General features: G+C 43.7%; 4 protein-coding genes, 3 non-coding genes and 1 pseudogene across 9 annotated transcripts; 7 read left to right on the top strand and 1 right to left on the bottom strand.

Annotated features, from left to right (window-relative positions):
* The first annotated feature begins 1,996 nt into the window (after window positions 1-1,996).
* rundc1 (RUN domain containing 1) lies at window positions 1,997-16,228 on the top strand. Its single transcript, XM_063189204.1, has 5 exons — window positions 1,997-2,564; window positions 4,076-4,234; window positions 5,929-6,127; window positions 8,752-8,847; window positions 12,673-16,228. The coding sequence occupies exons 1-5, from the start codon at window positions 2,166-2,168 to the stop codon at window positions 13,584-13,586; spliced, it is 1,767 nt and encodes a 588-aa protein (XP_063045274.1). The 5' UTR covers window positions 1,997-2,165; the 3' UTR covers window positions 13,587-16,228.
* A 2,909-nt stretch (window positions 16,229-19,137) lies between these two features.
* Window positions 19,138-19,988, bottom strand: LOC134464890 (apolipoprotein L3-like; annotated as a pseudogene).
* A 3,958-nt stretch (window positions 19,989-23,946) lies between these two features.
* rpl27 (ribosomal protein L27) lies at window positions 23,947-27,394 on the top strand. The gene is made up of 5 exons (XM_063189191.1): window positions 23,947-24,061; window positions 24,730-24,812; window positions 24,979-25,148; window positions 25,304-25,414; window positions 27,306-27,394. Exons 2-5 carry the CDS (start codon window positions 24,732-24,734, stop codon window positions 27,352-27,354), a joined length of 411 nt encoding a protein of 136 aa, XP_063045261.1. The 5' UTR covers window positions 23,947-24,061; window positions 24,730-24,731; the 3' UTR covers window positions 27,355-27,394.
* A 2,247-nt stretch (window positions 27,395-29,641) lies between these two features.
* On the top strand, window positions 29,642-45,804 carry slc25a39 (solute carrier family 25 member 39). 3 transcript variants are annotated; one of them, XM_063189170.1, is made up of 12 exons: window positions 29,642-29,800; window positions 31,996-32,116; window positions 32,647-32,706; window positions 32,990-33,040; window positions 34,091-34,200; window positions 34,558-34,625; window positions 35,509-35,633; window positions 37,164-37,337; window positions 41,529-41,638; window positions 43,400-43,481; window positions 43,789-43,869; window positions 45,014-45,804. In XM_063189170.1, exons 2-12 carry the CDS (start codon window positions 32,005-32,007, stop codon window positions 45,130-45,132), a joined length of 1,092 nt encoding a protein of 363 aa, XP_063045240.1. In that variant the 5' UTR covers window positions 29,642-29,800; window positions 31,996-32,004; the 3' UTR covers window positions 45,133-45,804. The 3 variants fall into 3 exon arrangements, with proteins under 3 accessions (XP_063045240.1, XP_063045254.1, XP_063045248.1); XM_063189178.1 differs by lacking the exon at window positions 29,642-29,800 and adding an exon at window positions 30,898-31,547; XM_063189184.1 differs by lacking the exon at window positions 32,990-33,040.
* Window positions 45,805-48,773: 2,969 nt separating this feature from the next.
* rpl3 (ribosomal protein L3) lies at window positions 48,774-54,110 on the top strand. The gene is made up of 9 exons (XM_063189159.1): window positions 48,774-48,880; window positions 49,549-49,741; window positions 49,980-50,148; window positions 50,993-51,128; window positions 51,516-51,702; window positions 52,022-52,182; window positions 52,281-52,478; window positions 53,190-53,309; window positions 53,996-54,110. Exons 1-9 carry the CDS (start codon window positions 48,878-48,880, stop codon window positions 54,038-54,040), a joined length of 1,212 nt encoding a protein of 403 aa, XP_063045229.1. The 5' UTR covers window positions 48,774-48,877; the 3' UTR covers window positions 54,041-54,110.
* LOC134443694 (small nucleolar RNA U83B) lies at window positions 51,282-51,373 on the top strand. The gene has a single exon (XR_010033712.1). It is a non-coding gene; the product is annotated as a small nucleolar RNA U83B (small nucleolar RNA).
* On the top strand, window positions 52,777-52,868 carry LOC134443702 (small nucleolar RNA U83B). The gene has a single exon (XR_010033717.1). It is a non-coding gene; the product is annotated as a small nucleolar RNA U83B (small nucleolar RNA).
* Window positions 53,750-53,916, top strand: LOC134443672 (small nucleolar RNA SNORA54). The gene has a single exon (XR_010033702.1). It is a non-coding gene; the product is annotated as a small nucleolar RNA SNORA54 (small nucleolar RNA).
* Window positions 54,111-67,500: the final 13,390 nt, after the last annotated feature.

Genomic DNA, 67,500 nt, shown 5'->3' with positions numbered 1-67,500 from the left:
GTGCACACATTTTGTTTGATATTGCCAAGGCCAATGGGCATCTTGCTGTTCTGGTAAAAGCTCAAAGTGTATGCAAGAAGGGCATAAGGTGGCCTGGGACCCTTAGGCTACAGGCTGCTGTGGGCCCCCCGGAAGGCAAATTTTGCAACAAAATTGCATAGACAGTGTCATAATTACAAGTTAGGAATTAAAGATAACAAGTCTGCAAGTTGTGGAGAGTATTAATAAGTTTTAAAAATAAATGGTCAATATCATATCTTGCCATAATTCTGCAATTTATGACTTTGCGCCAATTGGGGGCTCCCTGGCAGGTGGGGGCCCCTAGGCTTCAGCCATATCTAGCCTGTGTGTTAATCCCGCCCTGAAGAAAGGGCCAGCCTCTGCAATGGATTTCCTTGTGTGTTCTGAATGGAATGCTGGTGGTTGAGGAAGTTGTTCAACAACAGAGAAAAAAAAAACTTGATTCCAGAGAAACAAGGAGGACAGTGAATGAATAGCCTACCGCTGGTGATGTTGGCTGTATGCTCATGCCTACTGAGATTTCTGTTACCTGAGAACTAGCACTTATTATGCAGTTCTTGCCCTTAACTACTTGCCATTTTCCTGTGTAAATACTGGCTACATCATATGGCTGCACGCTTAATAAACTCCACACTAACAGGGCTCTAAATGAACACCAGCCAACCGGCCAAATGCTAGTGAAATATTAGTTTGGCTGGTAGAAAAGACCAACATACTAGCCACTTTGACCCAATGGTGAGTGTGTATTTGGCTAGTAAGATTTATATCTACTAGCCAATTTGGCTGGTGGTGCAAAAAAGTCATTTTAGGGCCCTACACGCTTGCCTTAGGCCAGGGGTTCCCAAACGTTACCATGGCTAGGCGCCCCATAGAGCGGAATATTCCAGCCAAGGCCCCACTATTTGTGGGTCGTGCCACACTATTTTTGTGTGCATCCAGTTTCACAAGCATTCTAGGTCTGTTATTCAGTGCCCCACTGAAAATCATAACTTATTATAATGTGCTTCCTCACTAATTGGAATATTGTTAAGATTATTTTGGGTTTATTTTGGTGTACATTAGTTATTTAATTTATTGAAATATTTCTGATCTATTTCTTTTCTGCCAACCTGCCGTGTCCCCCCTAGCACCCCCGGCCCCCAATTTGAAAATCACTGCTACTAGGCTACTTGATGTGAAAGAGGAGAGAAGATAGAGAACATTCCACACAATCCAAAGGACACACCACCACCACTTGTTTGGTGAAATGCAAATATAAATTAAAAATTACAGCGCTATAGTACACAGACCTTAGTCTAGCTTCCACAAAAATCTATCTGTATTTGCATAGCATGATATCTAAACTACACACACACCAGAAATGAAAAAAGTCAGTTAATATTGCCCAGGATAGGCTGATGGATGGGCAACATAAGGAATTTCTGAATACTTTTTTTTAACACACCACCTTAAACTTTTATAAGACCTGTGATCTGAAAGGACATTCAACCTCATCTTGAGCTCTGATGTTGCAGGTCTCTGCCACCCCTCTAAAAATAAACAAGGGCTTGGCTTGGGAATACATTATGTAACCAATCACAAATGGTTTTGTCTGTAGCGCAAAGATGGCTTTACGCACTCATTGACTTTCATTTAGTGCGTGGCGCACCTGGTGGTTTGGAGAGATATGAATGAATGGGAAGCCTGCCCTGTATGCCTATCTTCCTCAGTTGTGCTGTAATCTGTACTACCGGTATATGTAATGCTCCAGAATAGAACAGAATACGGGCGTATCCAAAGGATAAGCGATGTGTTGGCGTCATTACGCTCTGCGTAACATCCGGGTTGTGGCTATTGCTGATCTGTACAATAGCTGGGTAAACGGAAACACTTGCCGTGGCCGGTGAGAGAAGCTTACAGATCTACATTTTTGCATTGTTGTGTTGACGTAGCTTATCAATTCATTGGACCTCAGGTACTGACGCACATAGCTGGTTACAAGATGGCGTTGCACCTGCCTTAACAGGCTAGATGTTCCTTTTGGAATGAAAGCACCGCGTATAACACAAATCGAAAGTAAGGGGTTCGGTGGAGTGGTGATAACGTATTGGTCTGTTTGAGCTGAATCACAGGACGGCAGCAGCGCCGTCCAGCACTGCGCCAAAATGTCGACAGAGGAACTGTCAACATCGGACAGCGAAACTGCCTTGGCTGGCACGGGAGAGCGATGGGCACCCGTTGGAGCGGTGGCCAACCCGGAGGATGAACGAGGGAAACGGGACTTGATGGAGCCTGGGCGCTCGCGTTCAGTGCCCTCATCGGGCAATGAAGGCGAGATGGCAGCCAGACTGCGGAAACTGGAAGAGGAGCATGAACAGTCGAACTCCTCACTGTTGGCCCTTACCTCACACTTTGCACAAGTGCAGTTTCGTTTGAAACAGATCGTTCATGCTCATAGCGACGAGAAAGAGAGGATGCTCATCGATTTGGAGGAGTTCGCTTTCAAGGGCTGTCCGCATGTCGTTGGCTGTCGGGCGAAGGATGCGCAAATACTGGAAAACTCTGTGAGTATACTGTAGCCTACCACTTACCCAAACAAATCACAGCTGTTCCGCTATCACTGTCTCAACCTGTTGGATGTACCAATTTCCCTCTCTACTCTGACAGGAGCCTAATATTGATCAACATGGAGGTGTCATAGGGGAGATGATGTTCAGACCTAATGAAAAGAAACGCTTTTGGTTCAGTGGCCAGATCTCTCATTCATGCGTCATCATTGGCACAAGTGTGCCTCAAAATAATGTTGCACTTGCAGCAGAGTATCATCAACCACATTTACAGAATGTCACGGTCTTCATGCTTTAGTTGTACTTGGTGTGTTGTGGATAAACACGATCATAGATGAAAAGACACAGAGTCCTAGTTGAAAAGAGGGAAAATAACACAAACAATCAAGACACACACACACACACACACACACACACACACACACACACACACACACTACTTAATTATCCTGAGTCTCATTTTGGCTCTGTCTCTCCCAGACACCCCCCCCCCCTCTTGCCAGATTATTCCTTCATTAATCAAACTCCATGTTGACAAGCAGCAGTGTAGACTGATTGCAGAAGGGAGCCGCTGTGCCATTGTTTCTCTTTGCCTTCGCCCCACCCTTGCTAAAATGTTATGGAAAATCAGCCTGAAATTGTTTGCTTTCTGTCTTTCTCCCTTTGCGCTCTTTACATGCCTTTCACATAGGAGGACCTGGTGAGTGTTTCCTTATAGATATTGCCCTGATAGCCCCCTTCTCTCTTTCCCCCTCTCTCTCCTAATCCCCTCTCTTTCCTCCTTCCCGCTCCTTGCCCTTGACATTAGGAATAGAGGAGTCTGCCTGCATGGAGGCGCTGTCTGGTCTGATGTGGGTTATTAAATATTTACATTCTGTGAAATAGGGGTCTTGTATCAGATGTGCCAATCTCAGCATTGGGGAAGTAAAGTCTCGACCACGTATTTCTGCCGTTTTCTGAACCAGCCAGCTGATGTTGATAATTTCTTTGACAGGGGCAGTGTACATTTCATAAACATAAAATGTAAACACAGAAGGGTTAGCCAAAATGGCTATTTACATGTGTCCACATGAGACCTTGACATGGACCCGTAATAACAGGTCAAGTCTATAAAAGAAACAAAATCGACAAAATACTTTAAAATGAATATGCTGAAACATACAAAATGAGACATGACCTGGGGCCTATTCTACTACAAAGCTGGTTCAGGAGCTGGTTCTGGTTAAGTTAAGAGGTAAGTCATCTAATAGAAGAGCCTGGAGTCCTCATTTTCTAACTCCAGGCTCTTCTATTAGATGATCTACCTCTTAACTTACCCTGGTTTGCTCCTGAACCAGCTTCTTTGTACAGACCCCTCAACTGGGGTGCATTTCTGGAATCCATTGTTGCTAACTACATTAGCTACTTTGTTGTTTGCGATGCCATTTCCCATTGGCAACTACAGAAGTTGCTAACTGGCTGACAAGTACGCTTTCGAGAAACTCACCCCTGACTTGTGTTGCCGGCAGAGTGAGCGTGAGAAGCGCGAGCGCCTGGAGGCCCAGCGGGAGAAGCAGAAGGACCTGATCCTGCAGCTGAAGACCCAGCTGGATGACCTGGAGCGCTTCGCCTACCAGGAGGGCAGCTACGACTCCGTGCCACAGTCAGTGGTCATGGAGAGGCAGCGGGTAAGGCCAACTTTTTTAAAGATATGTTTTTGGTCTTTTTAGACTTTATTATGGACAGGACAGTATGAGAGGTAGACAGGAAGCGAATGGGGAGAGAGACGGGGAGGGGTCAGCAAAGGACCCAGGCCGTTAATCGAACCAGGGTCAGCCGCATGGCAGGCGAGTGCCCTACCGGATGGCCACGGCAGGGTGGTAAGGCCAATTTACAGTAGAATAGAGTAACTTTATTGATCCCAAGGGGTAATTCAGGTGTCAAGTAGCTTACAGAAATACTGTATAATGCCCACATGGACATTTCAAGATTCATATAACACAGGCAGTGGGTACAGTGCAAGCTTCACGGCACTATCACGAACTGCCGTTTTCAAATTGTTCTGTCTCTGGAGTCGCCTTCCGCCATTGTTATACGCGGCATTCAGGTTCTTGAGATTCGAGCTGTTTTATTAAAAATGTGGGTAAGTTAGAGCTGAATGAACACATCCTAATGCAAACCGAGGTTCCTAGCTTCTAAATGCAACTTATTTCATGTTTGTATGTGGTTCGGAGACTGAGATATTTAGGATTTAATAGGCAGAGGGCACCCTTTGTCATGGACGGTGCATCTGTAATGAAAACCATTCAGCTACACCTTAATGTAAACAAGCCCTCAGGCAAATCTTCATGATAATCTGCCTCACTCACACCTGGACATCACTGGTCACACGTGTGTGCATCAGCTGCACCGCATTGCCAACCCATGGACTTTACATTGGGTGATGTTATTTGCTGATGCAGTTTCAATTATTTGAATTAAATAAAAACCTTCAAAAACAGGGATAGGTCAATATCTGGGGCCTATACTACAAAGCTGGTTAAGGAGTAAACCAGGTTGTGTTAAGAGGTAAATCATCTAATAGAAGAGCCTGGTCCATGAATACTCCTGAACCAGCTTTGTAGTACAGTCCATGGCTTGACGTTAACTTTTTCACCCACTTGCCACGTTGGCTAGTGATTTCCATCAGTTGATACCTTTTATCGCGCACCCAAAGACATTCATTTTTTCCAAGAAGTTGAGCGAGTCCTCTGACAAAACTTAGTGATTTCCACCAGTCACAAATTTTATATTGTATTTTTTTTCTTTATCATGATTGTGTAGGTCTAACCTCAGAAGATGAGGTGCTAAAGCAAGATATAGCTTTCTACATGGAAGTAGCCTATATCAAGCAAATAGAAACATAGCCACAGCCAAGTTTTACCAGCATTTGGCCGGTTGGCAGGTGCCAGTGGCAAGCCCTGGTATAGGCCGATGATGGGTTTAAAGGGACACTGTGTGAGATTTGTAGTTGTTTATTTCTAGAATTCATGCTGCCCATTCACTAATGTTACCTTTTTCGTGAATACTTAACACCACCATCAAATTCTAAGTATTCATTATGACTGGAAAAATTGCACTTTTCATACATGAAAAGGGGGATCTTCTCCATGGTCCACCATTTTGAATGTCCAAAAATAGCCATTTTTAGCTGCAAAAAAATAACTGTACATGGACCATAGTACAAAATATTTGTTTATTACTTAGTAAACTTTCATGTAAAGATCAAATTTGGCAATAGGCAGCCCAGTTTCAATGAGCAGCATAGTTGCAGTACCTTTTTTGACCATTTCCTGCACAGTGTCCCTTTAAGAACATGCATGGTTCATCCTCGTCTCTGCAGGTGATCATCGACGAGTTGATCAAGAAGCTGGACGTGAACCTGAACGAGGACATCGGGCGGCTGAGCCCCGAGGAGCTGAGGCAGCGGGTGGACACGGCCATCGCCCAGATCGTCAACCCCGCACGCGTCAAGGAGCAGCTGGTGGACCAGCTCAAAACACAGATCCGGGACCTGGAGATGTTCATCAACTTCATCCAGGGTAAGGTCGGGCTAAAGGAGTGTTTCGCAACGGGGGCGCTACAGCTCCCCAGGGGGCGTGGAGGAGCCCCAAGGGGGCGTTGAGACGGATATAGTTGAGAGGGGGCAGTGCCTAGTTGTCATTGGAGTCATTAGTCCATTTATTTTTTGAATACTAAGGGGAGGTGTTGACAGCCTTATCAAGAGGTCAACAGGGCGTTGTGAGGCTTAAGCTAGATTTATGCTTAGGACGCATAGAATCTGCGTCCGTCCGTTTTCTGTCTATGCGAGTCCACGCCCCCCTCTCAGAGGCTCTGCGCCCGTCGTCGAGCGCCTCCAAAAAATTCTAACTATCCGTCGGACGGACGCGGAGTACGCAGACAAAAAGGCACTATGATTGGTCGTCTCGCTACTTCCTTGTTCTGTTCTTGTGGCAGCGCAATGCCAGTAGTTTGCGAGAGCAGAGCTGTATTCTGTTAAAAACTTTATTAATGCCTTGTGTGTAAATGTGTGTAAATAGGCCTACACGAAGCTACAAGCTAAGTAACAAACAATGCATCAGTTGAACACTCGTGGCACAATGCCTGCGGTTTTACTACCGTTCCTCCACCGAATGTAAACACACATCGGCAGAATCAACTGTCTTCACATGCTTGCATTTTCTGCTCGTGAAAACAGACTGGGTATGTCAAATAATGATTGATACCAGTGCATTGCCTTTGCAATTTGTGTGAAAATACCTAGCTAACCGCGATAGAAAGCAACATTGCTTAATAATGACCGCAGTGCTTACAATGTAGTGAAAGTAGTCTAATCGCGCAATTTCAAATGTGGCTCGCGACGAGACCTCGGACCTCGCAGAACTCGCAGATGCATGAATACAATGTTGGTTCGTGGCCACACCCACGCGAGTTTTGACGAGCGCAGTTGCAGAAGTCTAATCTGACCTTTAGGATGAGGTCAAGGGAGGGTGTGGTTTGTTCCAAAAAGGTTGAGAACCCCTGGTCTAAAGGATGGCCTATTGCAGTGGTCTCCAAATATTTTCCCCCAAGTAAAGGACCTAATTGTGTTGCACAAATGAGGCTAAGGGCCAAACAAATCGCCCAACCATATGGCCACAGATAGCACACAAGTCAAGTCAAGTCAAGTCAGCTTTTATTGTCACTTTTTTCATATGCACAGACATACAAGGAAAAATGAAATTACGTTTTCTCTCTATACCATGCCAGGACATAGACATGTACAAGACTGACATTTTACAGACTGACATAAAGTGCAGGACAGGACAGGTAACAGTGATGGACTGGTAACAATAAGTGGTCAATAATACATACAGTACAAAAGAACATTTAACATTCAACATTTAACATTCAACATTGAACATGTAGACAGAAGATAAGATAAATGTAGAATATAGATGTTACTACAAATAGAAATGATAACAGAACAGTAGCAATAGTAACAGTATAATAACAATAGTTATATGTAATAGATGAGGTAGCAGCAATGTATTGTACACATACAGTGTATGGTGTCATTTGTTCCAGCCTCATGGTGGGCCAAATGTTTGCCATGCCTGGGCCCGATCTGGCCCATGGGCCACCATTTGGAGACCATTGGTCTAATGGTTAGGCAGAAAGGGAGGTCACTTTAGCAGAGGGTCCCAGGTGGTGAATATCTCTCACTGTGACTGTCACGGACTACCGTGAACAGCAGCTGCTGTGATTGGTCCTCAGTGAGTGTCGACAACAGGCAAATACTTCCTTGTCCTAAACCTTCACAACTTTGGCAGATTATGAGAGGAAATGCAGGTTAATATCCATTAAATACTATGTTACCCATGCTTGGAGTTTATATAAATAAATGAAGCAACAACGAGTGCACTTGCAAGCTACAACACTGAAGTTACTAATGACAGTTGAAAAGTGTCTCCACAGAAACATTCCACTTGCACGTACAAAATTGGTCCTATCGACAATGAGCCACTTCCTTGTTCTAAACCACCAGGGTGGCTGTTTCTGAGAGCAAAAATGCAGGTTAATATTTGTCAAATGTGTTACCCTTGCATTGTCCTCAAGTCTGTGTGTACATGAATAAAGCTAATGACTTCACTCACTAGCAAGCTCGAGCAGCTATCTAGTTATGGCAGTGCACATTTTATCTCCAAGCTAACAGTTAACATTGAGTCTTATGAGACCAGTTAGCCGCGAGCTGGTCTCATAGGACTCAATGTTAACTGCTAGCATGGAGGTAAAATTTACACTGCCATAGCCAGAGAACGGTTGAAAGTACAGGAGAACAGTAAAACCCTATTATTTAACTCAAGGGGAGGTGTAAAATAAGCTCATTTCCAATTATGGGACAGTATCATTTTAAGGGTTATTGTTATTCCATTGTAATGCTATTGAATTGCATGTTTTTGTCTGAAAACGGAAGTAAAGTCCGCGACACCAAGCTCCCGTTTCACTTATTTTAATGTAACGTTTCGGGCAGCATGATGCCCGAAACGTTACATTAAAATAAGTGAAACGAGAGCTTGGTGTCGCGGACTTTACTTTCAGTTCTCATGTGATTTTGCTAGTCCTGCACCCTGCAGTCCTGCCTTTTTTTTTACAATTGCATGTTTTTGTCTCCTTGTGTTGCCAGATGAGGTGGGGAATCCTCTTCTCTCTGATGGCCAACAGAGTCAGCAGGCTGATGCTGCCAGACCCAACACCAGAGGCCCAGCGGGCAGAAAGAAAGGTGAGTGGCCCCATAGACAAACATATGTAGGGCCCTGCCGTGGCCAAATGGTAGGGCACTCGTCTACCATGCGGCTGACCCGGGTTCGATTCCCGGCCTGGGTCCTTTGCTGGCCCTTCCCCGTCTCTCTTTCCCCACTCGCTTCCTGTCACCACTTTCACTGTCTTGTTATAAATAGTCAAAAAGTCAAAAAGACCAAAAACAGTTACGAATCACTTGCATTAGCTGTGGTTGTACCAGCTGACGTCTGAGCCCCCCCCAAAAAAGTAATTGACCAATATACAGTATGTTTATGAATGGCTCAGTTCAAGTCTAGTCACTTGTCCTAATTAAGCTTAAAGGAGAATTCTGGGGAATTTCAATGTTCATTTACATTGCTTGCTTCCCTTGACTTGTCAGTACCTGAACATCCTTTTTTATGCAGCCCTTTCCTAGGCCCTGGTCATCTATCGAGGGCATGGGTTTGCTTGCATATTGTTTATTATTAAAATGTTATGCAACATACAAAAGCACTTTTAGGATGATGCAGTATTTGCAGTATGATGGGATGTTTCAAACAAAGCGTTAAAAAAGTGCACTATGTGTACTTGGAATGCTGTCTTTGACTGTATTAGTTACATTACATTGCATTACACTTAGCCGATACTTTTAGCCAAAGCAGCTAACCGGTACATGGAATTGGTTAGAGTCCCTGAAGCAAGGTGGGGTTAGGTGCCTTGCTCAAGGGCACTTCAGCCATGGATGTACAGTAGGTGTAGGGAGAGGGAAGGGTGAGATTAGAACATGCAACCCTCTGATCTTTAGACCACCTCCCTAACAATTAGGCCATGGCTGACCACATGTGGTTTCACCACAGAATAATGTCAGCGTGCTAAACATTGTGCTCAGAAGTGAGATTAGATTTTTTTCCCTCTTTTTAAAAAAAAAGACTTTTCTGTGCATTCTAATATGCTACCTTGCGTCCTCCACTTGTGCTTGTGGCCTCGCCCCGCCCTCTGGCCCCTCCTCCGTGGAGAAAACAATAACGTCTACTCGCTGTCAGCCAAGCCAAAACAATTTTTTGGGGACTATTCGTCATTCATTGTCCAGTTTGCAAATGATACAATCACTTTACCATTGAGCTTTTGCGAGATATTGAAATATAATGCTGTTGTCAGTGATGTCATCATGACATATTACTTCCTTGTACGAGGCCACAATCACAAGTGGAGGACGCAAGGTTGCATATTGGAACTCACACCATATTATGGACAGGACAGTCTGAGGTAGACAGGAAGTGAATGGGGAGAGAGACGGGGAGGGGTCGGCAAAGGACCCGGGCCGGGAATCGAACCGGAGTCAGTCGCATGGCAGGCGAGTGCCCTACCGGATGGCCAGAGCAGGGCCGTGAGATGAGATTCAGTGAGATTCAGTATTGACTCTGCCCTGATGAAGGCCACTCCTTGGCCGAAACATGTTGGCGTTTTTTAACTTTTCTACAATGATTTAGCCATTTAATAAAGCTATTTTAACTTTTTTGGGAAGAGTGCCTTGGATATTTCGCTTCTTTTGCTCACTTGTTACCCACAGGGATATTTGATTTAGGCACACTTACTATGTAAACAAAACCGTTCGCTATTACAAAGGGAGATGGATTGCTCAGGCTTTTAAAACTACAAGGCCTCCCAGTAGATTGAATTTATGAATACACCCAGAGATAGGTGCAGTCCACCATTGACTCACATGATATTGTATTATAATTTCTTCTTTACTGTGTGCCTTGGACCATGTGAAGGATATTGCAAAATAAAGTGTGGGATAATGACTATATTACATGAAACTGCAACAACCAAGAATTGGTCAAATAAAATTAGTACAAGTTGGTGCCGCACAAACATATAACTACATAAATATTCAGGCCATTTGAACGTGTGATGAGATTGCATTTGTTTACTAGACAACAAAGGCTGTTCGCGCTGTATTATATGGTTATGTTCCTCCTGTTAACTCTCTGATAACCTGTTCTCCGCTGTGTGCTGTGGACCCATTTAAAAGCATGTCAAATTAGCATTTGTCTACTGGACTCACAATAGTGAATAGTATCCTTGCTATGCTGTGTGGCTATAGATGAGTGTGCCGCAGCATGCTCCTCATGACAACTCTTATAAAGGTTTTGAACTTTTTAAAATGTATTGATGTGACCAATCTTATTTAATGTATTTTATTTATTCAATTATTTAGATCATTGTTGATTTTTAATGTGAATTTTAGGTAACACTTTATTTTAGGGATACATCTATTAGCACTAATACATACAATATTAATGCCTGTGTAAGTAACTTGTAAGACATGTACTAAGCAAAATAAGACAGTTGTTAAGCATGTATTCACAAATGTCTTGTTCACGCCCAATTAGGGATTTATTACTAATATAAACTTAGTACGGACCAGTAAGCCTATATTTCTATTTATTAGTAAGTAGTAAGTGGCAGAATACAATGTGTATAAGCTCCCGACACACTGTGTGAACAAACCCTGAACAGCGTGACAACAGATGCGGAATAAGGGTCCCTATTCTAAAGTGATGCATTGGTCAGCCCAGATGGCTCAGGGCCTCCGCACTACCAAAGTCCCCCTCGTTACCTAGGGCCCCCACACCATCCAGGCCCGCACTACCTGGCCCCCTGATCTACAAAGTGTAAGGGTAAATTAAATGATTAACACCTACCCAGCTAAGTTATCTAGTTTTGTCTTTTTCATAACAATGTCAGGAAGGTAACAGGAGCCTTTATATAGCAAGGATTGAACGTACACTTGTCAATGGTGGTGGGTTGATGAGATGTAATTTTTTTTATGTACCACTGAGTTTTAATTGTAAAAACCCCAAAAATAAATGCAGAACATTAGAATAATAGTTTTGAAGCAAAAAGTTTTGAAGCGTGAAATTTAGATGCTATCCAAACAATTTGCCATGTACGTAACAACAGAAATATTATCATTGCTGCATTGGCCATGCATTGCATTTCTGACTAAGGCCGTACCCATCATGCACTGCACTTCTTGGAGCTAAGTTTCTCAAACATTAACTTATTTGTCACAAAGGAATAGCTTAGTTTCGCTTCCAAACTATTACCCATCGTTATATTCTGCATTTATTGTAGGGTTTTTACAATTAAAACTAATTGGTGTATGAAAAAATGACATCTCACCACCCACCGTCACTGAGAAGTTTACGTCCAATCCTTGCTATATAATGCTTCCAATTACTCTTTGACATATTGAGTAGAATAAGGGAGATCTACATGTCTAATGAGGCTGCTGTTGATCCAGAAATGTTCTTACACTTTGCTTCCCGGGGGGGTAGAGTGGGGGCCCTAGGTAGTGCGGGGGCCCTAAGCCATCTGGGCTGAGCAATGCATCACTTTAAAATAGGGACCCTTATTCCACATCTGTTTTCACACTGTTCAGGGTTTGTTCACACAGTGTACCAGGAGCTTATACACATTGTATTCTGGCCATTACTGCTTACTCATAAATAGAAATCTAGGTCTACTAGGTCCTTACTAAGGTTATATTGGTAATACATCCCTTATTGTGCATGAACAAGACATTTGCGAATAAATGTCTAACAACTGTCTGATTTTGCTTAGTACATGCCTTACAAGTTACTTACTAAGGCATTAATATTGTATGTATTAGTGCTAATAGATGTATCCCTAAAATAAAGTGTTACCGAATTTTATTACCTGTACTGGCCATGAAATAGCCACAGCTGCACAATCGTCCATAAATGTAAACAAACAAACAATAACAACTCTTCTGTCTCCTGTTCTCTGGTGTGTGCAGTGGACCCCGAGCAGGCCCAGAGGATGCGTGAGACGGGCCTGCAGCTGATCCAGCGTGCCCTGGCCGTGCTGCAGATCTTCGCCGTCAGCCAGTTTGGCTGCGCCGCGGGCCACGTGCCCCAGACCCTGTGGGCCCAGGGCGGCGGAGGGGGGGAGTCAGGCAACGGCGACTACGGCCCCCTGCTCCAGAAGCTGGAGGCCGCGGTGGAGCGCGTGCGCGTCCAGGCCTCCCGCCGCCAGTCGGTGTCCCAGGAGGAGCAACACATGGTCAGCTACACCGTCTGCCTGTCGCCCGGAGGGCCCCGCGACGAGCTGACCACCACCGTGCGCAAGGACCTGGCCATGGCGCTGCGGGACCTGCTGGCCCACGGGCTGTACGCGCCCTCCCCGGGCATGAGCCTGGTGCTGGCGCCCATCGCCTGCCTGCTGCCCTACAGCCCCAGCCAGGCCCAGAACATGCACCCCTGGGAGCTCTTCGTCAAGTACTACCACTCCAAGGACGGGCCGGCCTTCGTGGAGTCGCCGGCCCGCCAGCTGTCGCAGTCCTTCAGCCTGCCGGTAGGGGGCGGCAGTGGCGGGCGTGACGGCGGGCCGGTCACGGTGACGCCCAAGCAGTCGCTGCTGTGGGCCGTGCACCAGGTGCTGCACGAGCACAGCCGCTACAAGCGCGGCGCCGACTCGGAGTTCAAGGCGCTGGTGTGCGTGGCGCTCAACGAGAGGCGGCTGGTCTCCTGGCTGAACCTGCTGTGCAAGTCCAGCGCGCTGGTGGGCCCCCACTACCAGCCCTGGAGCTACATGGCCCAGACGGGCTTCGAGGGCGCCCTGCGCATCCTGGGACGCCTCAGCCACCTCAAGTTCAGCCTGCCCGTCGACCTGGCCGTGCGGCAGCTCAAGAACATCAAAGACGCCTTCTGAAGGGGGGGGGAGTGAGGGAATCGGAGCGGAGGTTCTTTCTCCTCCGCCCCGACTCCCCCCAACAAGGATGCGTTCTAAAGGGAGTGATGGGGTGAAGAGATGGGGTGCTTTTTTTCTCTCACGACGACGCATTTCAAAGGACAGGAAAGAGTTAAGAGAATGGGGAGCCTCTTCCTCCTCGACAGCTTAGGGTATGTGTCTAACTCTAAAGTCTTCCCCTCTTCCTCTTTCTCTAACTCTCTTGCTCTCTCTCTCCTACTTATATACTCTCCTTTCTCTCCCTTCTCCTGGCATCACTCCTTCCTTCCTACCATGATGTGCTCTTGACCAATGTGTTCCTTTGTCATTTTCTCCCGTTGAGAAAACGAGGGACAAAAAGGAAAGAACAAGGGAAGAAAGCCTGAGATGGAGAGAGTAAATGCTGAAGGTTAACAGACAATGGGGCCATCACTGTCATTCAATCTCCCTTAGGGCTGTGAGAATCTGAAATATGCTGCATTGCTTTTCCCCTATAGGCACTTTTATTATGATACAGCTTACGCTACCTGGTGTTATGCACAGCAGGGGGAAAAAAAGATATCAACTTAAAATGCTGGATTTTAATTCCTGCGTGACTTACCTTGCAGAGCTGGCCCGACCAATCAATGCCACCAACACTACAATGCTTGAATAAGATGGCTGTGATGTCCTTTTGATGTGCAAATTGTATGTCCAAAAAAAAGTTGTTACAAGTGATGGATAGCATATCAAGGTTATTGTTGTCAGATGTGGCTTCGTTGCCCTTCTGACGTGTTGAGACTTTTATGCTGCATGCCATTGACGGTTAATTTGAATGTTTTAAACCACAATAGGGTTGAACCACCTGCTCGTTATGTGCCGTGTCTATATAATACTGGGTACTTTCCCGATTCAATCACTTTATATACTGCATTATGTTATATGTACTGTAAGTACTTTTACTATCTGATCGATAGTATTCTATATCATCTCATATCTTTTTAATGGATTTAGAAGTGCCAGTTGTGGAGGGAAAACAATCAAAGAGTGCAATCAACTCTAAAGGGATGAATGAGAGAAAGGGAATGTCACCTGGACATAAACAAGAGCTGGCCACCAACACATGTTACAAGACCATAATCAGGCAGCCATGGTGTTCAGGCTTAACCTGGTTCTCATGCGATGCTTGTTACTCGAAGTTTAACGAAGATGCACGAAGCACGAAGGGTCTGCGTGAGAGCCAACCTAGCTCAGGCTCTGTTAAGACAAATCTCATCTGAGGTGAGGTAGGGGTGTTCTACCCATGCCGGTCTCCATGGCCACTCTCTGAGGTCAGGGACAGACAAGACGGAGTTGGAGTTGGGATACAGTAAGGGACCAGGACCCCATTTCTCAACCAGTTAGCAACTTACTTGGTGCCCTATGGGAAATTGCATTGCAACTAAGTAAGTTGCTAACTTAGTTAGCAAAGACGCTGTCGAGAAACAAACCCCAGGTTACCAAGTCCTAGTATTTACATGTTTATTGATTCTGTCGGTTTTGGGGGGGGAAATGAATAAGACCTCTGCTGTACACATTAATACACTATTGTGTATTTTCATCTTTCTCTAATGACCTGTGTCATGATTTTGATTCAAGACTGCTGGACCTTAATGTTTGTACACTGCTGATGTCTTGATCTTTCACAAAACGGGGAGAGGGTTTCAGAAACCTCACTGGGTTGACCTGACCTGCTAGGATCCCAACCTCCAGTGTCAAACTGCTGCTCACCGCCTTTTAATGCCATTTTAATTCATATCCAAAATGAAAACTATATTTGTATTTCGCTACTAGATACATTTTTGTTTGTTTTGTTTTGTTGAGGCAAATGATTTGTGATGGATGTGAAAGTGACTGTTCTCTTTGTGTTGAAGGACCTGTAATTTGTACACTATGCTGAAAAGAAAAGCTATGAAAGGATTCAAACATATCTGAAAATGTATGAATGTACACAATTGTATTCGCAAACTATTCATAATGTGGTAGTGTTTCTTTGGCTATGTAGCAAATCATGTGATATCTCAAAGGTTAACCCGTTTACATGCCAACTTAATTTGCCATATCCGAGTTGTCTGTGTAGGGACACTGTAATTGTTTTCTTCTGCATGTTCTGTTAAGGATATTATTTATTTATTTATTTAGAAGTAAATCGTGTTGGTTGTAGTCTTTACTCTAGGAAAGGTAAAGCTTGTAAGTGACAAGTTTACCATTGACTTACCTCGAATGGAGTTGGTATGACTATGTTATGATTGTGTTGATTCTTTCTGATTTGTTAAACTACAAAGGAATGACCTGCTGCAATTGAAGTCCAATTAACACACCTGCTGTACACCTCTCCTATTGTGCCGACCATCTGCTCTTGAACTCCTGTTTTTAACCACTATATCAGAGACCAAATAAATTCATCAGGAGTACGTTTGATGTCTGATTAGTCTTGATTTCTTATTTCAATACCAAAGTCTAACTCATCTTTCAGAACATATGCGAGTTCTCGACTAGTTTCCTCTGAGCAGCTGTAAAACCGGCATCGCTGGAGCAGCTGTGGTCCCCGAATCTGAAGCAACCCTTTTTAGAAGGTAAACGAATAAGGCAATATTTGCAAACCATTATATTGCATTACATTACAAGCAGAGTCTTTTGTCCAAAGCGATTTTAAAAAGTGGACATATTCATTAGCATACTATCAGGGCTCTAAATTAACACCCATCAGCCGACCAAATGATAGTGAAAATAATGATGTTGTCTATGTAGTTTTGTCACAGAATTTCCGTCCCACAGGAACCTACAACCCTGGATGGTGGTGGTGAATACACGTACTTGAAAAATATTTTGAATGTGTGACTTGTGAATAGCCAGTATTAATTCTAGAAATAAAAATATATATTACTTGAAAAATAAACATATAATAAAAAAAATACTCCACATGCTGTCAGTCCCATCCATAGGAATAGGCATCACCAACAGATGGGGCTATGCACCTTAGTTTCAGAAATGTACTTCGCCACAGCGCCCAATCGTATCTCTTCTCTCTCCCCCACTCGCTTCCTGTCATGACCTTCACTGACCTTTCCACAATAAAGACACCAAAGGCCTTAGGAAATCTTATTCATTATATTATATGTTATATTATATTACTTTGTATATCACATCTTCTGTATATCTATCTTTTAATTCCCTTTCTCGTCTTATAACCCCCCTACAGCAGCTGTAGCAAAGGGGAAGTCCCTTAGCATCATCGCTACAGTGCATCTACAAAAACTGCTATTCCCATTTTATTGAGCACAAATGTGGAGATCCTCGACGTACATCAACTGCTGCCGTAAGTGTTTTTGTTTTGTTATTTCATGGGTGGTGCAATTTTCGTGAACACAATTAGGCCTAGTGTCTCGCACGTTAATAAAAGGGAAGGGATAGCTTGCAGAGTGCAGCTTTATTTTATTTTTTTAAATTTCCTAAATCTATACAAACCATTCACAATTTTTACCTTTTTTTAAATATTTGCTAAATAAATTAAGAAATATTGTCTGGTTTGATATGAGTAGGTTTTGCAACCACAAATGTCTATGACTGATTCTTCAAACTGGCAGATTACAGAGAGAGGTTCTGTCTTTTCATGTATGAACAGTGTACATTTCCAAGCCATAATGTAAATACAAACCCCAACTCCGGTGAAGTTGGGACGTTTGGTAAACTGAAAATAAAATCAAAATGCTATCATTTTCAAAACATTCAATACATTCCTTAGATGGGGAATAGTGAAAACACAACATATCAAGTGTTAAAACCGAGAAAAAATATTGTTTTAGGGGACATATGTACTCATTTCTAATATTTTAACTGCAACATGTCTCAAATAAGTTGGGACGAGGATCCGTGAAATGTTATAAACATCCAAATAAGAAAAAAACAACAAGGAAGAACATTTCAAAATGAATTGTACTGATGAACAATTTGAGTGTCCAGGTATAAGACAATCAAGACAAGAGGGCAGTCATGGGTGAGCGGTTAGGGTGTCAGACTTGCATCCCAGAGGTTGCCGGTTCGACTCCTGACCCGCCAGGTTGGTGGGGGGAGTAATCAACCAGTGCTCTCCCCCATCCTCCTCCATGACTGAGGTACCCGGAGCATGGTATCGTCCCACCGCACTGCTCCCCATGGGGCGCCACTGAGGGCTGCCCCCTTGCACGGGTGAGGCATAAATGCAATTTCGCAGTGTTCACTTGTGTGCTGTGGAGTGCTGTGTCACAATGACAATGGGGAGTTGGAGTTTCCCAATGGGCTTTCTTTCTCTTCTTAAATCACGGAGAGGCTGAGTCACTCAGAATTTAAGATGCAGAGGGAACAATTACCACAGTTATTACATAAAGTTTTGAATTCCATTGATTTACCGTGATCGAGTGGATATAAGACATATTTTTGTCATTAATATCATTGTATAGGTCCATGACATCATGAAATATATATTGGCTGTTGTCTCACTCTAGCACTCCGAGAATTACAGCTAGTGAAAACTTGACCATATTAAGGACGCTTCATGTGTGCAAATGATAGAGGGGTTTAACATTCCCCTATCCACCTGAGCTCACTTGAAATAGACCCAGACGACATGGGAAACTGTCCTTTGCTTACAGAAGTCAACAGAAGTTGCAGAAGTCAATTCTTTTTGAAAATAATAGAGTCTTACACATCCTGTGCTACAGTGAAAATTGACCATGCAAGTTGTGTTAGTGCTAACTTCAAAAGTCAGCCTCCATGATGGCATGGGGGTGCAGTAGTACATTGGTTAAGCTGCTCTAACTCACCTGTAGAATTGAATATAGTACTGAATGAAATACATGGGTTTTAAACCGCATGAAAAGTCACTCGTGCATTATATTTTGAAGGGAGATCTTCGATTACTGCCACATAGTAAGGACAAATTGCATTCTCTACTGTGTTTTAACAGTTTAACTCCAAATAATCTCAAAATAAGGACCAGCAGGACATAAAATGGCTGGCTTTTGGTCAAGACCTGTCACACTGTAAGCACTACAGAAAGGAAAACGTTGAAAAACATGACAAGGAATACACCTACCATTTAAGCTGGTGAAATCATGTCCAAGATAGGAATCAACACTGTTTTTATATAAAATCATCTCATCGGTTAATGCTATTAACTGTTAAGTGCTGTTCTTTGTTTTGTTTTTAGTCTTCCTCGACATTTGCTGCCTTTTATTGTCCCCGTCCCAACTCTTTTGAGACACGTTGGATTTACATATTCATGAATATCCCCCAAAACAATAATTTTGGTCAGTTTTGATGGCTGATATGTTTTCTTTGTACCGTTCTCCAACTAATGTCAGAACCAGACTTTTTGAAAATGGCAGTATTTTGTTATTATTCACAATTAAGCTTGCGTCCCAACTTCTATGGAGTTGGGGTTTGTACTTGGAATGGACGGCGGTAGTAAATATGCCTGAAAAATATGACATTCATGAATGGGTATAAATTAGAAATAAATTGAGAGGCTGGACCTTTAATGGGGGTAAAATGGCTGCTCCAGGATTTTCTGGCAGCTGCTAAACTCCGAAAACCCTCTGCACAGAGAGTCATTCATCTGCTTCCAGGAGTCCAGCTCTGAGCGCCACAGAGCTGTCTTGGAGCGGATCAGCTTGGCCATCTCATTTTTGCTCCCTTTGGAAAGATTGATGCTGCCACTGCAGATGTTGAAGATATCAAGGCCAATGAAAACTGCATTCGCAGCAATAAAGAGAGACCGTGTTGCCTTTGACATGCCCAGTGGCCCCTTGGCTAACTGCCCAACATCAGGCAGGTCACTAGCCAACTTGGGAATGTGTCTTACTACCTTTGCCTCCTGAAGCCCCAACTGCATAGTTTTTGCAGCCACCCCTTCTGTCTGAAGCACTTCTATCAAACCATCGATGCCCTTATTAACAATACCAATAGCAGTACCATATGCCTTCACTAGCACGGCCTTTGAGGGTACATTCAGACAATCAACTGCATTTCTAGGACATTCACTGTTTGCTACTGTCTCCAAACAAAGTACCAACTTCTGAACATCGTCCATGAAACAATTTAGCTTATTTTGTGCAGTATTACCATGTGTCAAATGGACACCTACTTCAGTGAGGGTGGTGACCAGGCTGTTTACACCACTGGTCACTCCAAGACCTACACCTGCCATAGTGAGCCCCACAGAGACACCTGCAGTGACAGGAGCCAGGGCCAAACCAGCTATGTACAAAACACCCCCAACACCCCAACTGAGCTACCAGCCACATTAGAGATATTAGCCCCAAATGTCATGTTATCCAGCTGTCTTGCACACTCAGAGAGGAACTGTAGCATCCTTCTGTGGCGCTGGCTGAAGAGACCGATGAAAGACTCAGATTTGTCACCCATAATGGTGTGTACATTGCAATATTTTGAGCAAAATGTGTTCTTACCCTGCTAATTGAACCTTCACACTCTGCTCTTACTGGTGCAATGTGAAATTAATGAAAATTACACTGTCTGGACCCTGAAACTTCCCACAAGATCGATGCAGATAAAGATAGAAACAAATGACTACAATTAATACCATAAGGCCTACACCACGGCTGCCCACAAGTTTTGATGTTTGCTTGGGTAACCATAAAACCCACATTTAACCATGTTTTTTGGAGCATGGTTTGGTTAAACTATAGTCTCAAACCATGCTGAAAAACATGAAAACCATGAATAACCATGATTCCTGGCTAGTAAGGAACAATGGTTTTCATGGTAACATGGTAATGGTTTTGCTTCAAGAGTAACCATGGCATACCATGGTAAAACCTGACAATGAAGCTTGACTTGACGGTAACAAGATTAACCACTAATTGGTTGGTATGAGAAGCATCAGGTTTTGGATGGGGCTCTGCCGTTAAAAACAAAATCTTGCATGCTATGGGGTTGTCACGCACACCAGCAACTGAAAGGGGTATTGTCCTGGGCCCAGGAAGATGGAGGCTTAGAATTGGGTTTCTATTACATTATATGTTTTGGGTGGGGGTGACTTTGATTACTGTGAGGTATGGCTCCTATATTATTTGTTTCTGTCCTAGTCCACCATTCTCTCAATAAGTTGGTGTTGCTGCCTTGACCTGCTGTCATGGCGCTTGTGCAGTCTATGGGATGGATGATGGGATGGATAATGTTGTTCAAGTAGTCTTTATGTTACCCTTTAAATTATGTTTCAGTTTCTTTCCAGAATTCATGTCCATTCACAAATGTTACCTTTCCCATGAACACATACCAACCATCAAAAGAGAGAGAGACGAAAGTAGGCCTATTCATTAAACGTGGGAAAATTGCATTTTTCATACAAAAGGTCAATCTTCGCATGCCTACCATTTTTAATTTCCAGAAATATAGACATTTTAGCGGCAAAACGTATGTACTTTGGTCATACTACTAAATATTAGTTTATTACTTAGTAAATATTCATGAAAAGATCAAATTTGGCAATAAGCAGCACAGTGTCAATGAGCAGCTGTACTACTCTGGCCACTATCCTAGAGTACACCTTTATAATGTCATATAGGCCTACCTCATAAAGATCTCCACATTAAACATGAGCTTTAGTCTCCAAAAATGGATTTAAAAAAATCAATATCCAATTTCCAATATCCAATTTTTGACTTTTTTTTTTTTTTTTTTTTACTTTTGTTGAAATTCATGCTTGATATTTCTTCAACAGAAAGGTGAGAATATTTCTTCAGTTCTATTATAATCTTATTTGTTCAACTCTATGTTGTCTGGCAGACACATATCACAGGGGACATAAAAATGTGGATGCATTAAAATTTGTACAACTACACAATGAACAAGATAAGACAAACCTGATTAATTTCAGAGGCTCTCACATGGCTGATATGGAAAATAGTGAATGTGTGAAAATGTAAGAATGTTTCCATTTTTTTAACATGTTGACAAGTACAATTCCGTTTCCTTGTGCAATACAATACTTCTCATGTATTATTTGATTAGCTTTATCTGTAGGCCTATATTCAGCTGCCATCTCACATGTAAGGACTGAGTAACAAAACACAGAAGTACAAAAAATCAGAGGAGCAGAATGTGCTGTGTTTACAAATAAATAGTTGTTGTACATGCAATATTCCAGCTAGTGCATTGGATATGAGAGTGCTGTAGTCCAATTAATCTGCAGTATGTGCAAATTGGGGGCAAAATGTATTCAGGACAATAGGATGGAAAAGGGTATTGCAATGATTGGTGCAGCTCAGCTTTCTCAATTTATTTTAGGGAACCAGTGAAATATCACGCCATGGTAGCAGCCCAATCTGTCTGTGCAATACAGCACAGCAGCGCTCATGTTTAGTTAATCGATGATGTGTTACATTATGAATTGCCGAGATGTCCTTGATATCATGAATAGGAATATCCTTGATGGTGCATGCTGTGGTTAGAAAATTCTACTTCATAGAGAACTTACAAAATGCTAATGTACAATGACACTTAAAAAAAAACAGTGTACCCATGCCTACCACAGAGGCTCATCATGCTGTGTAGGTCATGTCTTCTCTGTGCACCACTAACAAGTACTGTATGTTACTTCTCCAGACAGGTAATGGAAAAAACAATAAACAAATACATCTCTGATACCTTATCAGACATCTGCACCATTAAGAACTTCTTGGAGGAACAAGAAAAATGGTTCTCTCTGAGAGAAGCAGAGATTAACACGATGATTGACATTATAGGAAAAAAAGATAAAATCAGTCTGACATTGGGACACATAAAGCACTCTAAGGAGAGGGCCAAGGCTTTTGGAGAATATGTGTGGAGCGGCCTGACTTCAATGACAGTTGGTAAAAGACGTCAGGAGCTGGAGAAGGAGCTGGGTGTTGTGCTGAAGTACACCCTGGAGGGGCTGGAGAAGATGCAGCCTTTCTTGGAAGCTGTGGAGAAGCTGGCTGTCACTTCACCCTTCATGTTTGCAGACACACGCTGCCTACCCAGAGGAATGAATGCAAATGATGTCCATTCAGTCATCTTAGCAGCCAGGAAGACCTCTCCTCTCCTAGTCCACTGTCTTTCTTCCTCCCCGACCTGAATAATTTGGAAGTGCTGTTGTGCCAGCTGAGAACCTATATTCAAATCTCAAATCAGCTCTGTATGAATTTGGAAGAGAGGTCAGGGGTGATTTAAAAATATATAATTCTGAAATCCTACATAAATATAAATATGACCTTTCCTGTAATATGTTTTAAAACTAACAATGCGGTCTGTTCCCTCAGAACAAAGAATATATCAAGTGTGACAAGAATCTGGAGGTAAGAGAGCCATTTACAGACTGTAACATGTTGCAAAAAAACACGTTTAATTTTTTGATGGAAGGGATTTTGAAGGCAATTATTGATAAATGTATACATTCATAAGTGTAATTAAACTTTTTCCAGTGTGTTAAACTGTGATCAAGCCATTAAGTTCAATGAGAACACACATGGGGAATCCATTGAGAATATGTGGAGCCACATCAACCAGCTGAACATGATCAGGTGGTATGTTTGGTACTTCATCAAAAACAGGAATACTTAGGCTACCCTTGTGCTTAAATATACACACTAATAAACCGAAACGATGGTGCTTTATAGGGATGGCCAGGATATGAGGCTGACATTCCTCTTCCAGAAATCTGCTCTGTCTGAGTTCAAAAGAGGACAAATTGTTGGTGCATGTCTTGGCACATCTGTGACCAAGACAGCAAGTCTCTGTGGTGTATCAAGAGCCAGGTTATCCAGATAATGTGCAGCATAAATTCTGGAAATTAATTCTCCCTTATTGTATGGTGTGATGAAATGCTGTAGCCAGAGGAGGAGGATCCATTTCCTGGTGAACCAGTAGCCAGCCCCCTGGGCGTCAACACATAGCTTCTGGTTCACCAGGAAAGAGGATCCAAGGTTGCTACTGCAAAAAAATGACACTGCAGGAGAACTTTATGGGTGGCTGTGGCTTAATGTTTAGACCCTCATAATCGGAAGGTTGCAGGTCTATATCTCATAAAAAAATAGCTTAATAAAAAATGGCACCATAAAAGCCACTTTTCAGAATCAGTCTCAAGTAATTCACAACAATAGATGGGCCTAGGCTTTTTTAGGTGCCTTTTCAAGTTTTGATAAACTGCCTGTTGTGTCAAACATAGCCTACCTCCCCAGCGCCTCACATTGTTTGTTTTGAAATTATATACCGGTAGATCCAATCCATTCAATGTTTTTATTTTGGTATTTGTAATGTTTAGGCTAGACATGCCATTATCTAATTGCACATACTTCTCCAGAACCATAGAGGGCGACATGAATATCTTGCTTGTCTGCCATGCTTCTCTGGTGTGAAAGGTCACGCGAACGCTCCCAACTTCCTTTCCCGTTTACGTCGGCCATAGAGCACCATCAGTGAGTAAATTTCCCTTACGAAAAATCTTAATCCATCTTCAAATTTAGGGACGTTTAGCCACTTCTTATAATTGTAGATGAACTATGAATACATTTCTGATCATGTGCATTTGAAACGTTTTTTCAATAACTGTTGAAATTGTTATCTTTTGGATGTTGTTGCAAGATCACGTCTCTGTATTTTAACATGGCAGCCTGTCGGAAGACGTCCCATTCTCTTAGAAATAGCCTTGTACATTGCCCCACTATTGAACATGCAATACGCAACATGACTACAAACTCTATTCCCACGAGCGTCTTGTACTATGTGTTCTAATCACACGTTACTTGCCTGCGTTTGGGATACATATTGGTTCACTGTTAAGGCTAGCATTAGCATTACACGTACTAACATGGGGCTTTGGCAAGTATGATTTAACAATTGGAATGATGCTAGTTGTTCTTCAATACAACCTTGAATCTTGACGTGATGTGGGCCTACGTGCAATTGTCGATGTTGGCAATATCAGGAAACGCTCGTGTCCTGTATGCTACACAACTGTGAAGGCTGCTAATATTGTAGGCTGAATGTTAATAGCGGTGTGGGCTGTTGGCGAAATGTGCATGACCAATTATCAAGAGACGTTTTAGACTCACGTATGTGTTCCCCTTTACTTTTGTTCACGTAGAGATGGGCAAGTTCATGAAACCTGGAAAGGTAGTGATGGTCCTGGCTGGACGCTACGCAGGACGTAAAGCCGTCATCGTCAAGGTAAACACAAGTCACCTGGGCATACTTAGTGCGAGGCAATGTCTCCCACTGCCATTGATGTTTTCTTATTGTATGTAAATACATTGTATTGTGGATACATTTTTTTGCATATGCCCACAATTGTTGACTATTTGTTTGAGTTCATTTCCATGTTTCCCTTTGACAGAACATTGATGATGGAACCGCTGACCGCCCATACAGCCACGCTCTGGTGTCTGGCATCGACCGGTACCCCCGCAAGGTGACCACAACCATGGGCAAGAAGAAGATGGCCAAGAGGTCCAAGATCAAGGCTTTCGTCAAGGTCTTCAACTACAACCACCTTATGCCAACCAGGTATGGCGCTTTCCCTCCCACACAACCGTTCATGCTGTGTAGTGGAAAACGAGCCATTGTTTGTGCAGTGAAATGGAAAGTTGTGTAGAAATGCAGCTTTTTTCCCTATATTTTGTTCTCATTTATCCTCATGACAAACCACCTCCTCTGTCCAGGTACTCTGTTGACATTCCCCTGGACAAAACCGTCGTCAACAAGGATGTCTTCAGGGACCCTGCTCTTAAGCGCAAGGCCAGGCGCGAGGCTAAGGTTAAGTTTGAGGAGAGGTGAGTGCTTGTTTTTATTTCATGGAAATATTCATCAGTGACGTGTCCTGGAAGAAGTGAAGTGATGTTTTGAAGTTTGTGTGATGCACAGTTGGACGCAAGAGGTTTCGTAGCTCTAGCAGGAGTTTCTCAGAAAAAGTAGTTGGCCAGTGGCATATCTCAGTTTGAGGCAGCGCTTCCCATTTTCCGAATTGAGAGATGGGTACAGGGAATTTGCAAGTGGTGATTTTCAGGTTTCTGTATTCAGACATGGGCATGCATGATTTGAGATCTATCATCTGATGGTCCTCAATTGGATGTCAGTGTATGACAGTGCTGACATTGGTCCCACTAGTGTACATCAATTGGCTATTAAAAATGCCGTTTGCGGTTTGACTAGTTATCTGACTTGGAGGAACTGTGTTGCTTTCAGATTGCACCCTTTGTAGTCATTTTAAGGCGTTTGACCATACACTATGAATACTTAAAGGAATGCGAGATGACTCATTCTAAATCTGAACCTGGAATTATGTTTTAAAAACATAATTCTCCCCAGTATGTGTCAATAGTGCACATGTGACCAAAGTTGGTACTTTAGTCAAGGCAAGCGTTGTTTGCAGTTGTGGTGTTTAGAAATGAGCATGTTGCGAAGACATCGGATTCGCTTCAGCTCTTGATGCAATCAATAGAATGGAACATCGCTGTCAGTTTTGACCGATTAAGTAGTACCAGTGGTCTTGTGTGCTTTTAAAGTGATCCTGTCCCATTTTTGGAAATAAGCGCCTATTACACCTCCCCTTGAGTTAAATAATTGAGCTAGCGGCTAACTGGTCTCATAGGAGTCAATGTTAACGGCTAGCTTGGAGGTAAAATTGGCACTGCCGTACTCAGAGAATGGTTGAAAGTACAGGAGAAAGGTACAACTCGATAATTTAAATCAAGGGGAGGTTTAATATGAGCTTATTTCCAAAGATGGAACAGTATCACTTTAATGCTTTTTTTATTTTCAGTACACTGTATTTTGGACCAATCTTGCTGTATAAAGTACGTAGTTCTTGTGCACAACCCTCCAGTTGTGCAGGTGTAAGGCAGGAAAACTTGGATCAATACGAAAAGTTGATGAAATGCGGCACACTGGATACAAAAGGGCGAAACTGAAGACTCAGTGGGCTAATCGCGTTGTTTGCTCCAAGAGAACAGTATCCAGTGTGCGGTGTTGCATGAACTTTTCATATTGGTTTTACAGTAAATTCAATAGTCACTTGACTGGTGGTGTGATTTGACAGCATTGATAAACCAATTTGTCATGTAAAGTTGTTGAAGTGTTGCCCTTAAAATGCTGATGGGTTTTGATGCTACAATTAAATTATTGTTTGGCAAGGAATTTATTCTAGTGGTTTCAGAATTTGTATCCACGTGTCCACTGTTTATTTGGAGCACATGACTTTGAATGGTTACAGTCAGCATTCTTTGCATGCATTATTGGTAGTTTTACATTTCATGAACACCATATGCGCAAATCATACCATGAAAATCCTACGTGTTCAGATGGGTCATCATTCATTTCAGTGACCCAATTTTATGTATCTTAAGTGTTGATCTGGAGTTATTCTTGAAATTGCCAGCCAAGAAGGTGTTCCAACATAGTCATATTTTGGATTTTACTGTGGGTTGTTTTGTGGCCCTTGATGTAAAATGGGCAGTAGTTGCGTTGGTTTAGGTGTATAGTGCACCTGCACTTGTTCTGTATTTTTCCTGTGCACTTTGTATCTGCTAGTGATGTTGGCTATGATTATGTCCTCAGTTGTAAGTCGCTTTGGTTATAAAGCGTCAGCCAATTGTAATGTCTGTAACATGAGGCTAATAACTCTTTTTCTTTCTTCCCCCCCCCCATTTTTTTTTTTTTTTACAGATACAAGACCGGAAAGAACAAATGGTTCTTCCAGAAGCTCAGATTCTAGGCTCTCTATCGTTTCTCAAATAAATGTGTTAAAAAAAGGATTCTTATGATGACTCCTGTGTTTTTCTTTTGTGTGTGTGTGGTGGTTGTCCCCCTCACCATGCCTTTTGAGGATGGACTTACATTTCACATGGAGAATATTTATTTACGGAATGTCTTGACCGTCTTTCCCAGGCAACTCTGAATCCCAAGAAACATGCTGTCTGCCTTTCCTCAGCCTTCTTCCCAGACTTCTGGCCTCCTCACAATGATGCAGAATAGGTCTTTTTTTAAATTACATATTAAAGAATTTTTCTTTTGGTCTTTTTCGACTTTATTTGATCGGACAGTGTGAGAGGTGGACAGGAAGCGAATTGGGAGAGAAACGGGGAGGGGTTGTCAAAGGACACGGGCCGGGAATTGAACCCGGGTCAGCAGGGCACGTGCCCTACCGGTTGGCCACGGCAGGGCCGATGCAGAATAGTTCTACGTCAGTATCTCCTGAGGCTTCTTTGCTGTCAACCAGCCCGGAGCAGACGTTAAAACTCAGTATCCTTACTTAAAATGAAAGTGACTTCTAAATAAATTTAGCAAGATATTGAATTCTAAATGTGTTCAGATGTCAGTCACAGTGCAGGAGAAAATGACTTGAGGAATTAAGTTGAAAGGCAGCTGGTCACTGATATGAGGACTATGTTTAGGGGTAATTTCGTTTTCTTACCACAGGGTGGCGCTTCTGTCATGCTCAGACCAGATACGGCTCTGGCTCAGACTCGAGGACTGCTAACTTGCTTACCTTGCACATTACTTTTTGCTGAGATATTGGTCTCGTTTCTGATGCAGCAGTGTTGCAGCATGCATTTATGCACACTTAACCATTTCCATGCATTCTGGTAATTCTAACCACAATTCATTGAAATGGAAAAGTGTGCATGCGCTATGCATGGCAAAAGCAGCACTGCTCCATCAAAAATGAGCCCAATGACTTAATCACGACTTGGCTTGTATATATCGTACCATGTCAATGTTTCTTTCAGTAAAATTGTCACAAATTAGAAACAGACGAGCAGGCTTCAGTCACCTCATGGAAACTCGGTGTCCAATACATCTTTGCGTTGGCTTAACATCAGGTGTGGGGAACCTATGACCTGAGGGCCATTAACATGAACTATGACCCGTTTTGTAAAGCAATCTTAGAAATTACATTTGCAATGCAATTACCAGTAAGTTACATTTTCAGGGGACCTAGTGAAAGTGGGGCCTAAGGTGGCTGTCTTCAAATCCTAGTTTGTATTCATAGTATGGCTCTTGGAGTTAATAATATTTGAAGTGGCCCCTTGAATGAAAAGGTCCCCCACCCCTGCTTTACACATTATTGCAGAATAATGATGCAAAAGACTAACAAGGAAAATATGTCTAGCTCTAAACTCAATATTGGTTTCCTATAATCCCACTCAGGACCGCTGATGGCTTTGTCTGGGCCTGGTACAAAGACATCTGAAAGGACTCCAAACCCAATACATACAATGTAATGATCCAATTCTGGGCCCCCTCTCCCTGTGCCCGGGACAAGTGACCCCTTTTGTCCGTTTCTGTAGGTTTCCTGTTACCCCAAATAAATGGGGGTCTGTTTGCACATTTTATTTATGTAAACACCTGATCTAGGATGTGTAACTCAAAACCCATTTATCTGTATGCACAGTGGGCTATATTCAGTTGTGCATTGAATGACAACAATTTGCTGTCTTCCCCCACAATATTTTTTTTTAAATACACATTAGATAAGTGGTTTTCAAACTGTGGGTCTTGGGACCATATACCGGTATTTGTATATAGAAGACAGATCTATGCTTGGGACCCCTGTGGGCCGCGAGGGGGTGCTAGGGGGGCCATGGCAGGTTGACAGGAAAAGTACAGCATAAAGTGAATATGTAATAAACAATGTAAACCAAAATAAACCATAAAGTAAGTAGTAGTAAGCTTTCATAAACATTTTTTACAATTATTATTTTGTTTGTTTTACAGTGTTTTGAGACCATGTTGTATGGTGATTGCACTTTAAACAAATATTATGTATTATTTCTTACTTGAAATACAGAAATGCAAAGGTAAATGGAAATGTACATTAAGAAAACCCTCCGAACTAAATGTGGATACATTAGTAAACATCTTTTGACAAATATGCGCTAGTCCTCTGGTTTAGAACTGGAACTCTACTCTCAGTTATAAAAGTTTGGTGAGAAAAGTGGGGGAGGGACGGTAACATCACAGTGGTAACATCATGTTCTAGCCTACTGCGCAACCTTCAGAGACTCCTAGCTAGGTAGCGCTTGTCCGCCACTGAATGGGAACTGAAACAGTCCATGCCTGGAGGTATGGATGGCTTTGAGGGTGATACCCCTGATACCAACTCTGACGCCCACAACGGAATTTAATGTTCTTAAATCAGCCTTTCAGCACATCTGAAGGTATGTGATGTATACGTTGTATGTCCTCACTACTGAGAACATAACGAACTAAATGTTGAATAGGGAGCAACGGCACGAGGTCGTGTTTTGTTTGACAGGTCTCGTTTGTACGGGTAACAATTACTAGAATGTATAACTTATGTACATGTGGATGTCATAACACATGTTTAATATCCCTTGTCTTAAGGTAGACAACTGAGTGCCATTTGTCAGTAACTAAAGAGAGACATTTGTACAGACAGCTAACTCTGGCACGGTTGTTGACAAGTCTGAAGCTGCTGCTAACCGTGTGTTGCTAATTGATGAGTTAGCTCGATTGCACCCAATGCATTGATCCAGTTCATGTCGTATTTCTTAGCAGCAAATGCAGAAGCGAAGAAAAGCTTTAATACTTTTCGTATAAATGAGCCTCTTCATTCCCAGCGTGTGTTATTGTGTGTGGGTGGCCTAGGGTAGGGGGTCAACTGGTTGGCTAACTTGCTAGCTGACATGGCTAAGTTACATGAGGTGTAGACCTACGTCACCTTTGAAGCCCTTGCCATATTTTCAGGATTTTAGCGCATTACTGTCCGCACTTTGCCTGGGAACTCCCATACTGCCCGACGTTGATTATTGTATTTCATTGATCATGGACAGAAATAGCCAAATCGTTCGTTTGCATGAAAGGGAAAGATGTGATGAATGAAAACACCCCACCGTTTCTGCTGTCAACTCAAGATCATGCACTTATTTTTTTAATGCATTATGAAAGCAAGCAGGCCATTTTGTAGTTTTGTAGGGTCTGACATTAGCCTTACGATTTAGTATTTATTTATTTGTACAAAGACCACATTGTCCTCTCTTGTCCAAACACTGCAGTTTCTCTGCTTTGATCATAGGGAGAGAAACGTGACCTATCTGGTTGGGAATGCAGTGATAGGCTGCTGGTAGATGAGGATCCGCCAATTACATCGCACACACATGGCGACACACACCACTGACATGGTACTATTTAATATGAACACGGATACCACATGCACTCAAACACACAATCCAATATGTTTCTCAATTACTGATTATGCATGAATGCCACTCCATCAAATAGATGGTATTTTATATATTAAATGCACCTGCACACAGGTTTACAGGGGATACTTTCTTCTGTCTAAGTTGAGATTCACTGTATAATCAGGTGGTAGGCCTACAATGACATTTGACACAAGCTTACTGGAGTAAATGCATGTACAGGGACCGCCATGTATTACCTGATAAGGGAAAGCAATCCCAGGGCAGTTGTGTCATGGATTACCAGTGAGCCTCCTGCCCCTTAGACCAATTTGGCAGCTGTTCAAGACTCTTAAGACAAGCCTATTGTGCCCCTGACAACTTTTACCTTCATGAGCAGTATGGCTGTGTTTGTTTGGGTCTTCTTGTTAATCTGTTACAAATGAGCTGTAGGTGCTTACTGCTGTAGGCAGGCTTCACTTGTGTGTTTGGGCCAGGGTAGGCCACCTAACCCAACACAGCCTCCCTCCCTCCCTCCCCACCCACTGGGTTGCTCTGCACAGATAAGATATCAGGCAGACAGTGAGTTAGTGTTTTGCCTAAGTACTACTAGACAACCTCGTTTCAAGATCCGTCAACAGAATTTTGCCTAAGAAAGTTGAAAAGCCATTAAGAATTTAAAATATGATGCTGTAGCAGGTAATTACATTGTTTGGAACAAAGGCTCGGGGTACACCCTGTTCTGTATGGTAACCCTAAAAGGGTAAGTGCGGATTTAGTTTTGCATGATCAGCTGCAATAGACAGTTTGGAAATGTGGTTGTTTAATGTTTTCCATTGGTCACGTCACACTGGGGTGTTTTAGGCCCTGCAGTATGGTAGTTGGCGTTTGTCGAATGTGACGAGGCAATAGGCCTAATGCTCTATTTTTGGCTTAAATGCAGATTTTGTTATGGAGGGCAAAAACAATGTTGGAATTGAATATGAAAAAAAATGTTAAGTGTAAATGATTACAAATGCATCAAATTAAAACATCTGGGGGAAAAAGTAGTGCACAAGTGGGAAATGTGTTTTCATTTACTGCTGTATTTAGGATCAGGAATATGGGGCTAATAATTTGTCTGTGTATTTGTTGTGTCTCTGCTGTGTCTGTGACCATTTCTGTGTCTGTGTGTGTGTTTTGCCTGTGTGTTTGTGCGCTGGCTGTGTCAGGTTGTGGAGATGGGGGAGCGTCCCCTGGTCAGTACCCCGGTGGGGATCACCCCGACGGGGATCACCCCTGTGCAGCAGATGCTGGCGTCAGGCACGGGGGCCCTCTTGACATCCCTCTTCGGTAAGGACCCTTCCTCTCTCTCTCTCTCTCTCTCTCTCTCTCTCTCTCTCTCTCTCTCTCTCTCTCTCTCTCTCTCCTTCTCTCTCCTTCCCTCCATCCCTCGTCTTACTGTTCCAATAAGTGGCTTGTATCTCCTTCCATTTTTATAGTCTTTTGAGTTTACATTTCATTACATTTAGCAAACGCTTTACAAAGCGGCTTAAAAACAAGGACATAATCCATAGCCTACACCTCTTGCAAATTCAAAGTGCACATAAAATACACAGAAAAGAAGTCCTCCATATACCAAGGAGGGTTGGTGTTTTAAACATATTCTCTTTAGTGCAGGACCTTTCTCTTCCTTGCCCTTCCTGATAGTTCATAGTCTTTGCTGCAATTTCATGTTCTTAAGTTCATATTTTCTGTCATGTTTCATGTGTTTGTATGGGGATTTGACTCTCAGTATGTTGTCAGCCCATGATCATTCTTCAATGCATTATGAAACTACGTATGTCATGATTTGACTCTTGTCTATGTCTCTACCTGTGCAGTAACACCACTGGATGTGGTGAAGATCAGAATGCAAGCCCAACAGACTCCCTTCCACCAAGGTAAAACTGGGGACTTGTAGAGTCTATATGGAATTGAAATAAAACACGGCGCTGATTTGACCACTTCTTCGTCTTACTTTGTTGCAAATGCATGTCAACACAGACGATGAAATACATCAGACGGAGGATTATAAGCAGGCTTTTGCTAACAGCTTGTTTGCTTCAAATTCCTTGAGTGCTCTTTTTGCTTGTATCCTGTCTGCTCCAACCCTATTTCCTTCATGTACGCTGATGTCTGCTTGCTATGTCTGTCTTTTTGGCCTCGTTTTCTCTGGTTTTCTAGCATTGGCATTAGAAGCAAGTTCATGGACCAAGGTTGTTCGACGCTCAAAGTGTGAGTAACTGCTCCGAAACGTGCTGACACACACACACACACACACACACACACACACACACACACACACACACACACACACACACACACACACACACACACACACACACGCTTGCCTTGTTGTGGCTCAACTAACCAGCTTTTGCGGACACTGTGGTCAACCAAAATGCAGATTTCTCTTCTTCCATTTTGCCAGTAGTTCTGTTTTATCAGCAGATTTAGAGGATATTTGACATTGTAATTCTTTGTATCTCTCTGTCGGTAAAAGCCACAAAAACAAGCCTGATCCTGGCCTAAAGAGTAGCTGTTGTTGGCCGAAACCTTTGTTTATCTCGGTGAGATCCAAAAATATCCCCGAATCTGAGTGTTTTGGCCTGAGCCAGTTGGATTGAGTTTAAGTTTGCCTGGCCGTGATGGTTGGCAGTGCGGTCATTGCCGTGGCCTTCAGTATATTTAGCTCTCCTTATCTCAGCAGTAGACCAGTTCCCCCTCCTGACTGTCATGGACTTTTTAGTAGACAAACAAATATGTACTCTGAGCCATGTGCTGTTTTTGTACATCCATACTTTTACAGTTTATTGACTGATGGGGAGAGATGTTCTCCAGACAATTGTTTGCGTTCATCTTTGTTACTCTGAACTAGTTTGTAGTCTGGAACTAAATAAGACAAAGTTTTCATGGTCTTCCTCTGTAGTAGAGTTTGGATGAATAGTAGTTATGCGTTCTTATTTAAACTCTATATGAGTATCAGAAGAAATGCACAATTGGTGCCATTGAATAGCAACAAGTGGTTGTCAATTTAATTTGTGTCCTTGTGTATGTGTAACGAATGTGTCTATTGTACTCCATGTTATTTTTAAAATTATTATGGTATGTAGAGCTCACAAACAGAGATAATGGATCAAGACTGACTGTAGTAGTTTGGTTTCGTTTATTTGTTAGGGACAGATACATAGGATGTAGGTTGAATAACAGCCAAACCGCAAGCATCATAGCATTTATAGCAAAAAACTAGTCTCCAATTGATTGCGACCTCTATTGACCTTCCAGGGAAGTGCTTCCTCTATTGTAATGGCCTCATGGACCACATTTACGTCTGCCAGAATGGCTCCGGCTGCACTAGCTGGTACAAAACCCCTACGCACTTCAGTGGAACATTGGTGAGTCCTTATTTGTGTATCTTCCCCCATGTAATATACACACACACACACACGCTGGTACAAACCCCCCACGCACTTCAGTGGAACATTGGTGAGTCCTTATTTGTGTATCTTCCTCTATAATACTCTCACACACACACACACACACACACACACACACACACACACACACACACACACACACACACACACACACACACACACACACACACACACACACACACACACACACACATTTTAGTCCCACCCACAACACAAATCAGCTAGAATCTGCTATGTTATTCCAAACAGAGTTTGCTGTGTACACCAACAGTATTTCTCAACAGCCCACTATGTTTTACTGTTGTGTCCTGATAGGATGCCTTTGTGAAGATCACCAGACAAGAAGGGCTGCGGTCACTGTGGAGCGGCCTCCCACCTACACTGTGAGTGAAATCTGACCAGGAAGAAGAGAATAGGAGAGGAGGAGTGTTATTGCATCACCTCCCACTTACGCAACAGACGTGTAGCAGGAATATCTTTTCTTCTCCTCCATTTCCTGATTAATCAGATCTATTGCGTCACTTGCCAGAAGAATTGACAATAGAGCTACATAATGCAAACGGTAAAGCGGCACCTCAACACCATATTTCAAAACGTGGCTTAACTGCACTAAATCAAATGTGTCTATGACAATAACTCAATGTTTCCATGACAATGACTTGTTCACCAAATCAAATGCACTGTTGCCCCCTGCCTCTATCTGCAACGTCATAAACCAGCACTGTTCAAAGCGTTGAAAAGGTCAGGTTGTCATCACAACAGCATTCAGTAGTACTATTGCATATTGCACATGAGTGTCTGTAAGTGCTATTGCGTCAGAACTGTAGCACTCACACTCTGACTGGTGATGATGGTAATGTTCTTGCTCTGTGGCGCCGTGCTAGCATAGTGAACTAGCCCCACCCACCAAAATTATTTTTCCCTGCGAGTGGGTCTAGCCTCGGACAATGCCCCATGCCCTGAAACTGGCAGAGCAATCACAACACAGGAGGTTTTGAATCTTTTGATACAAAGTGGATGAGGTTTTGAGGGAGCGACGACAAAGCGACAGAATAGATGCAGACACAGTTTGAAAAACAACGGGTTGTTCTCATCAACAATCTTGATGTGCCATTGATCGGGGCCAGACTAAATATTCACATTTAATCTCACATTTAGTCTGTTTTGCCAGGCTAGGGCCGTGCCTCAATGCACTTTGACTGCCCTAGCTCAAGAAAGTCTAAAAAGCCCCGAAAGCAAAGTAATGTCGATGTTGTTGTTCTGCAGCGTGATGGCCGTGCCAGCCACCATCATCTACTTCACCTGTTACGACCAGCTGAGGGACTTCCTGCGCTACAGCATGGGTTACCATGGAAACCACATACCCCTGATCGCAGGCGGCTTGGCCAGATGTAAGTGTCATGTAATCAAAACCTGTGTACACACACAAAAGCAACCAGAAACCGTAACATACGCACACGAAGGAAAGCACATCTAGAGTGGAGTCCAATATGCGGACTTCCCTCCTCCCTTGCTCACTTGCCTGCTTGTGATCTCATGATGATGTCACTGACAACGGAAAATGAATTCAATATCTTGCAAAAGCGTAATTGTAAAGTCATTTTCTCATTTGCAAACTGGATGATGAATGAAGAATAGTCCCCCAAAAATTATTTTGGCTAGGCTGACAGCTGGGAAACTTAATTGTTTTCTCCACGGAGGAGGGGCCAGGAGGCGGGTGGAGGAGACAAGCACAAGTGGAGGAGGCAAGGACGCATATTGGGATGCACATCTAGACTCGGGTGTAGTAGCGTGTAGCTAATCAGGAAATGAGGGTGAGCTACGTCAATCCTGTAATCTTAAACTTCAAGGAACTTGTCACCTTTTTGGGGAATTGGCTGACTTGCAGACCAGGAGTTACATAAGAGAGCGGATGTGTAAGCACTGCTCCGCCAAAGTTCGATTCCATTGTTGACGATATAACCCCGCACACCGGCGCCGATAGCGATTAGAGACGAGTTCTATTTTGTCTGAGCTGTCCATTGACTATCTATGCTATGTTCATGTGAATTTGGGTCTGGGGGTCTGAATTTGTGTTGGAAGCGAAAGTGCTCCGCAGTGCTGTCGGAGCCAATGTGGCCCTCACTCTTTTCATCTCCCAGTGAATGCCCAGCAACACAGTCTGAAGCAAAGCCGATAGCCTAGCTTGGCATCATTAAACAAAACTGGGTTAGTGGGTTATTCCAATAAAACGATGACTACTGTAACCTACTTTTCCACACACCATGTCAAACTTCATCAACATTTCTGAAGGAAAGGCAGGTAATGTTTTGCAAGATCATGCTGACAGACAGGCAAAGTCCATAAATTACACTTGAAAATTAATCACTAACTCACTTTCTTAACAGACATGTTAACACTAAAAGCAATGATCATTGGCCCCCATGTCTTGTAAATCCTAGCTGGGTCTTAATGATTTAAAGTTGATCATACACAATTGGTGTCAAAGTTAGTGAATTTCTTTGTCTCTTTTCTTCTTCTAGTATATATTACACTTCTCTATATATTTCTATATATTTATTTGTTTTCTATATCCCTCTTTGCTTTCCCCTTTCCCTTGGTAGTGATTGTTATCATGCCTTAGAGGCAGTTCCACACTACCATGTATTTTCAAGTATGAATACAGTAATAAAAAAGTGCTAATTCTCTCTCTCTCTCTCTCTCTCTCTCTCTCTCTCTCTCTCTCACGTTCTCACCCTCGTGCTCTCTCTCTCTCTGTCTTTCACGTTCTCACTCTCGCCCTCGCCCTCTCCCTCGCGCTCTCTATCTCTCTCTCTATCTCTCTCTCTCTCTCTCTCTCTCTCTCGCTCGCCCTCTCCCTCGCGCTCTCTATCTCTCTCTCTATCTCTCTCTCTCTCTCTCTCTCTCTCTCTCTCTCTCAGTGGGTGCGGTGTCTGTCATCAGTCCCCTGGAGTTGGTCCGCACTAAGATGCAGTCTCGCCGGCTGTCATACGGGGAGCTGCGCGTCTGCATCCGCTCGGCGGTGGCCCAGGATGGCTGGCTGTCCCTGTGGCGAGGCTGGGGACCCACCGTCCTCAGGGACGTGCCTTTCTCAGGTGAGCCCACCTTACCACCTGGACACACAGTGAATCAGACCAGACCGACCAGAACGGAGCTGGTGCCTGTGCCCGCTAGCCAGGCTGTGCCCTCCTAGTGACGCAACCAGGGCTCGAAATTAACGGTGTCCCGACGTCCCGGGGACCATAAAAAATGTTGTGGGGACACAAAGTTATCATTTCTGGGACAATGCCGGGACCGTCCAAAAATATAAATGAAAAGATTCAAAAAGTAGGCTACAAAAAGTAGGGACATTAGCCTAACTCAACACCAACCATCAGCGAAAATAGCAACAGAAAACTTTCCTATAAACGTCGGCATTGTGTTCTAGAATGTTGATTAAGATTTCGCAGCTGCGACTGCAAGCGTGTGTTTCTTCGGACTGCTGCTGAGAGGTTGGTTGTCCCGTTGGTTATGCCATTTCACCCTGAACTAGAAATGCTCTCAGAGAAAACGGGCTCTGGATTGTTGATTTTTCAAGCCAACAAGGATATATTCCAGTAGACATGGTTAAGCTGTGAGAGGAATGGAGTTCGGTTTTGCTAATATTTCAGGTAAGCAAAGCAACAGCCCCAAACAATGCGCAGTTGTCTGTGGCCACCTGTCGCGTGCTATCTGCCCAAAACACCAGAAACGCGAGCTGGCTCTAAAGTAGATTAACCCTCATTCATACATATCAGAAACTGCCTGTAAATTACTTTCCATTAACAAATAGTTAAGGAAACGGCAAGCAAGCTAACAGAGGTAGTTGTTAGCCAAGAACGTCAAGTAGTTTCATTCAAATGTGGCTGGAAATGAAGGCGCTATATTCTGAACATTGTCATACAAACGCAGTTATTTAATTAATGCTGAAGTATCCGTGTTATTGTTTCTGTGCTGGTAAAAGCAGAAATGCCTATTAGCCAAGGTCTAATTGAAAAGGGAAAAAGTCCACCTTGACTTCATTGATTACAAGCACGAAGAACGCGCTTCAATTTTACAGCATTGCCAGCGCATTTCTCTCCAATCCCTCTCTTTCTCCCCCTCCCCTCCCTCTCCATGCTAGCCTATCCCCCTCTCTTTCTCGAAAGTGAGGTAGGCCTAAGTGTGCGGTCGTAGTTTTTTCTCTTGTGCATTTATTTTTAGGTTAACTTATCAAATTGTCTTGTCAATGTCAAGTGAATTTAAAGCGGAAAGGAAACGTCTTGCAATGCGTTGTCATACTCCTAATGCGGCCCCAAAACCTACCGCATCTTCTTCCACCTAGCCTGATTATCATCGACTTTCACATCTCTTCGAGACTGGCTGAAGCTGTTGCATCACTAGGAGGGCACGGCCTGGCTATCTTCCACCGGCATGCCCATCACAACCAGTGGCCAAAGTCAGACTAGGTTAGACTATTGCCACTTTTTAACTAAAGCTAAACAGACACTGAATTGTTATTGATATGTAGTAGACTAAATGAAAGCTGTTTTTTTTCTGTAGGCTAAATAGGCTACAACAGAGTAACAGGCTGGCTGCAATAGAGTCTACAATAGCCTACATGATGGGTAGGCTATATTGGTGCATAAAGCAATCAGTTTGACAAATATAATGTCATTGAATGCAGATTTCCTCATATCACCATGCTCATATATTCTTGAAAAACGAAATGTGCACGGTTACTCAAGGCATTTTTCTATATAAGGCACAGATGTTCATGATTTAACACACCCTAATTTTTTCTTAAAGACCTGAATTGACAGTTGCACTGCAAAAAAAAAAAAAAAACCATAATCACACATGAAATTTAACGTGGACATAATTTACCACTTATTTAGGCGCGAAAAAAATGGTTTGGTTACATTCGGGACAATACAAAGTGGAATCCGGGACCATTGCGGGACACAAAGGAAAAAAGTTAATTTCGAGCCCTGGACGCAACACTTTCAGTATTGCAACTAGTCAGGTCAAGAGCAAGTAGGCCTACTTTCTGAGTTCCCGCAAATACAATAACTCCTCCCACTTTGTCGATAAGCAAACCAAAGGAGGCAGGTCAACCATGCCGTTTGGGAAACGTTAATTGTTATGCTCTTGGTCAGTCCAAGTCTCGAAGAGATTTGAACGTCGATGATAATCAGGCTAGTGCCCGCACCAGTTGGATATGGCACTTATCGCACTTAACGTATCGCTGCCCACCTCTGACCACTCGGTGAGTTTCATGTCTCTGTAAACGAATGTTTAATGCCATTTTATGATCGATTGCTTGAGTGCTTCATTGGAGTCAATGTAAAGGGGCTGTGTAAAATGTGGGGGGCTGCAGTCTTGAATACCCAAATGCTCCGTTCAGCACCAAATGTCAAAATTTCTGATGAGAACATCTCTACTTCACCCCAGAAGTCACATAATCAGGGCTTAATGTCTAAAATAGGGAACCACCACTTTAAGAGCTCGCCTTACCACCTGGACACACAGTCAACCACTCTGTCAACCCGGTGAACCTTCTCAGATTCCAGCAGGGTGTTTTTCAGTTTAGAGATGTGTGTGAACCAAGGTTTGAGATAACTACATATTGTAGCTGACTATGCTATATATACAATAGGTATACAGAATGCATATACTGGTAATACACCTCATGACTTGACTTTAGAAAAGCAAAATGAATTGGAGCGTTTTTAATTTAAAGCGATGGTTCGGAGTAGAATCACCCTAATGCCATTTGAACCGTGACACCCATCCACCTTTACACCCGAAGTGTTTTCTGCCGCAGGCTTACATCAACAGAGTTGCCGTGTTATTCGATGTTTATTCCGGTTAGCTTGACTCAAGCGCATATGGATACTGGGCACCGTCTCCAAACTTTCCCCACAAAAATAACATGTCATGACGCCAAACTTCTGCAGTAGCACAAATATGGTCTGTACTCACGAAACGAAGCATTTGGAAGTTTGGAAATAGTCCAGGAGTTTATTATTATCAACACAATCCGAATAGCTTCTCTGCTGCTAAAGCTGCGCCAACGTTACTTCCGTCATCTAAGACAAGCATGTAAGAGTCCTCAACGAAGCTCATAATATGCACAATGAAAAGTGAATTCAGCATCAGTATTGATAACGAAAATCCTTGTCTAATTGATAGTAGGTAAGATTTGAAATATCTTTTAAGTATTGCCTTGAAAATATAAGCCTTAATCACAATTCAGTGAAAACTTTTTTAACACTCTCGTCTGGAAGTTTGTTGAAGACTTTTACGGGCTTGTCTCATATGACGGAAGTAACGTTGGCACAGCTTTAGCAGCAGAGAAGCTATTCAGCTTGTGTTGATAATACTAAACTCCTGGACTATTTCCAAACTTCCAAATGCTTCGTTTCGTGAGTACAGACCATATTTGTGCTACTGCAGAAGTTTGGTGTAATGACATGTTATTTTTGTGGGGAAAGTTTGGAGACGGTGCCCAGTATCCATATGCGCTTGAGTCAAGCTAACCGGAATAAACATCGAATAACACGGCAACTCTGTTGATGTAAGTCTGCGGCAGAAAACACTTCGGGTGTAAAGGTGGATGGGTGTCACGGTTCAAATGGCATTAGGGTGATTCTACTCCGAACCATCGCTTTAATGGTATTTTTGTGATTCAACAATAGGAGGCAAGAGTATTGTTGCGCTCTAGATGTTTTGAAAAATAACTAGGTGCTTGGACCCAAAAAAAAGTAATGTACAAAGTTGGAGCAGGTTCGCACACTAAACAAGACACTAAGGTCAAGCAAGGAGTTATTTTATGTAAGTCAGAGCAGGGTAGAGCAAACGTTTCAGGCTGTTGCCATCATCAGTGCTCTCTGCTCACTGGTTCAACAATAGCAAAAGATGTGCTGAGTAAAGCGCATGCATGACTGCATGTACTGTATTTAACTCTCCATATTGATGTGCTGCATGCCATGTACAGTATTTAACTCCATACTTCGAAAGAAAGAAGTCAACCGCCATAAATAAGAAATGTTCGCTCTAAATAAACGAGCATAAAGTCAAGAAAGTGTCCGGTAGACTTCTTTCTTTTGAAGTATTGAACACTCCAGCGTTTACCAGCACCTAGGAGCTGTGCATGGAACTTTGAACTATTGAATATGTAACTATCCATTTTGATGTGCTGCTGCATGACTGCATGTAGGCTACAGTATTTAAGTGTCCATGTTAATGTGTTTTCCCCCATGTGCCCCTTACTCTGTGCCCCTCAGCCCTGTACTGGTTTAACTACGAGCTGGTGAAGAGCCACCTGTCTGAGCCCTGCAGGGCGCCCCACTCCACCTTCTCCGTCAGCTTCACCTCCGGCGCCATCTCAGGAACCGTAAGTATAAGTATGCACTCAAACTCACTTGATGCCAACGGCGCTGAAACGCATAATTTTGGATCCTAACATTCAGTACCAATGATGCTTGAGCGTGTCAATTCAGTTTTGTATGGTGTGGTGTTGACATGGGTGTAGATCTCAATTTGCTGTTGTTGTTGGACTTGACTTGTCACTTTAGTTCTTAATTGGTAGAACGTTTTGCTGGCCAGGTATGAGTTCACTCTCTGGCTGCTTTTGTGGCCCTTCAAAAACTGTAGACTGAAGACTAGCAGCCAAAAGAGGCCTGGACAGCAGGCAGCTGAGATTTTGCTCTGTTAGAGAAGGACAGAACCACCCCCCCCCAGGAAGATGTCTGTTCCCCGATTGATGCTTGAGAGTGTTTGTCTCCCTCTCTCTCTCTCTCTCTCTCTCTCTCTCTCTCTCTCTCTCTCTCGGGTTGTGCTGCCTGCCACTTCCCTACTCAAGGCTTCCTGATTAATCACAGCCTTGATTTAGCAACACTAAATCTTCCCTCCACCTTACAGCACTGCACTACACAAACTCTACTGAGACGCTCCAAGTCAGTGGTTGTCAACCTTTTTTGAACAAACGCCCCCTTGACCTCATCATAAGCCTCCCAAAGCCCCCTGACCTCACCATAAGTCTCCCAAAGCCGCCCTTAGTATTGAAAAATGAAATGCACTAATGCACCCTTATGGGAACTAAGCCCTGCCCCCACTCAGCTATGTCCTTCTCAAGGCCCCCAAGGGCTCCCCAACACCCCCTGGGGGGCTATAGTGCCCCCGTTGAGAAACACTACTACTCACTAGCTGGCACTTCACTTTAAGTAGAGTGGCATTGTTTTGAACTTGTGACTTTCTCCTAATGCCTGTACTGTGAGGCTGTTGGCGTAATTAGATAAGAGAGAGGGAGCGCACGACTGGCACGTACGTCCTCCTTAATGCCCAGCTCATTTCAGTGACGACAACTGCATGCTTGGACTATTGTGGTTTCAATCAGAATATTCTCAGCATTCGGTTCAGAATGAATATTCTGTTTAACAGCATTCTGCAACTGGAATAGTTCATTTGGAATGAATTAAGAGTTTAAATGACTTGTGCGCAAACCAAATTCTGCCACCAGTTTCAGATTGAAATTGGAATATTCCCCACATGAAACTGCACTCATTGGTTTTGATCAAGTAACTTTTTCCTAATGCCTTTGAGACGGTCGCTGTAAATAGTTAAGCGAGACACACAGCACAAGCTGACAAGTCTGCCTTTAATGCGCAGCCAGTTTTAGTGAGTTGAAAGCACCGCTTATCTCTCGTTTTCCAGGGTTGGTGGGGCAGAGTGCAAGTGAAATGAAATGTCAAGGCCCATGCGTCGTTGGTCGATCGCACACCTCTGTCCTAGTGGAGAAGAACAACATTTAGCCCAGTCCATGCAGCATGACATAGGCACTCCGTTGTGTTTTTTAGGTCATAGAAAGTGGTGAAGGCTGAAGGATTTGAAATGGGGTCAGCCTTGTTTGGGAAGTAAAGATATGAGCTGGCATGATATTGGTGCCAGGCTGAATGCATTGAAATGGGGTCATCCTTCTTGGGGAAAGTAGCATGCCTTGATATAGTGTGTGTGTGTGTGTGTGTGTGTGTGTGTGTGTGTGTGTGTGTGTGTGTGTGTGTGTGTGTGTGTGTGTGTGTGTGTGTGTGTGTGTGTGTGTGTGTGTGTGTGTGTGTGTGTGTGTGTGTGTGTGTGTGTGTGTGTGTGTGTGTTTCAGATTGCTGCTGTGATGACCCTGCCCTTTGATGTAGTGAAAACTCGCAGGCAGATTGAGCTTGGGGAAATGGAAACTAAGGCTGGTAAGAATTTCAGACTTTCATGTCATGTTTTTATGTGCTACCGAGGCGGACATATGAAGGTTTTTATAGGCTGAGAGCACCTTTTCCAAAAAGGGTTTAGGCATTTACCAGGTTTTTTTTTTCAGGAATCTTAGGTTGAAATGGGTTAATGATGTAGAATTCTTACTTTTATTAATCATCATCTTATTTTTGTTGGTGCTGTGTTATCAACCATTAATAGAACATGAATAGTAAAAGTCATGCAACGACCCAGTACAGCCAAATGTGTTACTTGATTAATCCAATTTGTGTCATCTTTGTGTCTCAGGCTCTGTGAGGAAACCTTCCTCTACCTGGCACATCATGAAGACCATCTGCGCAGAATCGGGCTACAGAGGACTATTTATTGGTAAGACCAAAGACCCTCTCTCAGCTACATTTGAAACTGCATGGATGATGTGGCTTCTATTTTCCATTGAAATGCATACGGGTACTTCTACATACGTAACTTGAATCTCGCCAAATGAATGTTGTCCATTCTGCCTTGCATCACACATACAGTGCATCTTGGAGAGCGTCACGTTGGGTTTTGTTTTCAGAAGGCATCGCCTTAGATTCCTAGATCTAATACATTTCTTCAAAACTGTTCTCTGTTCATCTTTTTTAAGAATCAGTGTTTGGCAAATGCCATAAAATATTTGAAATTGCAGACTTGACTCTGTTGCGTGATTACTCAATGCAAGCCTCCATTGTTGTCTGGCCCATTTCCTTTCTGGTCTGTGTGTTGAAGTTTGAAAAGTTTACTCTCCTGGTTGAAACCATATGTATCAGGCGAAAGCCAGATTAACTCCCACATTCATTAATTGGTAGTAATTTACAGTCCAATGCCATATATTCAAAATGACTTGGTTTTACCTGCCTAATTCGGTCAGGTGATTTGGCCTATTGAATGATCACCTGGTTGAATTGTCTAAAAACAAGGTCAATTGGAATATGTGACCCTAGATTGTAACTAGCGAAAGTGAAAGCCCAACTGGAAAAGTCCAACTCCCATTGTCATTGTGACTCAGCACTCCACAGCACACAAGTGTTCACTGCACACTGCCCACAACGAAATTGCATTTATACCTCATCCGTGCAAGTGGGCAGCTCATAGAGGAGGATAGGGGAGAGCACTGTTTAATTAGCCCCCCCACCAACCTGGTTGCCTGGTTACCACCAGACCTAATCACAAGTGTCTTCCAGATCGAAACGATTGTGTAGAACTAAAGGCAGTATGGGAGTTCCCAGGCTACCAACCTGGCAGGTCGGGAGTGAAATCGGCAACAAGTCTGATGCCCTAACCACTTACCCATGACTGACCAATGAATCCATGTTACCCATCACTGCTGTCCACCACATCCCACATCTCATACTGTACCTGCCTAAGCATTGTGTCCATTGTGGTGCTCGCACCCCTTGTCATACCTGCCTAACCATTGTGTCCATTGTGGTGCTCGCACCCCTTGTCATACCTGCCTAACCATTGTATCCATTGTGGTTTCCTTCTGCAGGCTTCCTCCCGAGGGTCATCAAGGTGGCCCCAGCCTGCGCCGTCATGATCAGCTCTTACGAGTTTGGCAAGGCCTTCTTCCAGAAGCACAACCTGGCCCGCGAGCAGCAGGCTATGTGAGCAGCACAAACCTGAGGCTTATGAGGTGGAAAACAAAACGACTTCCTCTCAGTATTGCCTCCAGAAGTTTCCTCAGCTTGTGGACCCCCCTCTGCTAACACCTGTCTTAGTACTAGGTACTTAAATCAGTACTAGGTACTGAGTGTCCAGAACTTGATGCCACCCAATGTGCCAGCATGCCCAGATCTGCATGCTGTCATGAGAGGCGTGACACACACACACACACACACACACACACACACACACACACACACACACACACACACACACACACACACACGACTTGAACACTGCCTGCTTCTCATTGGCTGTTGCTGCTGTTGGCATCTGTGTGAAAGGGTGGAAGGGAGGGAGGGGGTTGTCCTCAGGTGCCCCTTGACTTGTTGCCATGGAAACCTTTGATTCACACAGCTCCTTCCGAACTCCAGAAGAAGAAAAAACGTATCCGGAGGGATTATTGTCTTTACCCCTCAAAGATTTGTGAAACTGCTGAATGCTTTCCCGTCATGCTTTTGAACTACCCTAACATAAGTAACATGGCATGAGAGAAGAGCGAGGAGTCTCACCGGTCAGTGAGAGAGTGAATGACTGGCCGGTTCAGCGAATACCCCCAGCAGCATCTCTGGTCTAATCATTCCAACAAGTTTGGGCAGACGGAAATAAAGACAGTTTTTTTAAAAAAAATGCCTTAAACGCTAGAATGAAGTCTGAGCATGCTACTGAGTCTTGATCTTACACATGGCATGGGCATCGACTGTGCTGGCGCTCTGCACTGACCTGTTGATGCCTCCTGAAAAAGCCTCCATCAACCCTGCCTGAACGGGGCTCTGCCCCTGTGTTAATAGACAGCGCCATCTGCTGGACATTTAGCTAATTACATGACAAAAGAAAATGAAGAAGAAATTTGTTGCAGTGATGCTGATCCCCACAGAATATGGATGAATGGCTTGGTCAGACACTAAATAGCAATGGTGCCCAAATACACAATACATAGAAATTCAAGAGAGTTTATTGTCATTGTCATAGTTGTTTATGTTAGTATGAAGTGTCAATGTGGGCTCATAATGTTGAAACTGTGATGCATTTCCATGGTAATGGGCTGTCAGTTTTTTCATGAGGACTACTCGACTGACTGTTGTCTCTTATTTTTGTTAAGAAGGAAAAACAAATTCTTATTCTTTATTTTCCTTATTCTATATTTTCTGTATGTATTTGTTCACGTTTGTATTGTTGTTGGTCTTATTTCTCCCCATGAGACAGACATGTCTTCTCCTTTTTTATTTTTCTAAGGGAAATTTTAGAAGAACAGAACCAGTTTGATGACTTGAATATTCAGAGATTTCAGAGCAGTGTTTTCAGTAAATGCTGCTGATCAGACTGAAATGTGATTGGACAGTCTCAGGGCCAGTAAACCCTGTACTAGTCTCACAGAATCACTTTATGTTGAATGTGTGATGGTATGGAAGTGGTTTTGTTTGATTGAAGATGTGTGCTGAGATTGTTTAACATATTTAAATATGTTAACCATATATGTAATGATGCTGAGTTGTTTCATATGAAACACAGTAGCATGTAATGTTCTCATCCTAATGGGAGTAAATGTGAAATAAAAAAAATAAAAAAACATTTCTCGAATCATTTTTTTCTTTTTTTTTGAAAGTGAAATAACACCTAGTTAGCCACTACAGCTCAGCTCAGTAAGCATAATAAATACAAATCATGAACCTCAATTTTAAACATCCCAATATAAGACTTACCAACTGGCTGACATGATGGCCTACATCAGGGATGTCAAACTCAGGCCCGGGGGCCAAATCTGGCTAGCAGAGTAATTTTATTCGGCCCATGGGATCATTTCAAATGTGTATTTCAATTGGATCACATACACCATTGATATACAGTGTAACAACTTTCCCACATGTTGGGAAAGAGTGTATGTGAAATGTAACTATGAGTATTAAAGTGGTAGTTCGCTATTTTAGACATTAAGCCCTGTTTGTGTGACTTATGGGGTGAAGTAGAGATGTTCTCATCACAATTTTGACATTTGGTGTTGAACGGAGCATTTGGGTATCCAAGACTGCAGCCCCCCCACCTTTACATTGACTCCAATAGAGCACTCAAGCAATCGATTATAAAATGGCATTAAACTTTTGTTTGAGAAGACATGGAACTCACCGTGTGGTCAGTGGTAAACAGCGATAAATTGACTCGAAAATTGCAGCGAAATATGCCTTCTAACTGTTGTTAAGCATTTGGCGGACCTATTTTTCCCCAGACGCCGTTGAATAGCAGTAGACATCCAGCCAGTAGGTAGCGATAGTGTGTTGTTTATGTAGACATCAAGGAGCGAGGTAGAACGGCTATCTTTGAGCGGGACTGGCTACAAAAACTACAGCTTGCATACAAACCATAGATAGTAACGTAAACAAACGCACCCCCATTTCCGGTCGCGCGGAGTAGTACTAGTCAAACCAATACAATCAATGAAGACGGACAATAATGAATATATCTTCTCTGGAAGCGTATTTCGCGGTGATTTTCGAGCCAACGTATCGCTGCCCACCTCTGACCACTCGGTGAGTTTCATGTCTCTGCAAACAAAAGTTTAATGCCATTTTATGATCGATTGCTTGAGTGCTTCATTGGAGTCAATGTAAAGGTGGGGGGGCTGCAGTCTTGAATACCCAAATGCTCCGTTCAGCACCAAATGTCAAAATTGTGATGAGAACATCTCTACTTCACCCCAGAAGTCACACAAACAAGGCTTAATGTCTAAAATAGCGAACTACCACTTTAAGTGCATGCATACACAACTTTAGTCTATTTTTTGAAATATATATTGAGTTTTGCCCTCAACTTCTTTCCAGATTTTGATTTTGGTCCTCAGTCAATTTGAGTTTGACACCCCTGGCCTACATCATTATTCTGAAGTTAAAGGGACACTGTGTGAGATTTTTAGTTGTGTATTTCCAGAATTCATGCTGCCCATTCCCTAATGTTACCTTTTTCATGAATACTTACCACCACCATCAAATTCTAAGTATTCATTATGACTGCAAAAATTGCACTTTTCATACATGAAAAGGGGGATCTTCTCCATGGTCCGCCATTTTGAATTTCCAAAAATAGCCATTTTTAGCTGCAAAAATGACTGTACTTGGACCATACTAGAAAATATTTGTTTATTACTAAGTAAACTTTAATGTAAAGATCAAATTTGGCAATAGGCAGCCCAGTTTCAATGAGCAGCATAGTTGCAGTACCTTTTTTGACCATTTCCTGTACAGTGTCCCTTTAAGTCTTGGAATTGTAGTTTCACCAAGTAATGCTCAGAGATTGAATGCATGAATAAATTAATATGTAATAATTATTTGTAACGTGCAGTAGTATTCATTGATTGACGGTTCAGGCATACATACTGCAGACTCATCACCTCCCACAGATAAGGCTACTTTACAAGGGAAGAGGGAGGGGGGGGATAATATCGAATAAAAACAGTACATTACTGGCATGTGCATCAATACAACATGAAAGGGATTTATATACCGGTAATAACGATACCAAAGAATATGGAAGAACTAATGGATTCATATTCTTTGACAGGTAGAGGGGCAGACCGAAGAAGTAGAGAAGAGAAGTTGGGGGCGGAGCAACAACGTTGAAGAATGACGCAGGGTCACGCTCTGGTATAAATCCTGACCGCTTCCTGTAGACGTTCTCTTTCAATCGGCTCGGAGACAAAATGGTGAGTGTCGCGTGTCCTGCCCAAATTGCAGGGGTTGAAATCTAATGCCAATCTTTCGCATCCTTACTGATAGAAGCTTTATCATGTTATTAAACTGTTTGTAAATGATAGTTGTGCAGTCAGCAGTGTGTAGTTTTGGTAAAGCTCAATGTACATAAAATCATCTCGACTTTCTGTCGCTGACATTGGGAAATGACTGCTGCAGTCCGATTGCGTTGATATTTGTAATGCCCCGGAAGTCTTTTTGATTTGACATTTTACAAAGAACATGGCTAAAGCGGTTATAAGCACTAATTAAGTGTTAATGGCTACTCTAACGGAAATATTAAACGGAGACATTAAACGTGAATTGTTTCAGAGACCAGGCGCGGCCTGTTAGCTTAGCCAGGCGGCTAGGTAGTCTGTCCACGCCTGCCTTTTGCAGTGCCAACAGCGATTACAAGTCATGTATGGCCATGCAGTGTAGACTGCTATTGTGAATGTTGACTTTGCGATCAGACTGAACTGAATAAAACAACCACCTGTTGTTGACGTTGAACTCCTAAAATTAGCCGTAGCCTAACGTGTCATGCTAAAACTGCCGCATCACGTGGATGGGTAGCGCTGCATGCAGTGCAGTGGTTGTATGGTCTCTAACCTCAACCTGTTCATTCCATTTTTTTTTTCAGTCTCACCGTAAGTTTTCGGCTCCGCGCCACGGATCCCTGGGCTTCCTCCCACGCAAGAGGGCCCGTCGTCATCGTGGCAAAGTCAAGAGCTTCCCCAAGGATGACCCCAGCAAACCCGTCCACCTCACAGCATTCCTGGGCTACAAGGCCGGCATGACCCACATCGTGCGTGAAGTTGACCGACCTGGCTCAAGTGAGTAGTTATACAAAACGAAACATTAACGGTTGCGGAAGGGTGTTTGTGTAATATGGTTGTCTGCCACTGACGATACCCTCGACGGGCGGACTGATATGGGCCTAAGCCCCTGTTGAATGTCGAGTACTGAGGCACGTTGTATCAATTCATTAATTCGAGAGTTATGCCAATTCATTACCAGGTGTAAGGGATAGTTTTTACAATGGATAATAATAATGGGGTGTCGCTTGTGCAGAGGTCAACAAGAAGGAAGTTGTGGAGGCTGTGACCATCGTGGAGACTCCCCCCATGATGGTGGTCGGAGTTGTGGGATACGTCATGACCCCTCGTGGCCTGAGGGCATTCAAGACGGTCTTCGCCGAGCACATCAGTGACGAGTGCAAGCGCCGCTTCTACAAGAACTGGTGAGCATGAAGGCCCTATTCTAACAAACCATCATGAACATTGCACTTAACCTTTGTCGGGTGACGTCTGGCACCTTCCAGTCAATGCACTTGAAGCAGTAAATGTAACATGCGGTGGCAGACAAACTTACTGCACTGTATGTATAGCCGCTGGTAATGGGCAAGCTAGTCTGTGGGTGCAATTTGGACATCAGCACAGGTTGTCACCTGCCTCAGTACCTAGTCTGAAGTTTGGGTTTCCATACCTGTGCCAGAGCAATCCTTCCAGTGAGGCAGGGGAGCGGTATCTGTTATTGTGTTGTCTCCCTGTTCACTCTCTGGGAACAGAGTCCCATATCTAACACGTGGCAACCTTGCGTGCCGTGCAATTGAAGTAGGAAAAGAAGCATGTGGTGTCATAGTTTAAATGTGCTGTTTTTCTTCCTCAGCTTCTAGATTAACTTTGTCTGACGTCCCGATGTAAATGATTATGTGTGGAGCATGGTGTTGCTGTCCAGTCTGAAGCCTGTGTTTCTTACTGCCAGTCTAACATTGCGGTCACCCCCTCTTGGTGCAGCTCCGCTCGGGTGCCTCGTGCCTCGATGAGCTCCGGGCTCCTCTGGCCGGTGGAAAGGGCTCCTTAGAAGCCGAGCCATGAGCCGAAACCCCACTCTTTAAAGGCTGTGGCTGCCCCTGCCGGTCTGTCGTCTCGCGAAGAGCAGGATCGGTACGGGCGCCCAGCTTTGGCGACACGTCCCTTCCGCTGGCCCCCTCGTGGGGTTAATGAAGGGTGTGTGCCAACCGTTGTCCATGTGCCACCTCCCCCCCTGCCCCCCCTTCTTTCGTTCACTCGTGCCTGCTCCAGGTACAAGTCCAAGAAGAAGGCCTTCACCAAGTACTGCAAGAAGTGGCAAGACGAGGAGGGCAAGAAGCAGCTGGAGAAGGACTTTGCTGCCATGAAGAAGTACTGCCAGGTCATCCGTATCATGGCCCACACACAGGTGGGTGTTCAACTGAAACTTGTCTTGTAACTTGCGTTGATTTTGTTCTCGCGTCAGTACAGACAGAAGCATAAACCTGCCTCCTTTATGGGGTTTTAGGGCGAGTTAAACTTTACTTGTGTACCGGACCGGTAGCCTTGTTTGCCAAATTTGGGTGTTCAGTGACGAGACCAAGGAATACTGCGTCAGGCATGGCGCCTGACTCTAATGAGGATATGTTCCGCTGCCTTCCTTCTGAGAACACTCCTACACTACTCCCAATATGCATGGCGGCAGCTCTCCTGGCTGAATTGCACAAACTCGCAACGTTGCTAGCCTACATCAGTCAGTGGTTTGTGAATTTGGCGCGCTCGGGTTTTATTTACAAGATGTGAATTTCTTTTCCAGATGCGTCTGCTGCCCCTCAGGCAGAAGAAGTCCCACCTGATGGAGATCCAGCTGAACGGCGGCTCCATCGGCGACAAGGTGGACTGGGCTCGTGAGAAGCTGGAGCAGTCTGTGCCCATCACCAACGTCTTCACTCAGGACGAGATGATCGACATCATCGGTGTCACCAAGGGTCACGGATACAAGGGTGAGTGTGGCCTTTCCCCAGTCTAGTTTGCAGTCATGCTTGCTCCTTCGACCAGGGCCAATGGTATCAATTCTCAGTTTAGAGAATGTGTTTGAAGTACATTTGTCTGCCACTGACGATTCCCTCGACGGGCGGACAGATATGGGCCTAAGCCCCTGTTGAATGTCGAGTACTGAGGCACGTTCTGTATTTGCAAGAATAAATTGCAATGTTTTAGAGTTGGATTTGGGTTCAGGAGTTTCTTCTGGGCCTTTTTGCTAAGCCCCATTTTTCTAAATATTGAGTGGCACATTTTGATCATCTTATTGGCTACTTGCAGGTGTGACGAGCCGTTGGCACACAAAGAAGCTGCCCCGCAAGACCCATCGTGGTCTGCGTAAGGTGGCCTGTATCGGAGCCTGGCATCCTGCCCGTGTGGCCTTCTCTGTTGCCCGTGCTGGTCAGAAGGGCTACCACCATCGCACAGAAATCAACAAGAAGGTAAATGGCTGACCAGTGTGAGGCTGTAGATTTTGTTATCCTTATGCTCAACATTTTTGCATGGTGCTAATTAGGTTTTTTTTTAAACCTGACTACAGATCTACAAGATCGGCCAGGGCTACCACACCAAGGATGGCAAGGTGGTGAAGAACAACGCCTCCACCGACTACGATCTGTCCAACAAGAGCATCAACCCCATGGGTGGCTTCGTCAGCTACGGCGAGGTGACCAATGACTTCCTGATGCTCAAGGGCTGCTGTATTGGGATCAAGAAGCGTGTGCTGACTCTGCGCAAGGTGAGCAATGATGAGGGAGGCAAAGGTGTTGGCTAATGACTAAGAATGTGGTGTGGGTTGGCAATTTTTGCATTATGTTTGTAGAAGTGGTGGGGATACGCTAGGTGTGTCAAGTGGTATGGACCTGTCCCCATCCGCACCTAAAATGACAGCCATGGAGAGGGAGGCTTTCAATTTTCAAGCCCCTAAAATGCTCTTGTATCAAATTGTGTTCTCATGTCAGTTCAAATGTAAGCAAAAAGTTTTATTGGATTTTAGGGTGAGTTTCTCTTTTGCGTAGCCTTGTTTGCCAAATTTGGGTGTTCAGTGACGAGACCAAGGAATACTGCGTCAGGCATGGCGCCTGACTCTAATGAGGATATGTTCCGCTGCCTTCCTTCTGAGAACACGCCTACACTACTCCCAACATGCATTCAGTTTTCAAGCCCTATGCCTTAAAAAGCACTTGTTTTTTTTGTAGTTTATTTCCAGAATTCATGCTGCCATTGACAAATCTTCACCTTTTTCATGAATACTTGCCACCACCATCAAATTCTAAGTATTCATTATGACTGGGAAAATGTATCTTCATGCATGGAAAAGGGAAACTTCTCCATGGCTCAGTTTGAATGAGCAGCATAGTTGCAATACCTACTCTGGCCACAATCTTAGACTGCACCTTTAATCTGTCTTTTTGGGAATGGTTCATTAAGTGTTTTTTTTTTGTTACAGTCTCTGCTTGTCCAGAGCAGTCGTCGTGCTTTGGAGAAGATCGACCTCAAGTTCATCGACACCACCTCCAAGTTTGGCCACGGTCGCTTCCAGACTGCAGAGGAAAAGAAGGCGTTCATGGTAAGCTGTCAGCTGATTTTCCATGTGCCCTATAGAAACATTTTAGAGTTTTGGATGCAACATATAGGCTGCTTATATCAGTCCATGATTTCCATTTCACATTATCAAATATGCTTGTACAGTTTCCCAGTTGTATTACGGGAACATTTAACTTTGACAGGCAGTGCCCTCCTAGTGACTCATCACCTTCGGCATTGCAACTAGTCAGGTCAAGAGCAATGCATTTACTTTCTGAGTTCCCGAAAATATGTCAACTCTTTTCACTGTTGGGAAGCAAACAACCATAAGCAAACCAAGGGAGGCGGGTCAACCATGCCGTTTGGGAAATGTTAATTGTTATGCTCTTGGTCAGACCAAGACTCAAAGAGATTTGAGCGTGGGATGATCAGGCTACATTTAATTGACATTTGAAGGTTATTCTGTGGTTGCCGAATGGTCGTTTGCACAGATCGTAACCTGCCTCAGTACATAGTCTGAAGTTTGGGTTCCATTCCTGTGCCAGAGCAATCCTTCCAGTGAGGCAGGGGAGCGGTACAGTTATTGTGCTGTCTCCCAGGGAGAGCGGTACCTGTTGTGTTGCCTCCCTGTTCACTCTCTGGGAACAGTCCCTACCTTACACCCTTGTGTGCCTCAAAGGCTCTGCCTATATGGTTTAACTTCATGTGTGTTTATCTTGTGTGTTACAGGGACCACTCAAGAAGGACCACATTTCCAAGGAGGAAACTGCTTGAAGATTCGGACTTGGCTAGCTGTTGCACACTCGTTCTGCAGCTATTTAATAAAAAAAGGAAAAAATGACAACTTTGTTTCTGTTTCTTTTTCCCCTCAATGGTTAAAAACCACATCTACTTTGGTCAAGCTATGATTTAGCCCGGAAGGTAGGGGTGGGTACAATGCATATTACTATACACATGCCATGCTTCATTGCCATACTTGTATTGCAATACAAAAATTGATGGTTAATATGTAGAATGGGTTGCTAAAGGCTTAGGTTTGAGGCTTGGATGCACATCACGCATGTGGATTTCTGTACTATAGGGTAGCTGCTTTGAAAGTACACAATACTGCGCCTTTGCATCATGCTTCAGTAACGTGATCGTGTATAACGATTCAGTATAGTACAGCCCTACTGGGATGGGTAGATTCATATGAAAGTATTGAATCCGAATTGCCTTGTCTGACTACTGTCGCTGTGTAGTCGTCTAGTCACCTTGGCCGTTTGAAGGCCATGTACTTGTGATTCAGTCTGATTCTACGGTGCAATGCATTACAGCAGTGTTCTCCTCAGGGGTGCCGCCGAAACGTGGCTGAGTAAATTATGTAATTTAACATATATTTGTCTAAATGAATAAAGTATTGCTTAGTTAGTGCTCAGTGGAGTCTTTCATCTGTCATTCACAATGTAAAGTACATTTAGGTCGCCCCAGAAAGCTGCAACTTCGAACGAAGGTTGTGTGACGTCTCCACATGTGTTACTTTTCTAAGCTTTTGTGGTATGCGATGCATGTTACAGCTTGTTGCTTAGGGGTGCCTTGAACATTTTCAGTAATTGAAAGGGTGCCTTGCCTGAAAAAAGGTTGAGATCCACTGCATTACAGTTCCACTGAGGGCAAGGCAGTGTTTTTCTTAGTCAGATTTATAGTCGTTAATTGTCCTGTGTGCTTTAACTTAATTTGCTGCAAAAATGACAAGTAATTGAAACTAAAGTATGCCGCATCTACCGCTCCAGGCCACGTTTAGAATCGCATGAAAGAGTTGATTTTATTTCCATAATTCAATCAATGTTAAACTGTCATGGATTATAGATTCATGACCCAGTTTATTTACTATTCCAATCATTCAATTGTTTATTATTGCATATTTTGGCCTTCCAGCTAAAAAAAATGAATTGGGGAATTCGCATCATTAGAATATTGACTTCAATGTTGAACGCATCATGGCAGTTACTAAAACGGAGAAGAACCAACCAAGTATTGAACATTGCATGTTATGTAGACAGTACCAAATTTCAACTGACTTTGTGACCCGAATTTTGCTGAAGAAAATTGTGATTTTATTACAATATTCTAATGATGCGAATTACCCAATTCATGGGGGGGGGGTTTAAGCTGGAAGGCCAAAATATGCAAAACAATTGAATAACTGGAATAGTTGAACTGGGCCACCACCACACATGCTTGACACCATCTAAAGCAAATGTGTTTATCTTGATATCAAGAGAGATGAACAGACCAAGGATATGGATCACTGGAACCATGTCCTGTGATCTGAAGAGACCAAGATAAACAAATATACTTTAGAGCATGTGTGGTGGTAAGCAAGTGAGTTTTACAAAAAAAAGTGTATCCTATCAAAAGCCAAGCATGGTAGTGGGACTGACATGATTTGGGGATGCATGGATGCTGTCAACACTGGTAATCTGAAATACACCTAAAAGAAACATGCATGTCAACATGCACTGTGACTACTGAAGCAGATCATGATATTCTCCATAGGATTGCATTCAAATCTCACACCAATCTATTTAAACCAGATGCAGACTCAAAATGTAAAAGTTCAATGCAAAGAGAGGTTGAAACGCACACTGATGACCTCCCTTTTCATTTCGAGACGATTCGAGCAAACACAGCCCCTTCTCTACCGGATTTTCATCTGGGGTGTACTCACTTTTGTGAGTACATGTTCAAACATTAATGGCTGTATTTTGTATTTTTCTGAGTGAACAAGAAAAGCGGTTAAATATGTTGTAAAAAGGTCACTAATCATTGTGTCAAAGTGACATTTCTGTAATGCTTTCCTATGAAAAGATATAATCAAAAATCTGCAAAAACTGTGAGGGGTGTATTCACTTTCGTGATATAGGCCTACTGTACTTCATGAACGTCAACTGTCAGTGATTACTCAGAGCTCATTTCAAACCGGAGCTGGGCTAATTCCAGCACATTCCAGACCTTAAACGAATTACAAAGTAATTCATGTGGTCTGGTAAAACCAGGCTACAACGCACCCACCATAAATCTAAAGTAGTTCAGAGACCAGTGTAGCCTACTAATATACTGTCTGTTTCTGGGTAGCCTTACTGCAGTGGACTACTTGCAAGGTAATTGAATGTATCAGTCAGAGTGCCAAGATGTGTTCACAAAAAATAAATCCTGGATAAACTGCTTATGAGTTTGCTGTTGTATCTGCTGTTTTATGCTATCTGGCAGAAAAGGACTTCTAACGTACTGAGTGGCACTTTTGCCCAGTGCCCTCCTCATTCCATCTGTTTCCCGTGCCTACTGCCTACCTAATGCCACCTCGCCCCCGCCTGCCTCACCCAGATGCCCACTGCGGGGAGGTCCAATGACCGCACAGCTGCTGCCTCGACTGGACTAGAAATAACTTTCAAAGAGGGCACTTTTTGTCCAGTAGGGCAAAGGGACAGGTGCTTTAGCACCACCTCGTCCCTATCTGTGCACGCCTATGTTTACTAGCCATTTTGGCTAGCAATGACAAAAGTTACTTGGATGTGCCCTGGATGTGATGTACAGCATGTGGTCTTCTATCTCCCCCCCCTTTCTCCCTTTGCATTTACAGAGCAGGCTGAACGCTGAGAGAGTTGCTCTGTCCTTGAGAATTACAGATGACCAATTCGCAACTGGCTAAAATTGAGAATGTGAACCATTTGCCTTACAGCATCACACAACCATTACAGTGTGCACACGCTGTGTACCCCTGACTGCGTGGGTGTGTGTGTGTGTGTGAGAGAGAGAGCGCAGTGGTGAGAAAAGAGGCTGGTGTTTCTAGTGGAGTCCGCAGGGAGGCCACCTAATTAAGCCTTTTTGTCCACACTGACTCACAGCAAAACTGTCGCTTCCCGCACCGCACCGCTCCCTCCCTCGCTCTCTCTCTTTCCCTCCCTCGCTCTGTCCCTCCCTCTCTTGCTCGCTCTCTCCCTCTCTCTCTCGCTCGCTCTCTCCCTCTCTCTCTCGCTCGCTCTCTCCCTCCCTCGCTCTCTCTCTCGCTCCCTCTCTCCCTCCCTCGCTCTCCCTCTCTCTCTCTCTCTCTCTCTCCCTCTCTCGCTCTCTCTCTCCCTCGCTCTCTCTCTCTCGCTCTCTCCCTCGCTCTCTCCCTCTCTCTCTCTCTCTCCCTCGCTCTCTTCCTCACTCCGTCTCCCTCTCTCTCTCTCGATCCAGTAATGAGCAGCAGTCTGGAACAGCTTCACAGGATGTTTAGGCATCTGACAACACGTACACACACACACACATAGCCCTATCCCAATTGGCGACACTTCCAACCTCCACCCCAACCCCTTTCTCTCTCACACACACATACTGTACATACACACATACTCTCTTCCAATCAACCTCTCTCTCTCTCTCTCTCTCTCTCTCTCTCTCTCTCTCTCTCACACACACACACCGACCTCTTGCCCGACCACTCGACAACCCCTACAACTACCACCCCAACCCCTTTATCCCAAGCACCCATACACAACCCCCCCCCCCACACACACACACACACACACAGAGGCCAACCCCTTGGACGATGGCCTCCACTTCGCGCTGCCACTCAGCAGGCCCTGGAAGTATTCTGTTCACTTGGCAAGAACGGAGCCGCTGCGCTGTCCTCTTCTCTCCTCCACTACTGCCTCCCCTCCTCTTCTATTCCTCCTCCACTCACTCCCCCCCATCCCCCCATCCCATACTTCCTCTTGTGCCGGTTGTAAAATTCATAAGGATTCATCAAGGTCGTCCATGTCTGTTTTCTGATGATCCCAGCCCCTTGGGCTGTTCATACTGGAGTTTTTTGGGTAATTATTTATTTAGATGAGATACTTTCATCCTCATCAGGGGTGCATTTCTCAAAAGAGAAGTTGTTAGTCTGTTAGCAATGTCGGTAGTTGCCAATGGGAAAATGCATTGAAAACAACAAAGTAGCTAATGTAGTAAGCAACTTTAGTTTCGATAAACGCACCCCAGCAAACTTTTTGGAACCATTTATTTATTTTACTGTACGTATTCATTTATGAAGCTCTTGCAACATCAATAGGTGGCAGGACACATAGAGACTTGAAGCGTGTGCAGGGCCGTAACCAGACATTTTGGAATACCGGGGTCAAATACTGCATGCTGTACTGCATACTGTACATTTGCAATGCTTCAAACACTTCAGTCAAACTTGTAAGTTTGTTTTCATTAATCACTGCCTTGAGGATAAATGGGGATACATGGGATAAATGGTAGGTACGGCCATGAGCGTGTGTGCTGTATATATACTGTATGCACACCTATAGGAAGTTCCTTTGGGAGGAAGATCTTGAGCCTTTTTCTTCAGTTTTATTTCCACGTTTTATGCTGCTCACTTTAAAATGTGAACTACTACCATCACCATTAATTTCTCTTTTCATTGTGTCTCGGAAATGTACACTTTTCATACACAAATACAGCAGGTGGATCTTATCCATGTCAATCCGACATTTTGAATGACCAGTAGATTCTTCCTGATTACGGGTGATTTTAACCATGCCCCCCCAACCACCACTCTGTCAACATTTAGTCAATATGTTACCTGCCATACGAGAGGGAACAAAACATTAGACCTGTTTTATGCCAATATTAAGGAGGCATACACATCCTCCCCCCTCCCCCCCCTAGGAAGATCTGACCATGACCTGGTGCATCTCATCCCTGTGTATAAGCCCCTGGTGCAGAAGCAAACAGTAACTTACCACACAAGGAAGGTCTGGTCTGAAGAGGCAATGGAGGCTCTTAGAGATTGTTTTGACACCACAGTATGGGATGTGTTCTGTGATGACCATGGGGAGGACATTGACAGTCTCACCAGCTGTGTTACTGACTATATAAATTTTTGTGTTAATTCCACCATACCCACTAAGAGAGTAAGACTTTTTTCCAATAATAAACCATGGATAACTCCTGACATTAAGGCCCTTCTCAGGGACAAGAGGAGGGCTTTTAAGTCAGGGAATAGGGAGCAGATGAAGACGGTGCAGAGAGAACTGAAACAGAAAATTAGAGAGGGGAAAAACAGCTATAGGAGGAAGATGGAGGAACAACTGCAGCAGTGTGACGCCAGGGGGGTCTGGAAGAGCCTGAAAACCATCTTAGGGCATAACAACTCCAGGCCTGAGCTGACTAGAGACCAGGAGTGGGTGAACAACCTAAATAGGTTCTTTAATAGATTCGATCAACCAGCCACCCCTCCCCCAGCTAACTCAGCCCAGCCAGCCCAGCCAGCCCTGCCACAGCCACAACTCCCTCCACCTGTAACACCTGCTGCCACCTCCAGCACCTCCTGTGGTGCCATCTCAGCCAGCCCCCGCCCTCCAGGTGGCCCTATGGTGCTGTCCACATCCCAGGTGGAGAAGGAACTGGCTAAGCTTGGAACCAGGAAGGCGACAGGTCCTGACGGCATCAGCTCCAGGCTCCTCAAGTCCTGCGCCAAACAGCTGAGTGGAATTGTGGAGCGTCTATTTAATATGAGCCTGAGGCAACAGAGAGTGCCACAGTTATGGAAAACATCGTGTGTGGTACCAGTGCCAAAAACATCTCGGCCCACTGATCTTAACCACTACCGGCCAGTGGCCCTGACAGCCCACCTGGCAAAGACTCTGGAGCGGCTGGTCCTCTACCACCTGCGCCCCCTGGTGAGCTCATCAGCGGACCCACTGCAGTTCGCCTACCAGCCTGGCATTGGGGTTGAGGACGCCGTCATCTTCCTCACCCAGAGAGCCCTGTCTCACCTAGAGGGGCCGGGGAACACTGTGAGAATCATGTTTTATGATTTCTCCAGTGCTTTTAACACCATCAAACCAGATCTCCTGAGGGACAAGCTGGATCGTGCGGGAGTGCACCACCATCTGTCAGCATGGCTCCTGGACTTCCTGAGCAACAGGCCACAGTATGTGAGGATAAGTGGCTGTGTGTCGGACACTGTGGTCTGTGGCACGGGGGCGCCGCAGGGGACGGTGCTGGCTCCTCTTTTATTCACCATTTACACTGCAGATTTCACACACTACACACCACACTGTCACCTACAAAAATTTTCAGACGACTCAGCAATCGTGGGTCTAATTAATAATGGGGATGAGAGGGAATACAGGGACGTAAACAAGAACTTTGTGGCATGGTGTCAACTGAATTACCTCCAGATAAATGCTGGGAAAACAAAAGAACTAGTTGTGGACTTCCGCCGGCGCAAAACACAATCCCCTCTCTTACCAGTAAACATCCAGGGTATTGACATAGACATTGTGGACACGTACAAATACCTGGGAGTTCACCTCAATAAAAAATTAGACTGGACTGACAACACCCAGGCTCTCTACAAGAAAGGCCAGAGTAGACTCCACCTGTTGCGGAGACTGAGGTCCTTTGGGGTTCAACAAAACCTACTGAGGACCTTCTACGACTCTGTGGTCTCCTCTGTTGTGTTCTTTGGGGTGGTGTGCTGGGGCAGCAGCATCACAGCAGCTGAGGCAAAGAAACTCAACAAACTGGTGAGGAAGGCTGGCTCTGTCCTGGGCTGTAGCCTTGACACTGTGGAAGTGGTGGGGGACAGGAGGATGACGACGAAATTGTCAGCAATCCTGGCTAACACCATCCACCCCCTGCATGGAACAGTGGCAGCCCTGCTGAGCCCACTGAGCAGTAGACTCCTCCACCCAAACTGCAGAACAGAGAGGTACCGCAGGGCCTTTCTTCCCTCTGCAGTCAGACTATATAATAACACTAAGTCCCTGCGGTAGCCTTGGGGATGATGATGATGATGATGATGTTGATGGTGATGGTGATGATGATGATGATGATGATGATGATGATGATGATGATGTTGATGGTGGTGGTGGTGGTAGGGATGGTAGTGATGGTCTTTTTATCTTTTTAACTTTTTAACTTACTTATTTATTATTGTCCTAGCACCCTCTCCTCCATTTTATGAAGCTGCTAATGCACTTTTTACAATGCACTTTCATTCTTACTAATGTACTTGTTGTGGTTTTTAACAGAGACATTTATATTTTCCCCTAACATCTTTTTAAGTATTTATCCTGTGTTGTTGTATGTACACTGTCTATTGTCTCTGCACTATCTGTATGTTACTGCTGCAACAAACGAATTTCCCCATGGCGGGATTATTAAAGGCATACTTACTTACTTAGACATAGACATAGACATCTTTGACTGCAAAGCCATGCTCTGGTCAGACCAGACCAATATTCATGAAAAAAATCACACACTGCATGGATCTTTATTATATTTATTAGTTTGCCTACTCTTCTATTAGATAGTTGACCACTACATCGAGATTTAAACTTAACCTGTTTTACTACTGAGCCAAGGTCTTGTAATAGTCCCCCGTGATTAAACACCATGCTCTCCAGGTTCTGCTTAAGGTTACCAAGATTTCGCATCAAATCTGGTAGCCGGTTAACATTGTCCATACATTGAGGACTGATGTTGCTCAATTTTGTCCTGAAGATTTCCATAGTTTTATGAGTACATCAGAAATGGTAAAAGGTCTGTCTATGCTTCTCTCTAAACACAGATGTGAGCCTTAGGTGTTCATAATGTGTGTGTGTGTGTGTGTGTGTGTACATATTCAATTTGGTGTTCGGAGGAAGTACAGCTGGTCATCCACAGACATCAAAAGTATGGTGAGTAGTGAGAGAAAGAAAATATAATATGATGATATGGTATGATATTTATTTATTTATGTTTGTGTGTAAATTAATACAGAATAGGTATATGAACATGCATTGATTGCATCATTACAATCCTTCAGAGCATTCCCAATCCAAGCCATTTTGCTTATGGTAGACACCAGTCTGTTGTCAGGTGGTCTCGTGTTGTGAAGTGATTTTTTATTCATTTATGTATTTAGCGTTTGGAAATCAATGCTATGCATGGACTGTATACGATCATGAACTGCCAATTTGAAAAGCAGCACAAATCAAATCAAATCAAATCAATTCAAATCGCATTGACAGATTTTCTACATATAAACCCAAGCCAATTTGTTTGGCAGAGAGATCAGTTGCTGGTCTCCTTTTATGCAATGCAATGCAATGCATGGGCTAATATGCTTGCCTCTATCCGTCTCCTCTCCTCTTCTGCGATGGCTGGCTTGCCTTCATTGAGAGGGGCCTTGTGTCGTGGTGTGGCTGGCTGCAGCTGAAGCCCTGTACTGCTGCCTGCTGCACCACAACATCAGTATTCTAGTCTTGTTCCCACGGACACCGCGTTCCTTCACTCCTCCTAGCACCACCAGCCAGCCAGAGCCCCGGATTCTCACCGCGTTTACCATAACGCCCACTGGGGGGCGACAGAGCCAGCGTCGGAGCTGCATCTGATCTTTTTCTCCCCCTCTTTCCTCCTTTGCAGTGTGTGTGTGTGTGTGTGTGTGTGTGTGTGTGTGTGTGTGTGTGTGTGTGTGACTTCAGATTAGGCTGCTAGAGGCCATGTTAACTATGCAGCAGTGGAACATTAAATCACTCGCAAATTGGAACCGATGCATTAATGCGTTTTTTTTTCTTTTCCTTTTTTTCTCTGTGGGTCCTGCAGAGAGCTCCCCTTGGACACATTCAAAATGATAAATCCATTGTCAGGGAAGTCTGCCTGCCTGCCTGCCTGCCTGTGCTTTTGCATGTCTGCAATTTTCATCGAAGGACGCATGCAGGCAGCAGACACACTTTTCCTCAAGCTTTGCACAAGAAGAGCAGCTTAGCACAGTAATGTATCACACTGTGTGGTTGAATAGAATAGGTAGAGTCAAATAGGATAGAATAGAATTGAAGTGAAGTGAATACGATACATGGTAGCACAGTCAAGACCGAGGAAGGTTTAGCCTACTTTACACTAAGGTGCACGTGCAATGTGCACTGTTACCTTAAACTGTCCTTGACACCTAATAAATAAATAAATAATGACATTTAAAAAATGGATCAGAACCTCAGCGCACGTTGATTGCACAACTCCAGTAGCACATAGCTCTGCAGTCTGTACCCAGCGCACCACAGGGGCATCGCACATAGTACTGCAGAGGATCCAGGGGGATAAGTATACAAGCAGGGCTTAACTAGGGGAGGAATAGGGTTCGGGCACTTTTGGCTTAAAGGGGTCCCTCATAATTAGCGGCGCACAACTGACTCACTGGTGGGCCCCGCACCATCATCATGGGCCCCTATTTCCAGAAATGTAGGGGCTCACGAGGGTGCAGGGCCCATTGAGAAATGCCAGCTATGCCAGATGGCCAGTCCATCCCTGAATACACTCCACAGCACCCTGAACAACACCCAAGGAAGACATCCCTTACGAAAATTGACCATGGTTTACCTGTAGTGACCATGGTTTTACTGTAGTAACCACTATGGCTCATCCATGTTTTTTTGGGTAACCATGAAAACTGTGGTTCCTGACTAACCATGGATCATGGTTATTCATGGTTTTCATGATTTTTTTCAGCATCGTTTGTGTCTATTGTTTAACCATAGTCACAAATCATGCTCAAAAAATCATGGTCACCCAAAAAACATGAAAACTTGTTAACAGCCATGTTGTAATGGTTAGGGAGTTGGACTGAAGATCACAGAGTTGCAGGTCCGGATCCCACCCTCCATCCATGAGCAAGGCACCTTGTCCTTGAGCAAGGTACCACATTGCTCCAAACTGTCACCAATATGGATAAAAAAAGCGGCAGTCAAGTGTACTTTAATGAATAATTCTGAACCGTGGTAAAACCATGGTTAGTTTTCAGAGTAAAACCATAGTTAATCATATAGTTAAACCATAGTCAAACAAAACAATGTGCGGAACCATGCTCAAAAACACATGAAATCATGGTGCATGGTTGATTTTTGTAGGGATATTAATGTAGCCTACTAAGTGTAAAGTGTCAGTGGAAGAAAGTGATACCACCACCAACTGCACTACCAACACCACACCATCCTTGCTCACAAAGATAGCAGGATCAACACAGACAGACTGGCATCATGTAAAGGCCTATTTATTTCTCTCCAGTGCATTTTGTGTTGAGGTGTGACACCTATGCAAGTAAAGTTACATACATACATTCAGACATACCGCCATTCCGACAAACACCGCCATTCAGACATACCGCCATTCTGACATACCGCCATTCTGACACTTTTTCATAAAGCCACACAGAGACCAAGTTGCTTTTAGGGGAGCGAGCATACACCTTCGGCATGTCCGGAGCTGTCCACGCATGTGGTGCTGAAACATGGAAAATCGTGCTCACTTTTTTCTACCGCCATACCGAGACCAAGTTGCTTTTAGGGGAGCGAGCATACACCTGCGGCATGTCCGGAGCTCTCCACGCATGTGGTGCTGAAATATGGTAAATCGCGCTCACCTTTTCAAGATGGGGTGATACCGCCATTCCGACAATTGAACGTCAATGTCGGAATGGCGGTATGTCGGAATGGCGCTTGCCCCCCAGCAAAGTCATGGTCCTCAATGCCACGGGACAGAGAGGGATTAGGGCCCTTCTCTTCTCTTCTCTTCTCTTCTCTTCTCTTCTCTTCTCTTCTCTTCTCTTCTCTTCTCTTCTCTTCTCTTCTCTTCTCTTCGATAGCAATAGCCTACCATTGCAATTTCAGCCACTACATTTATGGAAGCGCTGCTACAGTTACAAAGTTGGCATTGCTGTCAGTTAAATACAAGACAAGTTCATAGCCATTCATTGCCAGGGGGGGCTCTTTCAGCTGGGGGCCACAAACATTTGCATAGTTTGTTTGTCTGGTTGCGACAGTCCAGGGGTGGATTTCTCTAAACCAAAGTTGCTCACTACATTAGTTACTTTGTTGTTTTCAATGCGTTTTCCCATTGGCAACTACAGAAGTTGCTAACAGGCTAACAACTTCTCTTTTGAGAAATGCACCCCAGGGGGGTTGCCAGATGTACGATAATTATCGTATTTGTACCATCATTTTGTCGATTTTGTCCTCAAAAAAACATGACGTACGATAATTTCAGACTTGTCAGTCAGTTCATTTAGATGCCTTGAAACAACAATTTGGGTCTTGTACGATAATTTCTTCCCCCAAAAGCCCCCAAAACGATAATTTTGAGGTTTCGGTATATGATCATTCAGCATTTTCCATCTGGCAACACTGTGGCAGCCATATAGCCTAGACAGCAGTAGCAACAGCAGCAGCTGGGAATTGGGCCTTTATTATTCTGAGCCAGAAGGGGACAGTGTGTGCCCCAGGCCTCCTCTCTTTCTCTTTCTCTTCTCTTCTCTTCTCTTCTCTTCTCTTCTCTTCTCTTCTCTTCTCTTCTCTTCTCTTCTCTTCTCTTCTCTAGTCTTCTCTTCCTTTCTCTAGTTGTCTCTTCTTTTCTCTAGTCTTCTCTTCTCTTCTCTTCTCTTCTCTTCTCTTCTCTTCTCTTCTCTTCTCTTCTCTTCTCTTCTCTTCTCTTCTCTTCTCTTCTCTCTGCTACAACACCCCCCAACCCACCGCCACCAGCTCCAGTCCTCTACCTCCCTCCCCTCAGCCCCTAACCCTCTGATCACACAGCACTGCAGAGACACACGCCAGGCACTTTGATCACCAGACTAGGAAAAGGAGAGAGAGAGAGAGAGAGAGAGAGAGAGAGAGAGAGAGAGAGAGAGAGAGGGAGGGAGGGAGAGAGAGAAAGAGAGAGACGCAGAGAGAGAGAGAGAGAGAGAGAGAGAGAGAGAGAGAGAGAGAGAGAGAGAGAGAGAGAGAGAGAGAGAGAGAGAGAGAGAGAGAGAGAGAGAGAGAGAGAGAGAGTGCTCATCTCTCACACTCATATTGACAGGGTGGGTGTATCAGAGAGAATGAAGGATACTAGTTGAAAGAGGGAGAGAATAGATAGAGGGAGAGAAAGACAGAGACAGAAAACAGGTGAGAAGAAGGAATGTAAAACAGAATCACACATGCACACGTACACACATTCTCCACTGGCAGTCACACAGCCACACCCACACTACAGCAGGGATGGGAAACCTTTTGCATTCGAGGGATCTCCAAGGGCCGTACTATGAACACAAACCAAGATTTCCCCCTGCACTTTAGGTCTGTTGAAGGCGGCATCTTTACAACAGACCCGACCTTCACTATAGGTCCCCTGAAAATAGGCCTTTAACTTAACCAAAAGCAAACGTAATTTCTAAAATTTCTAACAGTTTTGTACATTTCTCGAATCTTACTCGCATTTTGCAAAACATCACGTTCATTTCCAAAAAAGATTTAACAAGTGGCAAAACACCATGGATGACCTGCAAAACCCAATCTCTTGCTCAAAACATTTGGCCAATCTCTCAAAACCAGGTTTTTGTGTCTGTGAACGTGTCAGAGCCATCAAAATGTTATGTCACTGTGTAAATGTGTTGGGGAGTGAGATCTTTCATGGATTATCATAACAAAGCATTTTGCAGAACACGACAAAATCAATTGATAATGTACAAAAACACTGAGAATTGTACACAACCATTTGCATGGTGATGAAAGCATTTGCTAAATGCTGAAAACTACAAGAAACGTATTCTACCATGTGCACAGGTAACAGCAGGAAGTCACAATTGAACAATAAGTTTTGAGAATGATTATTCTGTTGTGAGAAATGTACAAAACCAATTGAGAAAAACTGTAAAATTATAAGACTGCCTCAAGGTCCGTAAACGGCCCTCGAGATATAGGTTCCCCATCCCTGGACTACAAAGTTGAACGTTAGGTCTTAACTCCACTATGCTGCGCCTGGAAACAATGTTAACTTGCTAAACCCCCACTGACATCACCAACTAACCACCGCACGAGCCGCACACTAGCTAAAGCAAAGTGGCCTTGCCTTGCTAGTTTGAGCATCGCTCAATTTTTGTGGATTTCGCCAAAGAGAATCCAATTGAAGAGTTCAGATGCAACACCCCTCCATTTCTGAAGACCTGCCCTTCTATATTTTTAGAGAACCCTGTTGTTGGTTTGGTTTACAGTCATGTACAGTCATGTACTTGATAATAGTTATATTACATAAATAAAATAAAAAATATGCAATTTTGATAGCTTTGTATTAAATGAAAATGAATTAAGATTATTTTCTGAAAAGGCACTTAGGGAGTTTTGCATCTGAACTCTTCAATTATAAAAAATTATACTCAGAACTAGTGATTGGATAGCCTAGTAAACCAGCGCTATCCAGTCTCACAT

The sequence above is a fragment of the Engraulis encrasicolus genome, chromosome 2, assembly GCF_034702125.1.
Source record: "Engraulis encrasicolus isolate BLACKSEA-1 chromosome 2, IST_EnEncr_1.0, whole genome shotgun sequence".
In the NCBI taxonomy this organism is placed as follows: Eukaryota; Metazoa; Chordata; class Actinopteri; order Clupeiformes; family Engraulidae; genus Engraulis; species Engraulis encrasicolus.
Note: the sequence above shows the minus strand (reverse complement) of the source record. Positions and strands in the feature narration are given on the sequence as shown.

Bases quoted from the DNA above. Each gene is read 5' to 3' on its own strand.
- rundc1 (XM_063189204.1), top strand. From the start codon at position 2,166: ATGTCGACAGAGGAACTGTCAACATCGGACAGCGAAACTGCCTTGGCT. The intron at 2,565-4,075 runs GTGAGTATACTG...TGTTGCCGGCAG, and splicing joins CGCAAATACTGGAAAACTCT to AGTGAGCGTGAGAAGCGCGA. The intron at 6,128-8,751 runs GTAAGGTCGGGC...TTGTGTTGCCAG, and splicing joins GTTCATCAACTTCATCCAGG to ATGAGGTGGGGAATCCTCTT.
- rpl27 (XM_063189191.1), top strand. From the start codon at position 24,732: ATGGGCAAGTTCATGAAACCTGGAAAGGTAGTGATGGTCCTGGCTGGA. The intron at 25,149-25,303 runs GTATGGCGCTTT...TCCTCTGTCCAG, and splicing joins AACCACCTTATGCCAACCAG to GTACTCTGTTGACATTCCCC. The intron at 25,415-27,305 runs GTGAGTGCTTGT...TTTTTTTTACAG, and splicing joins AAGGTTAAGTTTGAGGAGAG to ATACAAGACCGGAAAGAACA.
- slc25a39 (XM_063189170.1), top strand. From the start codon at position 32,005: ATGGGGGAGCGTCCCCTGGTCAGTACCCCGGTGGGGATCACCCCGACG. The intron at 32,117-32,646 runs GTAAGGACCCTT...CTACCTGTGCAG, and splicing joins CCTCTTGACATCCCTCTTCG to TAACACCACTGGATGTGGTG. The intron at 34,626-35,508 runs GTGAGTGAAATC...GTTGTTCTGCAG, and splicing joins AGCGGCCTCCCACCTACACT to CGTGATGGCCGTGCCAGCCA.
- rpl3 (XM_063189159.1), top strand. The intron at 49,742-49,979 runs GTGAGTAGTTAT...TCGCTTGTGCAG, and splicing joins AGTTGACCGACCTGGCTCAA to AGGTCAACAAGAAGGAAGTT. The intron at 51,129-51,515 runs GTGGGTGTTCAA...TTTCTTTTCCAG, and splicing joins GTATCATGGCCCACACACAG to ATGCGTCTGCTGCCCCTCAG.